This window comes from Zingiber officinale, chromosome 9B (assembly GCF_018446385.1).
Source record: "Zingiber officinale cultivar Zhangliang chromosome 9B, Zo_v1.1, whole genome shotgun sequence".
Classification (NCBI taxonomy): domain Eukaryota; kingdom Viridiplantae; phylum Streptophyta; class Magnoliopsida; order Zingiberales; family Zingiberaceae; genus Zingiber; species Zingiber officinale.
Window position 1 is genome coordinate 44,765,132 of NC_056003.1, and position 72,089 is coordinate 44,837,220.

The window sequence follows — 72,089 nt, forward strand, 5'->3', positions numbered from 1 at the left end:
AGTAGATAACATGGAGTGTGGTGTCACACTCAGAAGATCATGTTGTCAGTTCTCTATAAATTATAAACAGTTGCTCGCGACTAAAATGGAAAGGAACAAACCATCAGAATAGTCGTAGTGTAATTAAGTATTAGTTTATCTTGACTGATAAATTACACTGGTACACTTTAAGTGTATTGAGTATGATCATTTAGGTAAGTTCTTTTTGTACTGACTTAGTAAAAGAACTAGACCTTAGTTATTATGGAAGTGTGTGCTCTTAATCCTAATATAATAACAAGCACATATATTTAATATTTATTTCTTTGACTTATCAAAGGGTGAGGTTTAGCTCGATAAATCAATATGCCCGATAAGTTGGAAAATGATATTACTTATAGTGTGCATTGTTGATTATAGAAGGAATCTGTGTCCTAGTTATCTAGGTTGAGAATGTCCCCAAGAGGAGCTCATAAGGATTGCCATGTTAAACCCTACAGGTGGACCTAGTCCGACATGACAATAAAGTTGAGTGGTACTACTCTTGGAGCTAGATATTAATTAAGTGAGTTGTCAGTAACTTACTTAATTAGTGGACATTCGTAATCTTAAACACAGGGAGACTAACACACTCATGATAAGAAGGAGCCCATAATGTAATTTGGGATTAGTGCGGTAGTGCGGTAATAACTCTCTAGTGGAATGAGTTATTATCGATGAACTTGAGTTGTGTGTTCAGGGCGAGCACGAGATACTCAAGCTCATCGGAAGGCCAAAACCAATTTCTCCTCTAGATCCCTGTCGTAGCCTCATTATAGCCTCAAGTCCATCCAAATGTAAGGCTCTTCTTGGTGTCCAAGAAGGGGGCCGGACCATTGCTTGGTGATCAAGCAATGGCCGGCCACATCCTCTTATAGGGGCCGGCCCTATAGCTTGGTGACCAAGCTTGTAGGGGGCAGCCACAATAATTAAAAAAGGGAGGGTTGTTTTGAATTTTTAAAATCTTCTCTTTGTAGAAAACTATAAGTTTTAAAAGAGATATTTTAATTTTTAAAACTTTCCTTATTTGAATTAGGCCACATGTTTAAATAGAGAGTTTAAAAGATTTTAAAACTTTCCTTTTTTAACCATCCTCATGGTTTAAGAAAAAAAGGAAAAGAAGTTTTAAAATTTAAATTTTCTATCACCATGTTAAAAAAGGAAATTTTATAAGAGAAGTTTTAGATTTTAAAACATGATTTTAATTTTTAGAACTTTCCTTTTTTAACTCTTACTTTAGGAAAGAGAGCTTGTAAAATTTTATAAGAATTTTTCTTGTAAAATTTTATATTAAAATTATTTATTTCTTTCTCTTGTGGGGGCCGGCCAACCTTGCTTGGTGCCCAAGCAAGGTGGCCGGCCATATAATAAAATAAAATCATCATCCAATTAATTTTGGTGATTGATTCAATCAAGAGGAAAGAAAAGAAAAAATAAAAGGGAAAAGGAAAAACTCTTGGATGATTTTATTTTTTGTAAAAGGTTTTTCCTTATTTGCCTTGGGCAAGTAATATAAAAGAAGGGGTGAGGGGGCTTCATGAGACACAACTCTTATTCTTTTTGCTTGGGTGATCTCTTGGTGGCCGGCCCTCTCTCTTCTTCCTCTCCCTTTGCTCTCTTCTCCTTGGTGGTGGTGGTGGCCGGATTTTAGAAGAAGAAGGAGGAAGCTTTTGGGTGGTGTTCATCTTGGAGGATCGTCGCCCACACGACGTCCAATGCGAGGCGAGGAATACGGCAGAAGATCTCGAGGTCATTAGTATACAAAGAGAAGGTATAATTAGCAATTATTTTCCGCATCATGCTAGTTTTTCTCTTTGTAAGAATTCTAAATACAAGAGGCAATTAGATCTAGGTTTTCGAAATATTTTTTTCTAGTTTGTGTTTTCTTCTTTTTCGAACTTGTGATTCGATTGTTCCTTTTGGTTAACCTAGAGTTATTTAAGGAAATAAATATTAGCTTTCCTTAAAAAGCTTTGCCTAGGCGGTGGTGGTTGCTCCCATATCCAAGAAGGCAATGTGCCTCGCCATGCAGTCCTGGAAGCCAATTTTAGAAATTAATATTTATGGAATTAATAACCTAGGTAGATTTGAATCAATAGTGTTAAGTTCCGCTTGCGATTCAAATCTAAACCATTAAGAACAGATAAGTTAAATTTGGAATCAATGATGTTAAGTTCCATCTGCGATTCTTTATTTAACTTCTAAAGAACACAATAGGTTATTTAAGGAAAGATTCGACACTTGTACAAAAAAATTTGTACAGTGGAACCGGTACGTTTTCCTAGGTTTAACCAACAGGAGTGTGCCAAATGGTTTGGAGACGGGCTTGAGTCTCAAACCTAAGGATTTTACACACATAGGATGTGCTTCATGCAGGAAATATGATATTTGGGGTCATATTACATGATAATTGATTTTGGATCTATATATTTCATATAAACCAATGCTAGGGATGCATTATGGGTTACTATGAGCAAATACATCAAGAGGAAGCCAAAACTAGGACTTTTGGTCAATGTTTAATTGAACCATTTAGCTGATTTTGGATTTTGTGTTAATCTTGGGATTGATGATAGATACATTTTGTAATGTATTTTTTTCAAGTAGACAAGGGTAGAATAGAGCTCTCTACAAAATTTGAGAATTTTTGGAGGTCTATGGAATTTCTGGTGCATTTCTGAAGTTGGGTCAAAATGTTGATTTTTGTAGAAATAGGGTACCAGTCGATTGGTGCAGATACCAGTCGATTAGTAACACTGTTTTTTAGTACAGAATGTCTCTGTAAGCTCATTTTGATGAGGGCAGTCGACTGGTGCCGATACTAGTCGACTAGTAATAGTATTTTCAATCACAAAATGCTTCTGTAAGGTTGTGTCAAAGGGGGTAGTCGACTGGTACTTGGGGGCAGTCGACTGATACCAGCCTGAAAGTGTTTTTCAGAGCTAATTTTGACGTGTCAACTCATTCAGATGTATGAGATCCATGGGGGATAAATACATGAGTTTATGGTCAGCTTGGATGACAAGTTTTCAACAATTGGGATATTGTTGGAGAGCTTTTTGAAAGTTAGGTAAAGGGGGAAAAGTAAGGTTTAGTAGGGGGAGCCTTGTGATAGGTTCTTAAAAATCCCTGTGGGAAAATCCTAGCTCATTGGGGAGCTTAGGTGTAGGGGAAGCCTTGGGATAGGTTCCAATGCATGTTTGCATTTTTTTTTCATTCGGTAGTGTAAGTCCAAGTGTGTAGCATTGACAACGTAAGTCCATTCGGCGGTGTAAGTCCAAGTATGTAGCCTTGGAAACATAAGTCCATTTAGCTGTATAAGTCCAACTGCATAGCCTTGGCAATGTAAGTCCATTCGGCGGTGTAAGTCCAAGTGTGCCTTGGCAACGTAAGTCCATTTTTTATTAGCATTGTTATTTGCTATCTATTTTCCCTAACTTAAATGTATTGTCAAACATCAAAAAGGAGGAGATTGTTGGAGCAATCCCAATAGTCTGTGCGACCATGTGTTTTGGTATTTGGGCAAAAGGTTTAAGTTAGGATTACCCTCGTTATTTGATATGTGTATGTGAGTGCGCAAGTTTGTAGGATACACATATAACTCAGCTTGATGGCTTCGGGCTCGGTGAAGGATGGAGCATCCGAGAGACTGTAGACAAGGCAGTAAGGACAAGGGCCGAGGGAAGCGACTTCCAGGCATAATGAAGGATGACATTGGGGATGAGTCGTGGGTGTGGATGCATCCAAGGCACGAGAGCCAAAAGAAGTAGGCTTGAAGGCAAGAGGTCAAGGCTACAAAGAAGAGTTAAGTGAATCGTGAGGGTACGAGTGCATGAGAGATTATACTCAGGGAAAAATCTGGGGGGGGTACTGTAGCAGTCGACTGGTGTATTGTAGCAGTTGATTGGTGCACCCTAGCAATCGACTGGTAGAGAGCTGTTGAGAGAGCCGTTGGACTGGCACCAGTCAACTGGTAATGGTAAAACAGCAGGACTGTTTTCTTCCAAGCTCTATAAGAAGGAGCTTGGGATAACCGACCAAGGTGACGAAATTGGACTTGGTTAAAGTCTAATTAGTAGTCACTAAATGCTCAAGATTTCCTTTGTGTCCAAGTGTTCTTGGTGAGTGTTGTGGTGAGGTTTCTCCACTCATAAGGAGGTTTGAGCTAGTTGGAGTTTCCGAGCACTAATCCACTGATGGATTGAGGAATCGTTCACCTTATGGATAATCGTGGAGTAGGAGCAAGTTATCTCTGAACCAGGCAAATGAACGTGTTAGCGGTTTGTGCTTTCCTTATTGTCTTTATCTTGCTTGTTTTGTATCATTCCGCTGCGTAAACTAACAAGTGTAGGAAGCTATCGATTTGGGGGTGACGTCCATTTAACCCCCCTTCTAGCCGGCCACCGATCCCTAACAGGAACAAATATGACAAAGGTAACTGAAAAAGATTCATTTCTGAATAAATTACTTAACATCAAAATGTAAAAAGAAGAAAAGGTGACTTGGGATGAGGCATCTTCCGAAGAATCAGACGTTGAAGATCGGGAGCATCACAACTACCACACATTGATAGCATCAGGACTGGAATCAGAAAGTGAGACAGAGTAAGACAACGAGTCCGAAGATGAATCAAGCCATGAGTCACACTCATTTCCAAAGGTTTGAACGAGGTATCGTCTATCTTAACTGCTAAATTTTTTAAAATAATTACATGTCTTAATAAAAAATTAATTGAGTCTGAAAAACAAAATGAAACACTACATAAGGAAAACCAACACCTTAAAGAACAATTTAATTCCCAAACTGAAAACATAAACCCAACTCAAGTCAAAAGACTTGAGGAAAATACTTTAAATTGGAAATTGAAGTAATCAATCTAAAAGAATTGTTAGAGAAATTCACAACAAAATCCAAGTACCTCGATATGATACTTAGATCACAACGAGTTGTGTACAACAAATTCAGACTCGGATATAAGTCTAGCTCAATAAATAAAACTTGTATATCACTTATAAGCCAAAACAAAAAACAAACTAAAGCTTGAGTTCCAAAAACTTGTTTAACCAAGCAAGTAGGACTCAATCAATTTTATGTACCCAAAAATGAAACTCATTACCTAAAACCAAATTCGACTGAACCTATTAATTCAAACCTAAACCTAAAATAAAAAATAAAATCAAACAAATCAAACTTAAATAAAAAAACTATATTTAAATCAAATAACTAAAAAGTTAATTTAAATTCATGTTTATTATAATTATAAAAAATTGACATAAACCTAAAACTTAAACCCAAATTCAATAATTTAAGAGGAGGCATCAAATTAGTTGGCACCTCCAAAAATAATAGTTTACCCGACTGGGTAATTAGGACTAGCTTAAATAATAAGGATAAAAATTTAACTTAACAAGTAGCACTGGAGAAGTTTTGGATGATAGTAGGTTAAGAGACCTCTGTCTATGCATGTCTAGGAAGATATGCCTTTAACCTGGTGTATTTAGCTTAGTGGAACTAACTGAAGCTACCTCTTACTAATCCTAGCTGATTAGACCAAAGTTTTGTACTAAGTTTAGTGGGTAAGACTATTTAGAAAATTTTAAAGGCATGGTTACTCTAATGATGTCTATGAGGCTCACCACATCTTAGAAGTTTATACAAAGAATACATGTTTGTTGAACCCAAAGTTAAAATTGAATCTAACACATGTTAAACCAAACCATAAAATTTAACTTAACTCATCTCACAAAATCATAGGATTCCCTGATTGAAAATATAAGTTGGGTGAGATGAATAAGGATTAAAAAAATAAATAATAAATTAAAATAAATTAATAAAATTAAATAAATTAAATAAATTAAAATAAAAATAAATCAAGTTAAACTAAGTTCACACTTGAGCTAAAATTTTATTTCTCCTACTTTTTTAGGAATCTAAATGGATATTGGGCAGTGGTTACTCTGACACATGACAGGGGATCAAACAATGGTCACAAAATTAACCTTCAAAAAATTAGGAACAGTTGTCTTTGGAAACAACGATAAACTAAAGGTAATTAGAATAGGTAATATTGAACTAGAATCTAATTTAATTATTAATAAAGTACTCCTTATTAAAAATTTCAAATTTAACTTACTCAGTGTTAGATAATTGTGTGATTCAGAATATAAGGTTAGGTTTACATCCACTAAATGCTTAATTAAACATATAAAAGCCCCAACAATAAAATTAAAAGGACCTAGGAATAATAACATTTATACAATTAACCTAGCCAGCTCCTCACTTAAATGTCACTTGACATAAAAAGAGGAAACCTGACTATGGCATAGGAGAATGTCTCACACTAACTTTAGAAACCTCGCCAAATTAAATGGCTTAGTTAAAGGACTACTAAAACTACCTAACTTAGACTCAATAATTTAAAATACTTATCAACAAGGAAAACAGACCAAATCAACTCACAAACTAACTAATCAAACTCAAACCAATTCAACACTTGAATTATTACACTTAGATCTATTTACTTACATGGAATTAAATTTATTAATGGAAATTTATATTGTTTAGTAATAATTGATGATTACTCAAGATTTATTTAAGTAAAATTCTTAAAAAATAAAGATAAAATATTTAAAATATTTAGGAATTTTTGTAAACAAACTAAAAATGGAAAGGACTCAAAAATCAAAAGAATTAGGAGTTATAATGGTGGGGAATTTAAAAATTATAGGTTTACTAAATTCTACTTAGAAAATAGGTACCATTAAGAATTCTCGTGTCCTAATACACCTCAACAAAATGGAATAGTTGAAAGGAAAAATAGAACTCTCCAAGAAGCCACTGGGACAATGCTTAATAAATACTAACTACCAAAATATCTCTGGGTAAAAGTTGTTAGTATAGCCTACTATATACAAAATAGAATAACAATAAATAAAAAACATAATAAAATCCTATTTGAAGTTTACTATAATAAATTACCTAATATTAAATACTTTAAGGTATTTGGATGTCCTGTTTACATATTAAACACAAGAGAATACTTAAAAAATTTATCTCAAAAGTAGAAAATAGAATCTTTGTAGGGTATTCCCTAAATAGTAGAGGATGTAGAGTTTACAATAAAAGTACTCTAAGAATTGAGAAAACAACTAATATAAAATTTGATGAAATAACTAACTTTAAAGAATCTAACTCAACTGCAATATCAACCAATTGATTTTATTAGTGCTAGCACTGATCTAGGGGGAGCAATTGAAAACCTAATAGATGAATACAAAGAAGAAAAAAATCAATCATAAGGAAATGAACAAACACAAACTGAGCCTAGAACAATAATATAAAACTCAGATCACCCAATTGAATAAATTTTGGGTGACCCAGACCTAAAAGTTCAAACTAGATCATCTTTTAGAAACCTAAGTTAAATATCTTTAATTTCTAAAATTGAACCCAAAATAGTAGAAGAATCCCTACTTAACCCAGACTGGATTATAGCTATATAAGAAGAACTAGTCTAATTTGAAAGAAATGAAGTTTGAGATTTAGTGTTATTACCTAATAATAAAAAGGTAATAAAAACAAAATGGGTATTAAGAAATAAACTAAGTGAAAATAGAGAAGTTGTTAGAAATGAGGCTGGCCTAGTAGCTAAAGGATTTAGTCAAGTAGAGGAACTTGACTATGATGAAACTGATGTGCGTAGGTTATATACACTTTTATGCATGTCTTGACACACATCTACTTGTATTTCATTGACATAATCTATGTTTATTACACCCTATTTCATTATAATGTCATACTTCCATTATATTTTGTTCGGAGATCTACTCTTTGCTTGTTTTGATTGATAGGACGCTATTTGGAGCAAAAATGGAACTAGAACGCACACGGGAGCAACTCCGGAAGAATTCATGCTTGGGTCGTGTATGCCACACGGCCGTGTGGCCATATCATGCCTTGGCCGTGCCAAATGGCACGACCGTGCTCCAGCACCAGATGTAAAGAAGGCCATGGTCGTGTGTCCCACATGGTCGTGCTAAGCTTCCTGTGGCCAAGCAACACACGTCCGTGCCAAGTTTCCAGAGGAGAGAAAGGCCACGGCCATGTGCATGCCACACGGCCGTGTGGCCTCGGCAGAGAAAAATAACGCCACGGCCGTGTGAGCCACACGATCGTGTGACTCAACCAGAGAAGGAGCCGTGTGAAGCTGTGTCGATCTCACACGACTGTGTGACGAAGAACACGGGTCGTGCCACGCCAAAACAGAGCTGTGCTGAATTCTGGGCAGATTACAGATTGATCGTAAAATGGCCATAACTTTGCACTCGGTTGGAGTTTTTGGATGACCTTTATACCGAAACGTAGTAGACTTCAAGATCTACAACTTTGCTTCAGGTCCAACAGAGAGGGAGACTTGTCTGCCCGTGCTAAATGGCACGGCCATGCCTCCCAACCGTGGGTTCAACTAGACCTCCGTCCAGACTGCAGACCAAACTTTGAACCTCCATAACTTTCGGTTCAATTGGAGCCAGGGCTCGATCCAAGTATCAGATTGAAGATAATTTCAATAGCTACAACTTTAGTTCAGGGTGAATCATGAGAAAACCTGATTTAATGGGTGAAAAACCCAGTTTACTGGACCCCTATTTTCCTGATTTTCCTGGGCAGTTTGGAGGAGGTATATAAGAGTCAAGATCCCCATTCTTTGACTCATCTTGGGAGATCTGAGATATTGGATCTGGGACTTCGTCCCTCTCCTTGGGGGAAGGGTTCTCCCCTTAGGGGGAAACCCTAGAGCTCCATTCTCCTCCATCCCTTGGTGATTCATCCGTTTCCGGAGCAAGGAGGCATCCCCAAGACAACGGAATCATCGGCAAGTATCTCTTCTTCCCCTTCTTCTCAAATCTAGGGTTGTAAGTATGCTTTTCTTTATGTTTTGGGGTTGTTCTTCCTTAGCAATGGAGTAGATCTCTAGATCTAGGATATAGGAAGTATTTGTGATGTGATGAATGATGTAAAACTATGTAGATTTTAGCCATGATTCTATTCAATGACTTGTTGATGCATTGTTCTTGTTTGATGTAATGTGATTGTATGCAAACTCTTGTGGATTTGTCAATTTCCTATTTCTATGATTTTGTCCTTTTTGTATCTATTTGATCTCGTGTGGATTGTTGTGATTATGACCTAATTACCATGCTTGATTGAATGTTTGGATATCTTGTGGATCTTGTAGAGGTAATTCCTCATTCGATTTTTTGAGAGATCTTCGTGACAGGAACATGCCCGTGTAAGGACGTTTGAGGGAGGATCTTGAAGGTGAAATAGGGTCATTCAAAGGGGTAGGATAGATTTATGCATTAATCTTTATACCTAGATGCGTTTGATGAGAGATGAATTCTTATGTTGATTATCCGAGGGGCACACATGACAGGCAAGCCCGTGTAAGGACAACATAGGTTCATCCCTATTTGATCACATTTAAGTATAGATTTCAGTCCTAGGTCGGTTGTCTATTGCAAGAGAGAATCGACAACCTTCTACAAATGATGGACAATTGAGGAATAAGATTTGGTAGATCATTTACATTGAATAACATCACAAAGAAATCGAAATCCTAGTATCTATTCCCCTCCATTCACTATGCTCATTCTCTCCCTCTTTACTCTCTTTCTTTTCTCTTCTATTTCTTATCCTAACATTTGTAAACCACTTTTCGATTGTCTAGATAATTCGCCGTGCGAAGTTAACTAGTGCTTAATCAACAGTCCCTGTGGATACAATAATATTTTATATTACTGACGACGTAACTGTATACTTGCGGTGACTTAACAGAAACATATGCTTCAGTAGCCAGATTCTAGTTTATTAGAATACTACTAAGCTATGCAACCTATAAAGGATTTAAGCTTTATCAAATGAATGTTAAATCCACCTTCTTAAATGGGCTAATAAAAGAAGAAGTTGTAGGTCAACTACTTGGGTTTGAAAGTATAGATCATCCTGACCATGTATTTAAACTAAAAAAAGCCTTGTATGATCTTAAACAAGTACCTAGGGCCTGATATGAAAGATTGTCCTCCTATCTAACTTCTAAAGGGTTCAACAAAGGCCAAATTGATTAAATTCTTTTTATAAAATCACTCAAACAAGATATTTTCATAGCAAGTATATGTAGATGACATAATTTTTAGTGCAACCTACTCAAAATTTTTGCAAGAATTTATAACTTTAATGAAATAAAAATTTGAAATGAGCCTAGTAGATAAATTAACCTATTTTTTAGGATTATAAATTAAACAAACAAATAAAAAAATTATATTTATCAACAAAAATATATAAAAGAATTACTTAAAAAATTTAGAATGAAAAATACCAATGAAATAAAAAACACCAATGACCACTAACACAACCTTAGATAGTGATCTAAATAGAAAATCCATAGATCTAAAATATTATAGGAGTGTCATAGGTAGCTTTTTATACTTAACTATAAGTCAATCTGATATTTTATTTGTAGTTAGCATGTGTACTAGATATCAAATTTGTACTAAGGAATCCCACTTAATTAATGTAAAATGAATTTTTTAGATATTTGAAAGGCATATTAAATATAGGAATTTAGTACTAATATCTAATTTTGAAGTAGTGTAAGATAACAAAAATAAGATGAGAAGTAATTTTTAAAAATTAGAGCATCATTTTCACAATTATAAAACACAGAGTGTCATTTTAATTTTTATTCAAAAATGTATATCTAGAGGATCCCGGCTGCGAGAGATCGCAGTGAGTTAATTCCTTAACAATTTAAAATTGAGTATTTTAACCATTGAGAAAGTCTAAAAACGACGATAGAGATTCGGTCGGAGATTTGGAAGCTTATGCGAGTTCTCCGAGCCTGCGACGTGCGTTTACCATTTACCCAGGCAAACAACAGCAGTCCCCCATAGACCTTAGTCGTCCTCCGCCTCCCGTTCACATGGGCCACTCTCGTCTTTTTCCTCTGCCTTTTCTGTCGCACGACATCATCACCATCTTCGTCTCCTTCCTCTCACAACGGTACAAAATCTCACACTCCTCTTTCTTTTCCTTTCTTCATGCAATGCATTGATCCACACAATGCCGTCGCCATTCCACAACCGCAGAGCTCTCCACGTTCCATTCTTCCCCGCGCCGCCTCCTTCTTCCTCCTCGCCCTTCCCCAAATACCCTTCCGCTTCCTCTTCCTCTTCGGCTTCTTCGTCGTCTTCGTCTTCGGCGTCGCAACCGCAGCAGGGCTTCTTCCCGGCCTACCTCGCCCCTCCTCCGCCCGCACTCCCCATCTTCCCCGCTAACCTTTCTTCGCTCATCTTCCCGGCCTCCCACTCCGCCCCACCCCGCCGGGGCCCGGCCACCCACCTCCTCCTCCTCCCCGCGCTTCTCCTCCCCCTCCTTGTGCTTGCCCTCGCCGCCGCGTTTTTTCTCCGCCGAATCCGCCCAGCGCGAGGCTTTGACGCCCGCTCCGACTCGCTTCGCCTGTTTCAGCCCGACATCGCCCACCCAAAGCCCCCTCCTGCTTCCTCTGAGTTCTTGTATCTCGGCACCCTCGTCGACTCTCGCGGTCACCAAAACCACCCCCACTCCTCTTCCGCCGACGCCGGCCTGCAGGTGGGCCCGTCGGCTCCGCTTTCCAAGACTGGGTCGCCTGAGCTTCGCCCGCTTCCGCCTCTGTCACGACAGATCCCGCAGGGGTACGGGAATGCTGACGGTGGCAGCTCGCCGGCGGAGGAGTTCTACTCGCCGAAGGTGCCTTCGAGCCTCGGGAATACGTCACCTCCGGCCACCGTAGAGAAATGCGGATCGGCGATCAGCACTGTGTCCTCGATTTCGGCGACATTGCTTTCACCGTCACCGCCGACGATTCCGTCTCCGCCGTTCGGGTTGAGCCCTTCGAATTCTAGCGGCAGATCGCTCAAGACCATGACTGAGAGGAACTTGGCTCCAGGAGGCGTTGGATTTCTATACCCGCCACTGCCTTCTCCGCCTCCTCTCCGGCCAATGACCCCTTCACCTCCGAAGCGAAAGCGCGCTTCGCTACCTTCTCCATTTACAGACAAGAAAAAGGAATTTGATGGGAAAATAAAGACATTTGATTTCTCTTACCCAAATCCAGTGGAATCGTTATATGATAACGACTTCACTCACAGCCATTTCGCTACTAACGCTCCATCTGTACCGCCGCAACGACAAATTCCGACACCGCCGCCTCCACCTCCTCCACCTCCGCGGCCATCTCGACCTTATTGTTTTCGGGATGGTCCTGTCAGGAAACTGAAGGATTTACAGCGACCAGATCTTGTACCGGATAAGAAGGTCAGGAATCCGTCAGCGTTCGAAGAATCATCGAAGAATGCGAAGGATGAGGAGATTCCTCGACCAAAGCTGAAGCCTTTGCTCTGGGACAAGGTCCGAGCAAGCTCGGATCGAACAATGGTGTGGGATCAGCTGCGGTCGAGCTCATTCCAGTATGATTCTGAAACCGATTTCTCTCAATCTATCTCTCTCTTAATATTTTTTTTTTGTAAATTTACTCATTTGTTGGGATCATTGTTTGGATTCGTAGAGTGAATGAGGAGATGATCGAGACGCTATTCATCCGCAATGTGACCAGCTCGGCGACGGAGGAGATGAACAAGGGGCGCGTCCTTTTCCCGCTGACTCAAGAGAACAATGTCCTCGATCCTAAGAAGTCTCAGAACATTGCTATTCTTCTTAGGGCTTTGAATGTGACTAAAGAGGAAGTCTGTGAAGCCCTATTAGAAGGTCTGGTCAATCTCTGTTTAAATATCTGGAACCTCCAAACGCTTTCCTTTTTTTACAAGATTATGAAAAATTTCTTATTTGTTTATTTTTGGGTAAAAATCTGAAGGAAGTTTTTTTTATAAAAAAAATGAAAATAATTCTCCAATATATTTCTCATCTAGAATATACCCTTATTTGACATAGCTGTCAGCTACTACACTTGTTTTGAAGTGATTTGATAAGTTAAAGTAATTTTAATTAAGTTTGAATAATTTTGAGCAAGTTGATAAAGAGTATTTTAATAGTAATTTTCATCAAGTTAAACTAAAAAGAAAATATTGAGCCTATTTACTAAAACAATGTTGGAATAAGAGTTTTTTTTGGGTGAGAAATATGCTGGAGTGTTATTTTGATATTTGTTTTTTAAAAAAGGAGCGTATTTTTGATGAAAATGATAATAAGGGGTGCCATGTTGACTTTTGCCCTTGCTTTTTACCTTCAAAATCAAACTTTATTAAACTTTTTTTCTTGGACACTAACTGAAGCCAAGGAGTTGAGATAAAGGAAAAGGAAGAAATTACACCAACTGATAAGAATAACAGCCATCATACGTGATTAGCAACAACAACTACAAATATTCATGGATTAATCAACCTAATAGAGGCATACCTAATGCATTTCTACAATTTTGATATCCTGTACATCCTTATGCGAGTGACTAAGGTTGACATTTGATGTGGGCACTGACGCGACCAAAATCCAAATTTTTTAATTCCTCTTTCATCTGTATGCAATAACTCTCTTCTCTCTCCTTTGATTGCATGCAAGGTGGTATTGGTTTATAGAAACCAGCACAAAGGTGGTGATGATTTGTACAAACTAGCACAAAGGTGGTGATGGTTTGTAAAAATCAACAATAAGGTGGGTGCTGGTTTCTACAACCAGCACCAAGACAGCTCCAACATGTTGGTCTTAAGACCAGCACCATCACGTTGGAGCTGGTCTTTAAAGACCAACACTTGGTTCGTTAACCAACACCACTTGATGCTGGTTTGTAAAAATCAGCACAACTTTGGTGCTAGTTTCTAAACTAGACTTTCCAAACTAGCACCAAGGTGGATGGTGTTGGTTTGGTGGTGCCAGCACCACCTTGGTACCGGTTTGTAGGTTTCTACAAACTAGCATTAAGGTGCATGGTACTTGGTGTTGGTTTGGTGGTGCCCAACACTACCTTGGTGTTGGTTTCTAAATCAAAGAAGAGAGAAGAGAGTTGTTGCATGCAGATAAGAGAGCAAATTAAAAAAAATAGATTTTGGCTACGCCAGATCGCCCAAGTCGGATGTCACCGCTCATATAAAGGTGTGTAGACTATCATTCTTGTGCCTTTCTATAATATTTCAAGCCGCAAAGAATTTGGAGATTCAATTGATGCTAAGTACAATTCCTAATGCAACACCTTTCCAAGGCATTTTGTCAATGCATTGAAATAAGGAGGTACATGTTGAAAACTGCTTCCCAAAAAATACTAAATTATTATAAATTTGTGCAAAATATTGGAAATAACCATGTGTAGATATTATTATTGTAAACATTTAAGATTAAAAATTTTACATAATATTACAAACTAAATGTCATGTATTAATTATTGACTTGTAATTAACAAGAAATTAGATGATAAATAAATAATATTATCATTTATATCTTATTCTATGCTATATACATTGAATTATCTTACATATCAGTCTGGTTTCCATATTTATCATATTATATGTTATTTACATTGGATATATCATACATATCAGTCTGGTTGTCAAACACTAAGTTGTTCCTGATTATGCACTCTATCTTAAAATTCTTGCTCAATTCACTTTGAGATAAAAAAAAACTCAAACCCATCCTAACCCATTTAAGATGCTTTTGACAGGAAAATGTTCCTGTCTATCTTGAAGAACAGCATATATATGTGAAATTCCCTTTCTATCTTTTAAGATCAGTTACAAGTTGGTCATTGCTGTACAGGGAATGCAGATAGTTTGGGAACTGAACTGCTGGAGACCTTGTTAAAGATGGCTCCTAACAAAGAAGAAGAACATAAACTGAAAGAATTCAAAGAGGACTCAGTTATTAAGCTTGGTTCAGCAGAAAAGTTTCTCAGAGCAGTGATTGAAATTCCATTTGCATTTAAGAGGGTTGAGGCCATGCTTTATATTGCCAACTTTGATTCAGAGGTCAATTTTCTCAAGAAATCTTTTGAAACTCTCGAGGTAAATCGTGGACTGTCTGAAGAAGTTATTTTTCCTTATAATTTAAAATTACTGCTTAATATGCTGCATATTTGTGGATCAAGTTGCTAAAATGGATAGCTGTAAGTTTGTTGTTTTTGATTTCCTTAACTTTCTTCTCTAATTGCTCCTTTTTCGGGTTATGTGCTGCAGTGGCATTGTCTACTTGCAGCTAAATTTTTTATCTAGTGGACCAATCTTTTCAATGACCATCATGTGTTGTGAGGATCTATGAACAGGTTCACTTATAATTGTTCAACTGACTAATTTATGCTTGTATTGCTCAAACCAGTTGTTAGCCAAACCCTAGCAAAGTTGTGTTTTAACTTCTTTGGAGATTCAATCTTCTACTATCGTAGTACAGATACTATGAATCTTCTTGGTCTTGATCTCTATAAGAGTAGAGGTAGAAGGTTAAGATTTCATCATGAAGTTGAGAGATGCGAATATGATGTTGGAAAGGGGATTAAGAAGTGGATAGGAAGGAGATATAATGCTGAAAAATGCTGAGTTGATGGTTGCACTTCAAAAGGTGATGATACATGAGAACTATTTACATGGAAAGAGAGAAGTGGTCTTTGTGTGGGAGGTGGAGGGGGAAGAGACACATTTAAAGTAGAGGGAATAGTATGTAGGATCGTAAAAGCATCAGAGAGGGGGTGGTAAATAACGCGCACTGCTAACTCCTTTTTTTAGAACTTCTTTTTCGGTTTTTTTTTCAAAGATAGCAACGAAAATAGATAAACAGAAAACACAATACGAACATCATTATTTTTATTTGGTTCACAGCTTGTGGCTGTTAGTCCAAGGTCCGTGATCCTTAATCGCTTTTGATTGACAATCCACTATTAGTCTCTTTCTCAGAACAAGAAAGAGACTCTTTACAAAAGTCGAGAAATGGTAACACATTACTGTTCCTTTTCAAGTTTAAATACAAACAACAATACTAGAAAAATATACTGACAAAATGGTTGCTTTAGATGGGTTCGTTGTCAGAGTAGCACGACATTGTAGTGTCGAAGCTTTAGCATATAATGGAAGTAGAGAGGCGTGAACCAGTGAATAAAATTTCGTTTCGTGCCGGGCGGAACGGGCGAAACTTACCGTTCCGCCCGCGCACCGAAACCGGCATCAGACGAGCAACAATTTCGTCGCATCTTGTGTCACGCGCTAGGAGTCGCGCGCGCACCAGAAATCGTCGCCGAAAGCTTCGCAGCGCCTGAAGCGCGTCGCGGGCGTCGGAGGAGTCACAACGCGACGTTGCTAGCGACGCCGAAAATGTCACGGACGCTTCTGGCGCTGCCGGAAGCGTCGCCGGACTCCTCCGGTGCCGCCGGAGGTGTCGCCGGACGCCTCCGGTGTCGCCGGACGCCTCCGGTGCCGCCGGACGCCTCCGGCGCCGTCGGAGGCGTCCACGGGGCGTCGGTGGCGTCGCGGGCGCTGGGTCGCGGGGCAAGGAAGCACTGTGCAAAATTACAATTTAAATAAATTAAACAATTCCCATTTAATTGTGATATTTTAAAGGGGCATTTTTAAATCCTAATTAAATTATCCCAATAAAATATAAAAAACATATTTAAAATTTTTAAAAAATAATAAATTTTATTAAATAATATTCTGAAATTATTTTTACTATTGTAAAATTTTTAAAAATTTTAAAAATTCTAAAAAAAATTAAAATTTTTTATAAAAATTCTATTTAATCAAATTTATATTCTTATATATATATTTTAATTATTTTATATTTTTTTACTGATTTAATGTTTAAATAAAATTACCGAAACCGTATCGGCACGGCACGATACGATACCGAAACCGTATCGTTCCGGTCTAGGACCGAAACCTCGGCACGGGTCGAAATTTTAAACCTTGGCGTGAACCACTAATTCTTGAAGCCTCTAAACGCGACTTCTTTTATAGACTTGGATTGGTCTATCGATAAGCCTTATCAGTATACCGATCACCCCAAAAATTGATCCAACCTCCTTCTGCCATGTTCTTCGAGGATAAACTTCTGTCATGTCAGCATTGTGGTCCTTATCATTGACCTCGCCCTCTGTGTTACGCACCGCAAGTGTATGGTTACGTCGTCAGTAATAAAAGAATATCGAATCCACAGGGACTGGTTATAATCACTAAGGATGTCTCAAAAGCGAATTAGTTAAACAATCGAACAAGAGATTATATGACCTAAGAAATGACTAAGAATTAGAAGTAAAGGTTAAATGTAGAAACTCAGTTTTGTGAAAGTTCTAGGAGTTTTGGTTTCTTTGTGATATTCACTAATGTAATGCAACCTACCAATTCCCTATCCTCAATTGCAATGTATTCGTAAGAAGTCACCGGTTATCTCCTGCAGAAAACACCGGTCAAGGATTCTCATCTAAACCTTAAGCAATCAAAGAGTTATGATTCCTATGAAGTCCGTTAGCGGGGCAACCCTGTCACGATATCCCTCGGTCATACAACATAAAAACGCATCACTAATTAATTCACATTAAGATATAGAATTCAACATGTCAATCCATCCTACTTCTTTGTAGGTTCTTGTTTCACCCCTCAAGGTGATCTCCTAAACGTCCATTAGCGGGGCAGCCCTGTCAAGACGTCCCTCGGTCATACAATTTAGAGAATTCCTATACAAGATTCCACAAGAAATACAAACAACCAGTCAAGAATGGTAATTAGGTACAAAACACAACAATCCATACAACATTGATTGATACGAAACATAATAACATCATTGAATCAAGAAGATGCCAAATCCTTGAATCTTACATCAATTTACATCACAAATACTCCCTCCATCCTAGAACAAAAAGTTCTACTCCATAAAATACAAAAAAAGAACCGAAGATAAGAAGATCGTTAACATTCCGATCTCAATCAAGAAGATAGAATAGGAATGCTTATCTCAATGCGACGAGTGATCTTCGGAATCAATCCACCGCTCTTGGAGTCGAATCTTGGACGGGAAACTCCTCTTGAATGCTGGAAACCGCGCCTAAGAATTGATCTCCCCAAAAGGGAGAGCTTCCCCCATTCAAAGAGGAAGAATCCCCTATATATAGAAGAGGGAATTTGGGCGCCACACGACCCAGGACACGGCCGTGTGAGATTCACACGGCCTTAGCATTCCCCTTCTCGGCCAAGGTCACACGACCGTGTGACCCTCACACGGCCGTGCCAAGCTTAATCCTTGGCTGGCTTGCACGACCGTGCAGATCCACACGGCCTAGTCAGTCTTCGTCTCTGGAAGTGTCACACGGCCATGCCATTCTTTGGCTCTGGAAAGGCTACACGACCATGTAACCATACACGACCGTGTCATCTCCACATGACCGGGGCATTCCCCTTTGCTATTGATGCTGCACGACCCTGTCATCACCACACGGCCAGGGCATTCCCCCTTGCTGTTGATGCTGCACGACCCTGTCATCACCACACGGCCAAGGCTATTTCCCTTGGCATGGCCGTGTGGCCCTCATGGCTAGTGTCAACTTCCTTCGTTTTGATTGCAGAATTGATTACGAGCATCAATTCTTCTCCAAATTCGACTCCTGAAAATAGAAAATGCACAAGGAGTAATTATGCTAAAAGTTAAGCAAGAAGCATGAAAGTGCATAGACAAAGCATGTATAAAATATAAGAATGTGCGTCAAAACATGTCAAACAAATGTATAAAATCTACGCACATCACTTTGCCACGTCATCTGGTCAAAGTCTATCTTCTCGCCTCGCCATCTAAATCATCCTTAACATGTGTCATGTTAGCTAGATCATCCTTATCCTGTGCCACGTCAGCCATTTCGAGCTATCCAGTCCATAAAGGAGGCCACGTCAGCACTCGACTGACACATCATTGTTTGATCGACCGAACTAGCCTTTCGGTCTATTAATCCTTTTCGATCTATTGATGGGGCCAATCAGCCTACCGATCTTGCAAAATAGGGGTAGCACAAAATTATAATAAACAAGTATAATTAAGTTTGACAGTTGACTAACTGTCTGATCTCGACTTTGGATTCCGAGTGGAATCCTTACTCGGATCACCTCCTAAGGCTATCCCCACAAGGAGGACTTGTCCTTACCCGTTCTTTCTTTCCGAAGAACCACTGCACTCTAGGAGCTTACCTCAACTTACGGTTGGTCAAACCCTTGGTCCTTTAGACCCGTTTGGGTTTCATTTGCTCAACATTTGATCACTTGACCCCTAACTTGACCTCCGGTCCTCACTAACCCATCAAGTCCTTCTTGCTAGATGTTCAGTCCACTGAACCATCTAGACTTACCGGATTGGTGTCCCTGATCTGCTAAGGCTTCCTTGCCTAGATCCAGTCTAACTCACCTACTAAGGCTTTTCCTATCTAGTATCCGATCAACTTGACCAACTAGGACTTTCATGGTTGAGCTACTTAGACACTTGATTACACTTGTTAGATCACAATTAAGCTTAACATTTTTTTTAAGTTGGCACTATGTATCCATCTTACGCCGACTAATCTTGGGAGTGACCGACCCAGTTTCCCACCGGTCACCAATTATCTTTGCCAAATCAAAACTAGGTTTGATTATCTGGTACTCCCTGCACCAACATAGTAGTGATCTAGGAGAACAATCCACAAAATGAGGCAGCTTGTGGCAACACAAGCAATGAAGGAAATTTAAAGAATTATTATTTTTATAATGAGAAGAAAGATGTGAATATATATATTTTTGGTTTTGGGTATTGGGGGAGGGGGAAAAGATGATTTTAGGGATGTTCTTTTGGTTAAATAATTTAATTAATTTTTTACATATGTTGTAAATGGATAAACCTCAACTTAGAAACCCTAAACCTAAATATTAGTATGCAACTTAACTCACTATAGTTATAATTTTATTAATCTAACACTTTTAAATCTCCCCTTATGTTGGAACATAGGCAGTGTATAAATTGTATAAGTTTAATTTGTTGTTTGAGCAAGCAAGTGTCGCAACTAGAAGATAAAGTTATGCATATAGAGATTTTGGATTGATTCTCACACAAAGCGTGATATCTCTATATCGCATTCATTGTCGAAGGTTGCCTTCATGTGTGAATCCAAAGATGAATTGTTATTTCACATAGGAGAGTGGTTGGGTACCATGAACAAGGAAGAAAATGATAATAAGAGAAGACGATGAACAAGGTAGAAAATGATGATAGATGACTTAGGTCAAAGAAGGTTGCTAGTGATGATAGTGATAAGAGACATCCCTTTATAGATTAATGGGGTGCACTAGAGGAGGAGGTGAATAACATTTTTTGAAAATATATTAATTAAATCAAAGTAAACAAGCGGTGGAAATAAAGTAAATAGAAATATAAACTAGATGACACAAATGATTTAATGTGGTTCAGAACCCCAAGGTTCCTACTCCATGATCCTAGTGATCTTTTAGGTGGATCGCCCTCGAAAATGCCATTGTCTTTCTCCTTTTTGAAGTAAACTTCAGAGGTGGAGAAACCTTGTTACAATTAAGTATTTGATACAAGAAATGATAGATAAATATAAGCTCAAATGATCAAATACAAAAACAAGAAGGCAAGCATAAAATAGATATACCAAAGAGATATACCGTTGCATTTTGAGAGCTTCTAGATGAGCACAACGAGCCTCTGAGCACTTGTATTGTGCGAAGATAAGTAGATATGAGTTAATTGAAATGTCACTGATGCCATCTATATATATGTACAATTTTCTATGGACCGGCTTTACGGACTTACACTGTGAACCTTAGACGTAGCGTTTGTTTTTAATTATTTTTTGGCTTACAGTTATGCCATTTAGGGTTTAGGAGTTGGGTTATAGTATTAAGCACAAAAAAAATGTTCATTTTTAATTTTTTTTGGCTTGTTGTTGTTGGTACTCTAAAGTTGTTTTGATATGATCAAACAAGTTAGGTTAGGTCCTGTTGTGTTTAATCCTGTGTCTAAGTATGAAGGAACTTAGGAGCACAGGATGTCGACCAAAAGACGCAGCTAGCGAGAAGGACGACACGGGAGAGAGCCAATGGACATTAGGACGTCATCGTTTAGAAGAAATTATAGATGTGGATAAAGATTTAACAATCTTTTCTAACGAATAATTAAATACTTTAAATCCCAAGAAATTAAATTCTTCATTTTTCTACTTCTATCTATATACATCAGAGACAAGAAGCTCTTCATCTTCCTAACAGAGGAGTTGTTAAACTCGGTTTAATGATTGAAGAGGCTGCTAAAGCACTCTATATGTGAAAACACAATTATATCCATTTGGGATTAATTGTTTTTAGCCTACGAGGACTTACACGAGCCAAATTAAGAGGAAAAATATTACTTGTCTTACATGATACTCGGTTCTCTGATACGAAAAAAACTATTATAGGACTAATTAAAGTAGATATGAATGCTAACTTAGGTATTACTTATGTCTAATTTTAATATGACGATTAGAGACTTTGTCAAACACATCCAAATCCATATTTAAGCTAAAGGATATGGGTAATTCCAAGGAGATAATCTGCAACTTGATATAGTGTTTCTGGGTAAAGCCATGAATCATATGCACAACCACTTTAAAGTATCTGTCACAGATATGATAAAAGCTTTAACAACAAAAGGAATACATTTTCTAAAACCAGAGAATATAATTCTGAACTTTTAGCTGGAATGGAATGGAATATTAATCTACAAAATGCACACCACGTTACAACCAACTTCGTCACTCATGTATAAAGATACAAATAATCAACTTTCTGTGAGATTCTCTAGATATCAACCAACGACTCTAACACCTGAAATAGAAATAGAAGAACAGTCAGCTACTCAACTTAACTTAATGCTTCAAACCATAGATAGTATGCAAACTCTTCGACTGTTGGCTTATAAACATTTACAACTCACCAAGAACTTACCCAATAATGTAAATCTTATGAATCATCAGCCACTTCTAAGCCATATGAAGTAAGACTACTAGAGAGTACAATGAAAACTATGGACTATGGACTATGGTCAAGGACATCCACCTAGGACTAGAATATTACTATATACTAATAATAATCCCCTAGTTAGAACCATAGGAAAACAAAGACCACCAGAAATGACTTTTTTGGTAAAGACGCAGTTTTACTTAATATCACGGAATGTGATTCCAGTTATATGATACGTACTTAGAACAATGGATAGTTTCAGTAAATGAGACTATCAGGCTAAGTATGAAATGGACATAGAAACTGGAGAGGCTATGATCAGAGTAGGTGAAAATTACTTAGGAGACGTAGCCAGAGCAACCTGGGAAGATTTTGAACTTTATTTTCCCGAGGAAGTCACTAGGATTGCGTCACAAGACAATAATATACTAAATTTTTACTATGCCATACATAGACTGTTAACGGCCAGGGACACTAATACTGGTTTGGACATTAAGTAAAAAGAAGTCATGCGAGACTTAGAACAACTCTAATTATTTAATTGGAATTATATTAAACCTTTCTGTAATGACTTTTTAGCTCTTACAGCAATCTTAGGAAATTATTGTAATCCAACTTTAGGAGAAAGACTTTTTAATAAACTACCAGGGGGGTTAGGAAAAGAAATACATAAAACTTGAACAGATTTACAAGTACCACCATTGTATGACAACATAGGAATACGAATTCAACACATACTGACAATGCTTAAAACCAAATGCACTTACATCCAAATTCAAAAGCAACTTAAAAATCAGCACTATGGTTTTTATAGTCAAATTTATATCCCTCAACAATATGAAAGTTAACAAAACCAGATCAGACATAGTAAACGACGACAGGTATTACCTACGCCAAAACCCAAGTTTACACCCAAAAAGACTTATTATCTTAGAAAAAGCAAAGAACGGGAACCATATCTCAATAAAGAAAAACATGTTAGGAGATTTAAATCAAAGAAAACTTATACTAATACTATTACTTGTTTTGCTTGCCATGAACCTGGACACCTTTCCTCTGCATGTTCTAAAAGAAAAAACTTATTTAGTCGTGAAGCTGAAGTTGTGGGCAATACAAACTTTGATTTAATCGATGTACAATCAGATCTTTTTGATACTTCTTCAATTTATTTAATTCTTTCTATACTTGATCTAAAAGAATTACCTCCAAAGGTTTGAAAAGACTATTCTTTGATCAATTCCTTCCTAGACCCACATAATGACGACTCTATATGAAACCATTTTTTTTTCACCTTTTCCATTTCTGTGATCTAATGGATACACTAGTTTTTTTTTTTTTTTTTTGTGTGTAGATATTTTTTTTATTAAGGAATGACCGATTTGTCCATTAATATAAAAATTAGTAGTTTCATCATTTCATGTATTCATTTTTTATAGTGTGATCATTTCAAAAGGTGAAGAGGACTGAGAGGGCTTCAATTAGCAGAAAAGAAGAGCTTGATGAGGAGGGAAGAGTGTTAATGCAATGATAAAGATGACCATGAGGTGGATACCGGAAGCAAAGGAGACCACTGATATTGGAGAATACAATCATCAAAGGAGAGGAAATGGACAGTTTTAGATTTTTTTCCCTCGAATTGAAATCTATCCTAGGGTAGTAGAAATGGTAGCTGGGAATAAATTGGGCATCCCTTTCATAATTTTTATAGGAGGGGCACCTCCTTGATGAACATAAAAATAAGGTGCACCATTATAACTTTTTCCCTAGATTAAATTTTAAGTTTAACTTATGGAGAAGAAATTAAGAAACTAATGTTTTTTGGGTAAATAGTAAAACCAAATGTAAGAAATGTAGTTTCAATAATAAAAAGTAATAGACAAATGACTAAATGGATAGAGTTCAAATTCCTACAAGTAAGATTTGTTTTATCTCATAGATCCATTATTTTACAAAGATATATTGATGAAAGTAACATCAATAGGATAAAGAATAGGTAGTTAAAAATAGAAAGTAGCTTGTGTAATTTTATGTGATTGTTGTATGCTCAACAGGTTAAATGGAAAAGTTTATAGGACTATGATGCAAGCTGCAATACTTTGATTGGAATGTTGGGTCATTAGGAAGCAATTTATGACAGAATATTAAAATGTGTGGGAGCTGTGAAAAAGGATAATATATATGTATAAATACAACAACAGCCAAACTTTTATCCCACTAAGTGGAATCAACTATATGGATCTTCTTATATTATTGGGTTTGATCCCTTTATATATAATTCCAAAGAAATTAGTTGTACATTTTAAAAAAATAATAAAATCATTGAGACAGGATGGATATATTCAAAGTTGACCAGTGAATTCCATAGTTAGAAGAGTGAAATTCATTATAATGGAAAATATATGGGGTAGCTGGAGAAAAATATTAGTTAAATTGATTAATTAATTTGAATATTACTAATGATATAGCCTTGAAAGGGATAAGATTTGTGCAGTTGACTCCACATATTTTGGGCAAAACATAGTGTGGCAATGCAGGTAATGTGTGCTCAACAACTTGTTCATAAACATTGAATAGAAATAAAATCCTGTTTAGGAGAACTTCAGATTTTCAAAACTACATTTTTAGTACCTGACTGATTCTAGTGTAATCTCAAGAAATTTAACCAAGAAATATTGAAATGTATGAAATGTATTAAATTCTTTGTAATTTGTTGAGATGAATAGGAAAGGCTTCTCTACTTAACAAATATTTGTATTAGCCTTTCTTGGAAGGGACAATTCCTTGTGCTACAATTTAGATTGTATTTCAAGCTTCATTCAACTGTTGAGATTTAGATGATGTTGAAAGGCAAGTGATTGATTTTATAGAAGAATTGAATCAATAGAGTGGAAAGTGTAAGGTTTTAAGCGAGACCGAAAACAATATTGGTCAATGTAAACAATGATTTGTTTAATTTGGATATCGCTAATTATAGCATTGTACTGAGCCCAACGGAGGAATTTGATTGATGTAGCTGACCTGAATAGTTGAGATAAAAACAATTTGATGATGATGATTCAATTCTTGATGTGTTTGATTTTCCCTTATGCTTGGAGGCTATGTCCCATATGTAGTTTATCCTTTCTCTTAATTATTTTGATGAATGAAACTAGTGATATGTTGTTACCTGCACTATGATCAGTTTATCTTGTTTTGGTTTTTGGTTCTCGGAAGTATCAACCTAAATGTTGGGATTAGGTAATTCGATTGAAGGTGTTGATTATTTCCCTGGATTTGCTAACTAGACCTTACACTCACCTGTTGACTAAATTCCAGACTGCTTGTGAAGAGCTGAGGAGCAGCAGACTGTTTCTCAAGCTTCTAGAGGCTGTCCTAAAAACTGGGAACCGCATGAATGTTGGTACAAATCGTGGTGATGCACATGCCTTCAAGCTTGACACACTGCTCAAATTAGTGGATATCAAAGGCACTGATGGAAAGACTACACTCCTACACTTTGTTGTGCAAGAAATCACGAGAGCCGAATGCTCTCGCCTTTGTGGCACCAAAAGCCTCACTGCCAAAATCCAGACTCTTCAATCCGACCATGAATGTGCGAAGCTTGGTCTCCAAGTTGTTGCTGGCTTGGGAGGCGAGCTCAGCAATGTGAAGAAAGCAGCTGCCATGGACTCTGATGTGCTCAGTGGTTATGTCGCAAAACTTGCTGGCGGAATTGGAAAGATCACTGACGTCCTAAGATTGAACGAAGCATCAGCCCAATCTGGACAACACCGTAGGTTCAACGATGCCATGACTGACTTCCTAAACAAGACCGAGAATGAGATCATAAAGCTGCAAGATCAAGAGAGCATGGCGCTGTCCCTCGTCAGGGAATTGACTGAGTACTTCCATGGAGACTCAGCCAAAGAAGAAGCTCATCCTTTTAGAATTTTCATGGTAGTTAGAGATTTCCTTGTTATTCTCGATCAAGTATGCAAAGAGGTTGGAAGGATCAATGACCATGGCCTCATCAACTCAACAAGGCAGCATTCTGTGCCAATCCACTCAAGCCTACCTCCAGTGTTCCCAAGGTTCCATGCTTTGAGACAAGAAAGTTCTGATGAAGAGGTGTAATTGACATATTGTATCAGTCTAGTGCTCATGGCTGCTGCCCTTCCTGCCAATCATCAACCTTTCAGTGCAGCCAGGTAATATAAAACTTTTGTATTAGTACAATGTTTTACGTAACAGATTTTTGTGGATAATTAAGGCTATATATAATTAATTATACACGAAATCTAGATGATAGAAAATGGCTGTGTTTATCCTTAAGTAACTCTATTACTCATTCTGCTTTCTATTCCATAAATATGATATGGCTGTGTTTATCCTAAAGTAATCTCTCTAAAATGCCTTTTTGTTTGTATGCAATTTTGAATCGAATATGTTCTTCAAGGAATGTTGAAGGAACAATGATGGATTGCCAATTGTCATCTCAATTTTGGCATTTGTCTTTAGGCTTGACGAGCTTGTTCTTCTAGTAGTTCATATCATCTCAGTAAATCATTATCATCAAATCATTGTGCAAAAGGCGGGTCCCGCCGCCCAGCGGCCCCCTAGGCCTGGCCCCACAGGGATCCTAGGAGGAGGTAAATCAGCGGTGAATGCTGGTCCGGGTAAAGCGTGGTGTCTCCGGAATTTAACACAGCCGGCCCAGATTATTCATCTGGTGCGCGTCCGTGGACCTTCGATCCTACGACTCATTGTGCAAGGATGCCACGCCTTAATCGGTTGATCCAGCCCGCGGGGACTCATTATCATCAAATCATGCATTTATGGTATGTGTATGATAGGTTAAGGTTAGGGGTGTAAGATAGATAATCTTCAGTTGGTTGGAAAATCATCTTAGTTGACTCTAACGAATAAGATAACAATCTTATCCTCCAACACATAATTTGTTAGTGTGAAGTCCACTCTAATGGATTCGAGCCCAGTAAAGAGCATCTTGTTTCAAAACTACCTAATCAACTCAATATCTTCAATCGACTAAACCTTCCTTTAGTTGTCTAGAGATGAAATAAACCTTTCTATCCCCGAGTAGATTGAATTTTTTCAAAGATTTCAACTTAACTCAAGATCAAATTAAAAATGTTTACTATATGAGTATGGTGTAGTTGTAAAATACTTCAGAGAACAAATAAAATAATTATAATTTAATTTCTAATAGGGATGAATGTTTTAGAAGTTTATTTCTGAGTACGTATAAATTGTATTCCAGTTTTATTTGGTAGATGAATCAAAAGAAAAATTGTCTATCTCTAATATTAATTGGACGAAGTTCAAACATCTAAATTATATATAAAAAAAAATTACACCTCATTCGGTAGACTTTATCTAAAAAAACAACTCAAGATTGTAATCCCTCGTAATTTCTCACAATATTCATATATCATTAAGGCTTCGATGCCATGAATGGTTTTAGCCTTTGAATCCAACTCATCAAGTCTTCCAACCGTTTGGATCTGCTAAGCCCTCAAAGTTTGTTCCATTTTATTCTTATCTTTCGTCAAATTCTCATAGTTCTATCTGGAGGGACAATTCAACTCCATCCCAATCATGAACTTTCATAAATCCACTTCTATAAAAAAAAATCGGCAATTTATCAAAGAGCGCACTTGAAAATTTGAATTTATCAAAAGAGGTACACTACTTTGATATTTACCAAAGAGCGCACTTTTTTAAAAGCATTTCCTAATTTACTCTCACTTCTCTCTCTCCTCTGTTGGCAGAATATAGGAATAACATTAGTCAATCTTTAATCACATTTTAATACATTTGAAGAAGCCAAAATAAATAATGAGCACCATATTTGGACTCCTTGCAATTTTAGAAATCCACAGGAATTGAAATAGGTGCAATCGGAGCTTTCTAGGTCGATTAGTGAGTTTCGGTCAAAACCCATTGATGGATCTAGAGAGCTCCGATTGCACCCATTTCAGTTTCTATGGATTTCTAAAATTGCAAGGAGTTCAAATATGGTGTCCATTATTTATTTTGGCTTTTTATAAATGTTAACAAGTAAAATTAAAGAATCGACATAAAAGCCCACGTTGGGCCTGATATGGAATCATATCAGGCCCAACGTGGGCCTGATATGGAATTGGGCCTGATATCATTCCATATCAGGCCCACGTTGGGCCTGATTTGAGTCTATATCAGGCTCAATGTGGGTTTTTTTGCCGATTCTTTGATTTTTGCTTGTTAACATATATAAAAAGCCAAAATAAATAATGGACACCATATTTGAACTCCTTGTAATTTTAGAAATCCATAGAAACTTAAATGGGTGCAATCGGAGCTCTCTAGGTCCATCAGTGGGTTTTGATCGAAACCCACTAATCGATCTAGAAAGCCCCGATTGCACCCATTTCAATTTCTATGAATTTCTAAAATTACAAGGAGTGAAAATATGATGTCCATTATTATTTTTGGCACTCTTAGTGGTAGACCAGATGTTTTGAAAAATCCTAAATCTCTCTTTATTTCTTTTTATTTTTTATTTTTTTATTTTTTGTTGTTACTAGGCCTGATATATCTCATATCAGGCCCACATTGGGCTTGATATGGGGAGATATCAGGCCCAACGTGGGCATGATATCTCTTCATATCAAACCTCAAAAAAAAAAGGAAAAAAAAAAGAAAGAGAGATTTAGAGTTTTTCAAAACCTCTGGTCTACCACTAGGAGTGCCAAAAATAATAATGGACACCATATTTTCACTCCTTGTAATTTTAGAAATTCATAGAAACTGAAATGGGTGTAATCGGAGCTTTCTAGATCGATAAGTGGGTTTACCCACTGATGGACCTAGAGAGCTCCGATTGCACCCATTTCAGTTTCTATGGATTTCTAAAATTGCAAGAAGTTCAAATATGGTGTCCATTATTTATTTTGACTTTTTATATATGTTAAAAAGCAAAAAAAATCAAAGAATCGGCAAAAAAGCCCACATTGGGCCTGATATAGACTCAAATCAGGCCCAACGTGGGCCTGATATGATTCCATATCAGGCCCAACGTGGGTTTTTATGTCGATTCTTTGATTTTTTGCTTTTTAACATATATAAAAAGCCAAAATAAATAATGGACACCATATTTGAACTCCTTGCAATTTTAGAAATCCATAGAAACTGAAATGGATGCAATCGGAGCTCTCTAGGTCCATCAATGGGTTTTGACCGAAACCCACTGATCGACCTAGAAAGCTCCGATTGTACCCATTTCAGTTTCTATGAATTTCTAAAATTACAAGGAGTGAAAATATGGTGTCCATTATTATTTTTGGCACTCCTAGTGGTGGATCAGAGGTTTTGAAAACCCTAAATCTCTCTTTATTTTTTTTTTATTTTTTGTTGTTACTAGGTCTGATATCTCCCATATCAGGCTCACATTGGGCCTGATATGGGGAGATATCATGCCCACATTGGGCTTGATATGAAGAGATATCAGGCCCAACGTGGGCATGATATCTCTTCATATCAGGCCTAAACAAAAAAAAGGAAAAAAAAGAAAGAAAGAGAGATTTAGGGTTTTCAAAACCTCTGGTCCACCACTAGGAGTGCCAAAAATAATAATGGACACCATATTTTTCACTCCTTGTAATTTTAGAATTCTGAATCGAAATGAGTCACCCATCGATGAGAGTTCGATCATCCATTTCGGATTTCAAAATCGCGGAGTTCAAATAAGGTGTCCATTATTTATTTTATCTTTTATATATGTTAAAAGAAAAAGCAAGAAAAAGGTATATATGCTTGGGCCTGATATGGATGATATCGGGCCCACGCTGGGCCCGATTGAGTCTATATCGCCCAATGGGCTTTTACCGATTCTTTGATTTTTTCTTCATATATAAAGACAAAATAAATAATGGACACCTTATTTGAACTCCTCGATTTTAAATCCATAAAGCGAAATGGATAACGGAGCTCTCAGTCCATCAACGGGTTTTGACCAAACCCACCGATCGACCTGAAAGCTCCGATTCCATTTCAGTTCTATGAATTCTAAAATTACAAGGAGTGAAAATATGGTGTCCATTATTATTTTTTGGCACTCGGTTTTGAAAACCCTAAATCTCTTTTTATTATTATTTTTTTGTTGTTGTTACTAGGCCCGATATCTCCCATATCAGGCTCACATGGGCCTGATATGGGAGATATCATGCCCAATAGAAAGGAGAATATCAGGCCCAACGTGGGCATGATATCTCTTCATATCAGGCCTAAACAAAAAAAAAAGGGAAAAAAAAGAAAGAGAGATTTAGGGTTTTTCAAAACCTCTGGTCCACCACTAGGAGTGCCAAAAATAATAATGGACACCATATTTTCACTCCTTGTAATTTTAGAAATTCATAAAAACTGAAATGGGTCCATCAGTGAGTTTCGGTCAAAACCCACTGATGGACCTAGAGAGCTCCGATTGCACCCATTTCAGTTTCTATGGATTTCTAAAATTGCAAGGAGTTCAAATATGGTGTCCATTATTTATTTTGGCTTTTTATAGATGTTAACAAGTAAAATCAAAGAATCGGCAAAAAAACCCACATTGGGCCTGATATGGACTCAAATCAGGCCCAACGTGGGCCTGATATGGAATGATATCAGGCCCACGTTGGGCCTGATATGGAATGATATCAGGCCCACGTTGGGCCTGATATGATTCCATATCAGGCCCAACGTGAGCTTTTATGCCGATTCTTTGATTTTACTTGTTAACATCTATAAAAAGCCAAAATAAATAATGTACACCATATTTGAACTCCTTGTAATTTTAGAAATCCATAGAAACTGAAATGAGTACAATCGGAGCTCTCTAGGTCCATCAGTGGGTTTTGACCGAAACCCACTGATCGACCTAGAAAGCTCTGATTGCACCCATTTCAGTTCCTGTGGATTTCTAAAATTACAAGGAGTCCAAATATGGTGTCCATTATTTATTTTGGCTTCTTCAAATCTATTAAAATGTGATTAAAGATTGACTAATGTTATTACTATATTCTGCCAATAGAGGAGAGAGAGAAGTGAGAGAAATATAAAGAAGAAAAGAAAAACAATAGAAAAAGTCAAATTATCATGAGGGTAAAATAGGAAATGCTTTTAAAAAAGTGCGCTTTTTGGTAAATATCAAAGTAGTGTATGTCTTTTGGTAAATTCAGATTTTCAAGTGCATCTTTTGGTAAATTGTCGAAAAAAAATCCTTATATTGATAAGAAAAACATTAGAAGCAAAAATTTAAAAAACACCATTATTATTATTATTATTATTATTATTAAAAAGTATAATATTTTTAAAATATTAAAACAACATCCATTCTATTTTAATTTTAAAATTATTTTTATTATATTATAATTGTAATAATTTTATTCAAAATTATTATAATATGTAATATATTTATTTAAAACTATTATAATATATAATATTTATTTAATCAAATCAAAATTATAGTAATTTTGATTAAAATTGTACAATTTAATTAAAATTATTATATGTAAAATTGTTATATATTATAATAATTTGATCAACAATATTATAATGGTTATGAATAAAATTTTTACATACTGCAGTTTAAATAAAGCCAATTTGATTATATTTGAACGATTAAGCAAACTTGATAAAATAAAAAAAAAATATTTTAATATATCAGTCATGCATGTGTAATAAATAATTTGATAAGTCATAGTTGATCAATTAGTCCACTACAATAATATTGGAGTATTTTTAAAATAAAAATAAAATTGAAGATATCCGATAAAAAAATAATTGGAATTATGTGTTTTCCCCCAAATATTTTATTCTTATTATTTTTAGGACTAATTGGAATTATGTGTTTTTACGTAAAACATTCCCTCCCAAAATACAGGCTGCACGATCGCCCGATCACTACTCTCTCTCTCTCTCTCTCTCTCTCTCTCTCCCCATCGTGTCGAGTGATCTCTCTCTTCTCCATTTCTCGCTCAGTTTGCGGCATTGGCGAACGAAACGGCGCACTCGCTTCCACGGCGAACGGCGGTGAGCGGCGAACAGACCACTGCATCCAGGTACCTAACAACAACAAAAAAGAAAATTCTTTTCGCTGCGTGTGCTTCGGTTCTCTGTATCCCTATCCCTTCCTTTGCGAATTGAAATTGTCGCCCCAGTATCGTGTCTGTGGTCCGATGCCCCAGGAACAGGTGGAAGGGAAACAGAAACTTCCTGTTGGTTCCTAAGGCGACCGGGTTACAGGATCTGATGCAGAAATCGACAGAATGCTGAACCTGCTGTTGGAATTCACTTCCAATACGGTGCTTTAGGAGTATCTTCTTCTCGCTCTTAGTGTAATGAGATTCGAGAATGGATGGACTTTGATGTTTTCAGACCCAGATGGTTTTACAAGCTGAACTTTTCTGATCCTAAATCCTGATTTTGATCAACCGACCGGTCTGTTTGATCTCTTAATTTTGCTATGGTTCTCTAATGGGTTCATTTAACAATCTAGCCGGACACAATTATCATGATGATTAAGCCGTATTAATCCCAATCATTTGGGATCCGCTGTGTGAAATTTCTCATTCTGTCTATCACAGCTTCAACTCTAATCAGTTCAATTTATCAATTTGTACCACCTTAATTTGTTTTCTATCATTTCATAATCTATCCCCTAGCGGCCCAGTATCACCGGCCCCACAGCAAGATACATGCAGGTAAATTATGGGAGATATTTTTTTGTCCTAGTACCCTTTGCATGGGGGTGAGACACCCAGTGAGACATTTTGCATCCACCGGGAAGTGACCCCAAAATTTATTGGAGTAAACACTCATGTAAGTACCAACTGCGCTAACTAGTGGGGGCATCATTTTATTATCTATGAATTTGTACTTAATTGCTCTTCAATAGTAATGTTTTTGTTCTTTTTTCCAATAACTCCAACTATTCATCTTCAAATTTTCATCTCTGCTACTCTAATTTCTTTTATATGTTATTTCATGACCTAACATTTTGATCCATGAAGTATGATCGGACTTACTAATAAAACTTTTCTTTTACCATTAAACTAAACTTAAAGGGCAGTAATAAATGTTATTCCACAACAAGAAAATAAAAAAGCAACACACAATAACAGAAAGCCACCTAGAAAAAGAGAGGGACACAATGCTAATTCAATGATTTATGTGGTTAGGCAACCCTTGGGCCTTTGCTCCACTGCCTATGATCTTTCAACCGCAAGTTACTCCATGAATTCCATTAATTTTCTCCTTCTCGAAAATCCTCCAGAGGTAGAGAAACCTCTTACAATGCCTTGGTTGCAAAAGTATAAAAGAAAAATCACAAGTGGAGAGAAGATCTTGAGAGTAAATAGTCTAGCACAATATCTTCGCTATAGATTGAATGCTTTTCATAGCCAACATGCCCTATATTTATAGGCGTCTCCTAAGCTTCCAAGTGTGTTCTAGAAATTATCTTGTTTGTCTTGTATTACTTGATTGCTCCTCACCAATAGTCCATTGGTTGTTGACACTCAACTAGAGCTGTCAATTTGGATTGGGCTCGTCGGGTTGGGCCGCCCCCAATTTAAGCAAGTTGGATTGAAATTTTATTAACCCAAGCTCACTGTCGGCTGACTCGCCTAGGCCTGCGGCCCACGCTGGCCTGCCCGCGCGGGCCGGCCCGTGACCCGCGCGGGCCGGCCCGTGGCCCGCGCGGGCCGGCCCGTGGCCCGCGCGGGCCGGCCCGTGGCCCGCGCGGGCCGACTCGTGCGGGCAGGCCTGTGACGGGCTTGGGTTGACCCGCCGGTTGAGAAACACATATAAGCCAAATTTTATGTCAATTTATTATCTTTCTTTATTATAATTTTAAAATAAAGATGGTACTTTTCATCAAACATGAATACTTGTTTGTGTCCATGTACATTTAAATTACCTATTTTTGGATATATTTTATTCATGAAACCTTTTCGAAGTAAAACGTTGATGATATGAAATTTGTTTTATTTTTTATTTTTTTAAATTTTTGATGGGCCCGTGGGTTGGCCCGCCTAACCCGCAATCCGCCTTAGATTGGGTTGGGTTGGGGATTTTTTGACCCACCAAGATGACGGGTCGGCCCACCTCGCCCCTCCAAATGACCCTCCTTGCCATGGGTCGCGCTCCGCCACGGGCCGACCTGCCCCGCCATGGGCCGAACGTGTATGACAACTCTACACTCAATGACTTTACCCATCATTTTAGTCGATCCTTGTAGCCATCAATTAACTACCTTCAATAGTAACTTCCAAAAAAGGCTATTATAATGAACTAACTGTTCTGTTATAATCAATTAACTATCTATTAATCGACTCAAGAATCCATAAGTCGAATACCTTCAATAGTAATGACTATTTATAACAAAAAAAACCCAGTGCTGTTATAAACAATTAATTGCAATTTCAGTCAACAATGACGCTGGAAATAACACTCTTTCAGTCTCTTAACTAAGTCGACTCGTTCAATCAGTCGACTGACACACTGTCAGTAGATTGATCAATTGATTAATACATTGGTGAACTGAAGGTCTAGGTCATCTGTTGAGTTGAATATAGTTGACTGGTAATCATAATTTAGTTGATTAGAGCATTGATTAAGCCACTTCTAAGGCTTTCTTTCGAGCCTAATCTAGTCGTTGATTACCCAATTCTACACATGCACACGCACTCATCATTGCACAAATGAAATTCACTATGTTACTCGAGAATACGCTTCTTCATTACTTTTGTATCCTCACTTTACCAAACCTTCGGTTAATTTTGACCTACTAAGGCTTTGTGTTGCCAGGCATTTAATCACTTTGATTTGGCGAGATGTTCTCTTGCTAGACATTCGATCACCCTTAATTTTTCATGACTTCCTCTTGCCATACATCCAATCATCCTTGTTCTGTTGGGAATTCCTCTTGTTGTGTGAGATGCTCCTATGTATACTTGTTACAAGATTATTAAATACATATTTTGACTTAACCCTTTGCCTAACATCAAAATCGATTGCACTAACAATCTCCACCTTTTGATGTTTGATAACCAAGTGAGATTAAGAGAGCAGAGAAAATTATGAATATGGTTATGAACATGATAGATAGTAATGAACATGATAATCAATACGACATAGTAATGAACATGAGAGGGGATGCAATATAACTCTCCCTTAAGTTGTGGTATTTGATCGCCCTTTTAATATGCCAATTTTGTCCAATCTTGACTATTCTCCCTCTAAATTCATTCTCTCTCTTTTTAACTATTCTCCTCCATTTTCTCTCTTTACCATACATAAACAAATTAATCTAGTATGGGATAATTAGGGATGTATATGGTTTTAAGGCTTTTGGTCAGGAGTCAAATGAATGCTCATTTCTAGTCAATTGACAGCTGATGGTTTATATGGTTTTTTAGTTGAGTTTAAGAAAATTCTAAAAAATTATATAAATTTTAGACTTTTGTGAAATTTTGTACATACATTTGTTTTAGCACTATGTATCCACGAAAAATAGGGTTTTGTATAAAGTTTCAATATTTTTGCTCTTTGGTACAAAGTTTCAAATAGACCAAAATCTTTGGTAAAATGACTTATGTATCAATCTATGCTTTACATGTGGTCTGTCTTAAGCAATGCATTATTATTATTTTATTCCTTATTTTAATTTTTTTTCATTTAAGTTATTCAAAATATGTTCATGGGTACTTGGGGATTCTTTGTGAGGTAAGTTCGAAGTTATTGATTAAGTTTTTAAAGTAGGACCTTGCTACTTCTTGTTCTATAGGGTGATTGAGATTTATTTTAGAGTGTTAAAAGTTGTTTTTGTGTATCTTCTATAGTCTCTTCATTTGTTCTATTTTCTACAAATTTTTCTTCACTTTTAATTATATTTTATTCATTTGTTTCTTTTTAATATTTTCATTTATAGATAGGAGGTCATCATTATTCTCATCAAATACTTCATTAGGTGTTTCTTCTATTCCTAATGTTTTTATTATATATTCTATAAACTATACTAGATGAATAATATTATACAAGAATTCTCTCATCAGCTTTAGGTGAGAACTTTCCTAAGTAGTCTTTTGTATAAAAAATATAAACATGACACCTAAATACTTTAAAATACTTATATTTGGTGTTCTACCATAGTAAAGTTTATGGGGGGTTTTATTTAATATTTTGTGTAAATATGTTTTATTGTGAACATGATAAGCAATATTAAATGCTTCCGGCAAAAAATATTTGGTAAAGAGTATTCATTAAGCATGGTTCATATGGCTTCTTGTAAAGTCTATTCCTTCTTTCTATAACACCATTTTGTTGTGGTGTTGTAGATGAAGAGAATTCATGTGTACAACCTTTATCTTTAAGGAGTTTGTCAAAGTCAAGTCTCTTAAATTCTTCACCATGATCACTTTGGATCCATTGATTTTGGGTTCCTTTTGATTTTCTATTCTTTACAATAATTTATAAATATTTCAAAGGTATCACTTTTATGTTTTAGAAAATTTACTCAAGTGAACTACTCTATAGTCATCAACAATAACAATAAAATACTTGCTTTTGTTTAAGGACAAAATTTCATGACTATCTGTTTATCATGGTATATTAACTCTAAAGATCTTTTAGTACTAACTATATTTTTAGGTTTATGGCTAACTTTAATTTGTTTACCCTTTTGACAAGCATCACACAACTTGCCTTTGTCATATGTTATTCTAGGTAACTCTTTAACTAATTTTTCTATAGCTAATTTTGTGATTAGTCTCATGCTAGAATAAGCTACTTTCCTATGCCATAGTTAATGTTTATGATCTTTGGTAACAAAACATTTAATGTTAAAGCTTGTTATCCAAAGTAGACCTATCATATATTCATTATTGCACCTCTTGCATACTAACAATATCTTATCAAAATTTGCATACTTAATTAAATAAATTTCTGCTAAACATTTGATTTTATATACGATGTCACATAATTAACTTATACTAAGTTATACTCCTACAACATTAAGTTTATTATCATTGGCAAATGAAACACTACCTTTATTTTTATATCTAAAAGATGATAATTTGCCAATATCATCCGTCATGTGTCTTGAACACCCACTATCAATGACCCATCGAACCAAATTTTTTTTTTTCTTATGTATACCTAATCAAAACTGATTGCACCAACACTAGATAGTCAATGCCTCTTCTTAGACATCAATAGCCTCTTTGTTTGAAGAGCACTCACACTTGCATATGATCCTAACTAGAAAAATTGGAGTTAAGACTGGTGTTTTCACCCTAATGGATATTTTGGGAACACGATGTCTATCTTAAGGGTTGTCTGAAAAGTTAATAATCCTTGTAATCAATTTATTTCATTGTTTAGTCTTCATGAAAGATTGTTTGCTCTTTTAGCTGTTGTTTGTTATCGTGATTTCTTGTTTCTTTCCTTTTTCTCTCATCTTTGATTATATTGCTTCATCCTGAAATAATATTTTTTCCCTTTAGCTAGGTTCCTCTAAGAAAGTATATGAATCTATATGGAGTTTGATGTGCTTTAATGATTTATTTGTTATTTAAGGAGGATATTATTGATAAAATTATGGATTAAGTTAATGTTGGGCATTAAAGATTTCGTGTTTTCATTGTATCTTATGGTTGAAAAATACATGTACTGGTAACTAGTTGCTGACTAATAGATCATGAAATAAAGGAAACCACCCAATATAATGTAAGCATATTCAAGAAGAATATATGTATATTTGTCATTGTCAATAATAACATGTGGAAAGAAAGGTAATCAAAAGAAGATTTACTATTAGCGAAAAAAAGAGTGGTAGTTTAATTGCAGATGCTGCCTTGTAGAGACCTCAATGGTAGTTTCACATGTTTTATTTTTCTTTGGCGTTCATAGCATTTCTATTTTGTATTTTATATTGCTTTAGCTAATGTTGCTTGTATGTTTATATCAATGCTTGAGTACTTCAATGCTCCATTTTGTTTTTGAACATTTCATGTGTTATTTCCATGCTATCTATAGGAACACTGCACATTTTATCAATTTGCTTATCTGTACCAAAGCTTCTTGCAAGTGTTAAATCTTCTAGAATCTTGCTCCATGTGGAACAAGGAGGAGAAGCATGCTATATCTACTTACTATTTTACTTAGCAGGAACATTGGATATCACTATGAATTTTCTTATCCGAACTACACTTCCTGTAGTTCCTGAGGTGTCCAGGGTTGCAGAGTCTGATAATGACAATTCTTTGCCACTTGTACAACAACTAACTTCCACTTCAGAGGGCCTTATTTCAAAAGACCAAGTACCTAATGGTTCTACTGGGAATGATGCAGCAACAGGCAGTGACAAAGTTGGAGATGCAGGTAGCGTGGCACCAGATGCAACTCACAGAAACCAAGGATACCATATTGATGTGTCCAAAAATGATGGATGGATAACAATCCCGAACAGTATGTTCTCTTTTAACATAAACACTTCAAACAACTTTAGTGGTGTGATTTAGCATCAACTTCTGAATGTGGATCTGAAATTTACAGTGTTATGCTGGCATAAATAGGTTGCCATTTTATAAAAGATGGTGATATTTTAAAACTTCATTTTTTTCTTGCTGGATCAATTAGTTTTAATCTAACTCTGTGATTTTCACCAATTTACATCACTATACTATGCTATCTGGCCGTGGCTAACAGATTGAAACATTTACATACAGGATTGGAGAACACATTTTTTGTTTCAGTTTGTGTATTCTTATTTTTGTAAATGGTTTCATTTAGGTGCCCATTTTCTAGGATGTTATGTAGCATCAGAATCATTTCTAAACCAAAAGACTGAAACAAGCAATATTTGAAGTATCATTATGTGCCTAAGTTTTAGCCTTTGACCTAAATGATACAGTTTTGGTGCCATGCCGACCAACAATTGTCATGCTTCAGTACATTTTGAAGTGTGCTGAGATCATTTTTTTAGTGTGTAATCTGTGTCTACTTAAGTTGTTTAGTTCCAAATATGAGTCAAAAGTAGTTAGTTTCAAACTTTTCTCAACTGATTATACCTTACCCAAATAATTATCTAGCATTTTAGGGCTAAGTATTCAATTAAAATCAAACCGACTGAATCGAACTTTTTTTTTGGACAAACCAAAGTGTGCCACTAAAACCAAACAAACCGAACTGATATAAAATCTGTTCATTTGGTTGGTTATCGAGCAATCGACTGATGCTGCATCACAAGTCAATTGCTATGTGGATAGCCAACTCCACCAGTCGATTCTTGAATTTACTATGTTTGATTTGTAGATGCTAGTCGACTACATGTTTCTTCGAGCTGCCACAACTAACAAACCTAGACCAATAGTCCATTGTCCATTGATTATAATTATTGCTGGCAGTTTCGTTTAATCAGAATAAATCAAAATAATCGAGATTTTTTTTAAAAAAAATTAAAATTTTGAATTAACTGAATCAAAATTTTGAATTAAATCGGCTAGTTATTTCATTTTAATTGAGATTTTGCTCACCTCTACTAGCATTGAATAGGAACATATGTTCTTGTAAACATGTATCATTTTTGTGGATCAACATTATAATTTTTCAGAAGGGGAGTCTTGGCGCAACGGTAAAGTTGTTGCCATGTGACCAAAAGGTCATGGGTTCGAATTCTGGAAACAACCTCTTGCAAAAAGCAAGGTAAGGCTGCGTACAATGGATCCTTCCCCGGACCTCGTATGGTGGGAGCTTCGTGCACCGGGCTGCCTTTTTTTTTTTTTTTTAACATTATAATTTTTCAAGGCCTAGGTTAAATATGCTTAAGACATTGTTTATTAGGATTCGTTACTTCACATGCATACAAATATATGTGGATTATCCATTGAAGTTGAACTTAGGTTAACACAATTGCAATTAGAATTGACATATGCACAAAATATAGATACATCTAAGCTTTCCCATCTTCGATACCACTCCTTTTTTCACTATTGATGCTTTGTTTGGTTAAATAGGAGTCACTCCAACGCCATTCCTTGTCTCACATTTTACCGTGTTTTATCTCCTTATGGTGGTGACGGGTAAATGAAATAAATGGATGTCATGGGAAGAAAAATTGGATTGACCAGCAAAGACTAAATGTCTCCCTATACTGGGTCGTGTTTTATGTTCGACATGTACCCATGTGTCGGGCCCAGCTTGAATATTTTAAAATAAAAGAAAATAAAGAAAAAACTAAAAATTAAAGAAAATATAAATATATAAAAAAATATAAAAAATATTAGGCCAGCTTAGGTACGACTAAACTATGTCTGGCCTGAGCCAAGTGGTCAACTTGAAGTCTCGAGTTGTGCCTAGCATGGCTTGTGACATACCATGACATGTGCAACCTGACATGCTAAGAAAATGTGCCCATCGGACTAGTCATGCCCAACCCGGTTGTTCTATTTTGACATTTCTAATATCACTCAAAACAAACCCTTTCTTGGTCGTTAGCATTGAAACTCTATTGGGATGAGATTTGACATTTCTCATTGGTCAACAATGAGAACAATATATTGGCCATGCTGACTGATATTGATCAATATTTTATACCATAAATTAAGTATATTCTTTTAACTAGCACTATCCACTTCCTGTTTGGCTTTGCACTATTTATATTCTTACCCATCAAATTTGGCATAATTCAGCTTAAGGTTTTTAACAAATTTTAAGTATACAAGTTGAAAACTATAAGATTCATACTTCTAAGGCACAAAATATCAAAATAAAAAAAGAAATCTTGTACTGGCCTTGTGTGCAGAGCTTGTGCCATTATTCATATTTGATTATTCAAATGGTTACCTTTTCTCCTTGTATGCTTGCAGAGGAACTTCCGGATAACTGGGCTTATGCAAATGACATATCACAGCTGAGGTCCTGGGATCGTTCATTCATTTTTCCTGGTAGTTCTTTCTTATAGCTTCCTATTCTAGATTGTTCCTTTTTACTGCTTTTGTGCAATCTTATCTACTTTCTTTCAGGTGAACAAATTTGTATCCTGGTTTGTCTATCAGCATCTAATTCAATAGAGGAATCAAAAATCACTACTCCACTTACAGTTGTTGCTCCATTGTTGAGCAATGCCAAATCCAACCCAAATAAATCACATCCTATTGAAAATGTGAATGAAGGAGCTAATAGCATAACTGGAGAAGCTTTGTGCCAACTGGTAGAAAGTGATTGTCAGACTAATTCAGATGCAAGTATATTGAGTCCTGAGATTGATATTTCTTTGACCGAGTTTCCAGTCCGTTTCGGGTGCCATACACACCAAACAGAGAGATTACTTGAAAGTTTTAGAAATTCAAATTTCTTTGTAAGGATAACTGAGGCAGATGAAGAACTTTGGTCAAAAAAAAATGCCCCCTCTCAAAGGAAACCTGAGGTAGTAGTTGGGAGAAGCCAGTCTGATGGACGATCAAAAAAGATTCCAAAGAAAAATGCTATAGCCAAAGTTGTTGATATGGGTGGTTTTGATGGTAACACATCTGGTGGAGTAGCTAGAGATACTGTTAGATGCTGTTCTTTATCCAATGGTGATGTAGCAGTAAGCTTTCAATATATTGTTGTATTATTTTCTTTCACTTAATTGACAAATCAAACACACTTTAAGATGCTTATGCATGAATTCCAAGTGTACACTGTGCTTTTGTTTGCAAATATCTGCCTGCTATTTTTTTCCCCCTTTATTGTTTAAATGTTTATTGTTCCAAACAATTATCACATATTTTTACCATAAATTTCATCTTTTAGGTGTCCAATATAAGCATATCACTTTGAATACCATCTAATGATGTACTGATCATAGAATCTAACCTTTTCCTTTTCTCCTAATTGTTTGAGTTCAAAGCCACTGAGACAAGTTAGGAGCAACTCCAACAGATAATAGAATGAGAGAAAATAGGTCAAGCTAGTATGGATATGCTCAAATATATGACCATAGTTTCTATAGATAGAAAGTTAAATCTATTAAAATGGAACTTGTAAGGGATAGAGGGTGATCAAAGAATACATTACCAAATGCAACAAGAAGTTGATTTACTTGATTTGGATATTGCAAGTAATATTATTTTGCATAAAGCACAATGGAGGGATAACATTCTTATAACTGCTATCAAATAGTTGGGCCAAAGATGGTATGATGATGATGCTCCAGTCAATTATAAATTTTACTCAATGTATCTCAACAGTAACAGAAATAATAGAAAGGGGGTGAATGCAAGCTTAATTAATAAGAGTGCTTAGACAATAAATAAGATTGGAAACCTTTGTTGTTACCTTCGACTTGTTTAGCTGTTTTATTTTGATTAATGAAAGATAACTTCAATATTTCACTAATGACATGCTCCAACAGAACTGTATTTCACTACAACTAATCCAATAGTTCTTAAATCTTGAAAAAGTGCATGATAAATGACATATTAGGTTTCTTCCACCAACTACTGTCTTTTTTGAGTCAATCTACATTTGCAAGAGCTTTAGAGAAACTTGTCTTGCAAAAATTGAGGCCTCCAGACATATTTTCTTGCATACAAGGCATTGAAAATATTTGCCCCCAGGGCGTAGTGCAGACGGTGGGCGCATGGTATCTCTGGCGTAATGGCCAGGTCGATTCTCAGGAACTGACGACCTGAGGTTTACCCCGCCATGCGCCTATGGCCTGTGTACCTGCATGAACCTCCCTCCATATCCGTGGGGCCGGCACTAGGGGGGCCGCTAAGGTAGCGGATCTACCTTTTTGCATACAAGGCATTGAAGTAAAAGGTGGATTAACCTTTTAGCTGCTTACTAGGAAAGTAAGATCAACAAAATTCTTATAATTCTGTAGAATGGCTAAAAAAACAACATTTCTTAATTATGGTCATCTTGAAAGGCAAAATTCACAGTACATCAAATTAATCAGTCTTTACAGAGCTTACTTTTATTAATCTTTTTTTTGGCATTTTTTTTATCTGGCATTGATCTTTTTCATTGAAACTAAAATCACACTATCATTTTTCAATTGATACATAACATTTATCTTGGATGATGCAGGTTCTTCTAGAAGTTAATGTCGGAGTTAGTAATTTAAAGGATCCTGTCCTTGAAGTTATTCAATTCGAGAAATATCAAAAGAGTAATAATGATACTGGGAACTTCATTAATTTGCCTGTTGAAAATAAAGATGATCCATATCATGAACTACTTCATTGGTTGCTCCCTTTAGATCGTATTATGCCTCCACCTCGTCCACTTTCATCTCCTTTCACCTCAAGTATATCGCAGAAAATAACATCTACATCTGGATCACAAATTTTCTCTTTTGCTCTAAGAAGCTACTCCATGCCTTCACTTCCTCAAGGGAGTGGACCAGCTTCTGTAACTTCATTTTCCAACACAAAACCTGCCTCTGAACCTGAAGATTACAATCAATTTTCTTTGGAAAATTTTCAAAAGAGTAAGGATATAGTTAATGAGGGTCTTTTATCATTTCGAGGTGTGTCACTAGAGCCACAACGCTTTTCTGCACATTGTGGTTTGGAAGGCATGTATTTACCTGGTCGAAGATGGCGAAGAAAGCTTGAAATTATTAATCCAGTTGAAATACACTCTTTTACTACTGAATGCAATACAGAGGATCTTCTTGGTGTAAAATTGAAGGTATTAATGTTCATATTTTGTTTGTTTCTTTCAATTATACTTGAAGGGCTATTATCTTGTTTGCAGAATGTTTCTCCAGTTCATACACCAGATATAGTTATCTTTGTGGATGCAATGACTATTGTCTCTGAAGATGAGGCACCAATAGGAGGTTCACCCCTATCCATACCAATTGCTAGCATTGAGACAGGAAATGGTCACAGCTTACCAGACCTTGCCCTCGGGTTTCTTTCTAGTCTTCCAACTCTGTTGCTTCTTTCTTTGCTGCTTTTGTTGCATATCATGACAACTTTCAGTCAATATTTAATTTCATAAATTTGAGTATGCTTTCTGACATGATTCCAAGTTACTTTTTGTATTCACTTTTAATAGACGAATCTATTAGTTGTATTCGTATTAATAATCTGATGATATTATATAATATCTTGTTTGGTTGGTTAATCTAATAAAATGATTGTCAAAGTTGCTATCAGTGTTTTTCTACAAATTTAATGGCATCAGACAGTATAAACATCAAAGCCATATTAGAATGGTGGGATTGGAATTAGTAAAAGAATTCAAAAAGCAAGAAATAAATGAAATAAGTTTATATAATGCATGAGATAACCAATGATGCTATATTGCTACCACGCCTAAAAGTAAATATTATTATGCTCCATCAAACTGATGCAGTAAGTAAAGGTAAACAAAGCCACTATGCTGCCTTAGAATCAATGCAAGAATTTATTCTTTATAAACAGATGCAATCCCAATGATTTCGCATTTTTTAAGTCCTTACCATCTTGTTTTTCTATTCTGGACCCCAACTTTTTGAAATCTTGTCTATGGGTGATACATATCAAGCACCAATTTTCATAATTATTACTAGGTGTAACAGAATGCAGTAGCAATTGTAAGAGAACCTAGCTATTGTAAGATAATTCAACAAGGATTTAGGATCTAATACATGAACTTAAAATAGTAAATATGCTAGATAGGCTTAGAGTTACCAATCTTTGCCATGGAAAAGAAAGGGTACCTTTGATGTTGCTTTCTTTTTAGGTTACCCTTCTTCTTGACCTTCAACAAGGTGAGCTCACAATGAATAGCAATCACTTAGAAGAGGGGACTATCAGTCTCATGCATTTATTTTCCCTTTAAAAGCCCAAATCAAAAGGTTCGCCAATTTTTACCCATATCATAAGTGTCCAAGGCAATAAATGGATCATAATTGAGCTCAACATACCAAAACAATAGGGGACCCCCAACCTAATTTTCCAAATATTTAAATCCATATCAATTAAGACTTGGCAACATTGATTGCCTTTTTATTAAAGAAAATAACTTGGTAGTGCTTAGAAGCTAACAACAAGAAATATATTAACTCTTGAACAATACTTATAATTAATCTTGTGATGCTTTAAAAATTCAATGTCTGGAGACATATCATCAAGGAGACATTTGTTGGAACACTCCGGAGCTAGGGGGGGGGGGGGGGGGTTGGGTTAGCTCGTCTTCCTTCGTCAATGTTGATTTGCAGCAGAAATACTCGAAGCGAACTCCTCAATGCTAACACAAAGGATTTACTTGGTATCCACCTCAAAATGAGGTGACTAATTCAAAGATCTCTCTACTATGAAAACAACTCCTTCTCAGAACAATCTGGAGGTGGAGAAACCTTGTACAAGCTTACACAAGAGTATAACTCGTAACAAGAAGTAAATGTACAAAAATACAATGAATAACCACTCTTGTTTGATCTCTTATAACTTGAAGATGCCTCTGGACCAGTGGAAAGTGCAGCAGCACTTGTCTTCCAAGCTTAATGCCCGACGGTGAGAGTTGGAGAAGAATCGGTGAAGGTTTTTGCGTTTAAACCTCGTCGTTACCTTTATACTTCGCGATTTAGGACTTCCAATCGATTGGACTTACTCTCCAATCGATTGCCACATCAGATCCATGCGATCCCAATCAACCTGTGCAACAGTCATATCCCAATCGATCGGCTGATCGATTGGGGCATCTGGATCGATCAGCTTGCTAATCCAGAAAGCTTATGTGCTCTCACAGAAGACCCTGGAATCGATTGACTATTCGATTTCAGCCGCCTTGCGTCATCATGAGAAAACCTGTAGGGGATCGGTGGTCGGTTAGAAGGAGGGGTTGGATAGACGACGCCTCCAAATCGATTGCTTCCTACGATGTTAGCACAGCGGAATACAAACAAATACAAATAGAAAGCTAATCTAAAGACAATAAGGAAATGCAAACCAATACACGCCAATTTACGTGGTTCGGAGATAAAGCTCCTACTCTACGGCTGTCCGTAAGGTGGGCGATCCCTATCCGTCAGTGGATTACTCCCCGGAAACTCCGGCTAACTCAAACCTCCTTGTGGGTGGAGAAACCTCACCAAAACCTTGAGCACTGGTAGACGACTAATTAGACTTTAATCAAGTCCAATTTCGTCAACCTTAACCAAACTCCTAAGGCTTGATTATATAGGCTGCGGGTTTGAAAACTCCGCCTCGACTATCAAAACCATCAGTCGACTGCCCTCTGTGGAGATTCGATCGTTACATCCCAACGGCTTGATACTAATCGACTGGTAAAAGTACCAGTTGACTACTCCACACTGGTCGAGCGAACAGAAGCATTATGTTCGCTCCCAGTCGACTAATGAAAACACCAGTCGACTACTACAGTAACTGCTACAGTAATTGTTACAGTACTGCTACAGTAAAACCCTAAACCTAGATTTTTCCTTGAGTACAATCTCTCATGCACTCGTACCCTCACGACTCACTTGACTCTTCATTGCAGCCTTGACCTTTAGCCTTCAAGTCTACTTCCTTTGGCTCTCGTCCCTCGGATGCATCCAAGCCCGCGGTTCGTCCCCAATGTCATCCTTCGCGTATGCCTCAAAGTCGCTTCCCTCGGCCCTTGTCCTTGCTGCCTTATCCACGGTCCCTTGGATGCTCCATCATTCACCGGATCCGAAGCCATCAAGCTGAGTCATATGTGTATTCTGCAAACCTGCACACTCACATACACATATCAAATAACAAGGGTGAACCTAACTTAAACCCTTTGTCCAAATACCAAAACACATGGTCGCACGGACCATTGGGATTGCTCCAACAAAACCTTCCCCAATCAATCGACTAGTGTCCCAATCGATCGATCGATTGGGGAGCATATTGTGCTCTTGCAAAGTGCCTCAATCAATCAGTTGATCGATTGAGATCCGGTTGAATTAATCAATTGATCAATTCACCTTTCCTTTTCGCGATGACACTCCCAATCAATCAATTGATCATTGGGTTCAACCCTAACTCAAGTCTAGGGTTCCCTTGCTCAACATCCGGTCAACCGTGACCTATGAAGACTTCCTTTTGCCTAGCATCCAGTCAACTTAACCTGTTGGGACTTTATCACCAAGTGTCCGATCAATCCTTTGACCCACTTGAACTTTTCATCACATGCCAAGTATCCAGTCAATCTTGACCCACTTGGACTTATCGACTCGTGCCAAGTGTTCGGTCCTTCATGACCCACTTGGACTTCCAAACACTAGGTGCCCAATCAATCTTGATCCACCTGGATTTTCACATGCCCAGTTTCACTCACCAGGGTTTTTCACCACTTGGCTTCACTCACCAGGATTTCTTCCTAGCTTGGGCTTTTCACCTGCTTCACTCACTAAGACTTTTCTCACTGCCTAACTTCACTCACTAGGACTTTCCAATCTGCTTGTTTCACTCACCAGGACTTTCCGTTGCATAGTTTTATTCATTAAGGCTTTTCACCCGACTTCACTTGCCAAAACTTTTCCTACTCCCTAGCTTCACTCACTAGGACTCTTCCCATTGTCTGACTTCACTCATCGAGACTTTCAAACTGCCTGGCTTTACTCACCAGGACTTTCACACCAAGTGTCCGGTCAACATTGACCCACTTGAATTTTCATCTTTTGCCAACCTTCTTGTTGGTCTTGCCCTTGCCTAACCTCCAGTTAGGATTTCTTAGTCAAGTATCCGATCAACTTTGATCTACTTGACTTCTGGTCAATATTTTGACCATCAATCTCTATATGGACAATTGCACCTAATATCTCCATAATGTCAAACATCAAAACTCAAACATCAAAACTCAAGTTTAAGCCAACTCAAGCTTAGTCAACCTGGTGAACTTGACCCACGGAAATTACACCAATAATCTCCCATTTTTTGATATTTGACAATACGTTTAAGTTAGGCTAATCTCATAGCCTCAACTTCTTCATGTCAAAGTATGAATGAGAGTTTCCTTCATTCTCCTCCTTTCCAAGAGGGTAACCTCCCTGTTCAAAGCAAAACCTAAAATCTCGTGTGTCTCTAGGAACCACGAGTTAGGCCTTTATATAGAAAAGAAGAAATAAACCAAAAGACCAAACTACCCCTATACTTATTCTAACACTCCCCCTCAAGCTTGAGAATATAGATCATATACACCAAGCTTGTTACATATGTAGTCAATCCGAGGACCTCTAAGTGATTTAGTGAATATATCTGCTAGCTGATCATTTGAGTTGACAAAACTAGTAGATATTTCTCTAGATATGACTTTCTCTCTGACAAAGTGACAGTCAACTTCAATATGCTTTGTTCTCTCATGGAAGACTGGATTTGAGGCAATATGCATAGCGGCCTGGTTGTCACATATGAGTGACATTTGTGTAACCTCTCTAAACCTTAGTTCCTGAAGCAACTGTTTTAACCATATAAGTTCTTGACTAGCAGTAGCCATAGAGCTCGATATTCTGCCTCTGCACTGGATCTTGCCACAACATTTTGTTTTTTACTTTTCCAAGAAACAAGGTTACCTCCGACAAATATACAAAATCCAGAAGTGGATCTTCTATCAGAGGGAGATCCTGCCCAATCTGCATCAGAATATCCCATGACTTGAGTATGTCCTTTGCCTTCATATAGAAGACCCTTTCCTGGTGCACCCCTGATATATCGAACAATGTGAGTCACTGCATCCCAATGCTCTTTGCATGGAGAGCTAAGAAACTGACTTACTACACTCACTGCAAATGAGATATCCGGACGAGTGACAGTAAGGTAGCTTAGTTTCCCTACCAATCGCCTATACCGTTCAGGATCTGAAAAAGGCTCCCCCTGATTTGGTAGGAGTTTGACATTAGGATCCATGGGATTGTCGACTATCTTTGAGTTTAACATTCTTGTTTCTTCCAAAATATCCATTGCATACTTCCTTTGGGATATAATGATCCCATCTTTAGACTGTGCCACTTCTATCCCTAGAAAATATTTGAGTTTGCTAAGATCCTTTGTCTGGAAATGTTTGAAAAGATGTTGTTTTACTTGTGAAATCCCAAGATGATCATTACTTGTGATGACAATATCATCAACATAAACCACTACATAGATGCAACCAGTAGACGAGTGGCGATAAAAAACAAAATGATCAGCCTCGCTTCGAATCATGCCAAACTGCTGAATTACAGTACTAAATCTACTGAACCATGCTCTGGGTGACTGCTTGAGACCATATAAAGATTTCCGCAAGCGACATACAAGACCAGAAGACTCCCCCTGAGCAACAAAATACGGAGGTTGCTCCATGTAGACTTCCTCGAGCAGGTCACCATGTAAGAATGCATTCTTGATGTCCAATTGATGAAGAGGCCAATGGCGAATTGCAGCAATAGACAGAAAAAGACGCACAGAAGACATCTTGGCAACAGCAGAAAAGGTGTCTCTATAATCCAATCCAAATACCTGAGTATAGCCTTTAGCGACAAGACGAGCCTTAAGTCGATCAACCGTGCCGTCTACACCAATTTTTACCGTAAACACCCATCGACAACCAACCACTGACTTTCCAGGAGGTAGAGGAACGAGATCCCAAGTCCCACTGCGCTGTAAGGCACTCATTTCATCAAGCATAGCCTGTTTCCATCCTGGATGAGCAAAGGCATCACCTGCAGTCTTTGGAAGAGAAACAGACGACAGGGAAGACAGACAATAATAATAGGATGGGGAAAGACGATGATAGCTTAAAGAAACATAGTGAAGAGAAGGATTACGAGTGGAACGCATACCCTTTCGAAGTGCAATAGGAACATCAGAGTCAGGAGATGGGACCGGAGGAAACGACGAAGAACTTGGCTCCAAAGATGTGCCCACAGCAGTGTCAGTGTTGGTCGGCGGCAAAGCAGAACGAGGACGACGCTGATAAACCTGCAAAGGAGGAGACGAGGCTGGAGGTGATAGAGGCGCCTCCGGAGGGTAAAAGATAGTCACTGGTGCAAGTGGAGAGGGAGAAACCTCGTCCTGTGAAGCGGAAGGACCAAAAAAAGAAACCGACTCAAAGAATGTGACGTCAGCAGAGATGAAGTACCGACGAAGAGTAGGGGAATGACACTTGTACCCTTTCTGAGACCGGGGGTACCCAAGGAAGACACACTTATGAGACCGGGGAGAGAGTTTGTCAATGCCGGGATCAAGAGCATGAGCAAAACAAATAGAACCAAAGACCCGAGGTGGTAGAGGATGAAGGGACTGATGTGGATAAAGTACCTGATGAGGTATTTTACCCTGGAGAGTGGATGAAGACATGCGATTGATGAGATAACACGCAGTAAGTACCGCATCACCCCAAAACTTATGAGGGACATGAGAATGGAAAAGAAGAGTCCGAGTGGTTTCAAGGAGATGACGATTCTTGCGTTCTGCAACCCCATTCTGTTGAGGGGTATGAGGGCAAGACGTGCGATGCAGCACACCTTGAGATGTCAAGAAGGTACGAAACTGAGTAGACAAATACTCGCGTGCATTATCACTTTGTAAAGTTCGAAGGGAAGTACCAAATTGAGTTTTTATTTCAAAGAAAAAGGATTAAAAAATAGAAAACAATTCTGAACGATCCTTCATTAGATATAACCATGTACAACGGGAAAAATCGTCTATAAAAGTAACAAAATACCTTGACCCCATTGTAGAAGAAACCCGACTCGGACCCCAAACATCAGAATGAACCAAAGCAAAAGGAGACATAGCCCGACTCTCAATACGAGGAGAAAAAGAACTACGAACATGCTTGCCTAATTGACACGACGCACAAGATAAAGACTCTAAGTGGGAAAGACTAGGATGTAACTGTTTCAACTTATTAAGACCTGGATGTCCCAACTGAGCATGGATAAGAAGTGGAGATGCCGTCGCCGAACCAACAAAAGAGGCTTGTTGAAGCCGATATAGGCCATGAGATTCACATCCGAAGCCAATCATCCTCCCCGTACTCCGGTCCTGTAAGGAAACAGACGTGTTAGTAAAAGAAATGACACAATCAAGAGATCGAGTAAGTTGACTTATCGACAATAGATTAAAAGGAGCGCCAGGAACATAAAGAACATTATGAATTGAAAGAAATGAAGAAGGATGAACAATACCAATACCCTGGGATTGAGTTTGGGAACCATTGGCCATGGTGACCATTGGTAAATTACCAGAAGTAGTGAGAGAGGAAAAAAGGGATTTATTACCAGTGATATGATCGGTGGCCCCAGAATCAAGAACCCAAGAACCCGAAGAACGAGATATGCCAGCAAAGGAAGTACCAGCGTGTGCATCCTTAAACCAATTCAGAAAGTCAGTATAGGAAGGTGTTGGAGTCGAATCCGGTGTTAACTGTGAAGTGGAAGCTCAAAAAGCAACAGAACTCTGAACGATCTGAGCAGCACGAGGAGGACGACCATGTAGACTCCAACACTTATCAATCGTGTGTCTCGGTCGGTGGCAGTGATCACACCAAGGACGTCCTTTGTCACCCTTGCGAGGTGGAGGTTCTTTGTGTCCAGAGACCAAAGCTGACGAGTCGACAGGAACAGAAGAAGGCATCGTTAAGACTTTGGCCGGGACACGGAGAAGAGTCATCCAGGTATTGTCCATGGTAGCTTCTGTGGGGCTGCCCAGGATTTGGTCACGGACATGAGAATAATCTGTGGGCAGACCATATAAAGCCAGAGACATAAAAAATTTCTTTCGATTTTCAAGCTCTTCAACAAGATTGGCCGCAGGTGGGAGCAGTTCATTGAAGTCACAAAGAAGGCTAGAGACTGAACCCAAATAAGTTGACATTGAATCCTTAATCTGATGGGCGTTGAGACTGGTCATGAGATCTTCACAAACTTGATAGAGTCGCCGAGAGGTATTTGTAAAGAGTTGTTGAGCTTGTGTCCAAACAGCTTTGCAGGTTTTGTGAGTACGAAAGACATTCCTAAGAGATGGATGGATGGTGGCTCGGATAATACAACATAACTGAGCGTCAACCTTCTTCCACAGAGGACGATCGGCGTCTTGAACATCTTCTTTAGTTTGAGTGAGATGTGTCTCATATCCCTGTCCAACAAGCCAAAGCTCAATGTGAGATGTCCAAGAAACATAATTCGTACCATCCAACTGTTCGGAAGAGAGAGGTGCAGTGATGTGGTTGGTAAAGATTGAGGTATCCGGCTTTGGAACGCCGGATGTAGCCATTAAGCAGGTTGGAAAGAACTGCAATCGGTCGAGGACAAGAGATGTGATAAACGGAGCTCGCTGCTAGGCCCGTTCCTTGAAACCCTATCTTTTGCAATTCCCTCTGGCGAGAGCAACAAGGAATCAAGGAAAGAAGGTAACTCACAACCACCGGAAGTAATGCTGCTGGTTTCTCCTTGCAGCCTCTGCCTCCAAATCGAGAAAGGGCCGGAAGTTATTGCTTGTCAGCGACACCCAACTAGAGGCGCAGGCTGCTGAGACGACCGGAAAGAGCTCACGGGATCAGAGTTTGGGAAGAGAGGCTGCGTGCGGCGCTGGAACAGGTGAGGGGGCGACGGGAAGAATCGCCAGTGCTGGCCACACGCCTGGACAGACGGAGTTGGGCGGAAGCGGCTCACCTCGAAACTCTGAGAAAGCGTGCGTCGACACCGATCGAGGCAGCGAAGAAAGCTGCTGGCCAGTGGCGAGGAAGAAGAAGAAAGCCGGCGGTGGTGGGAGTTGTCGTGAGCCCTAGCCGCACGATCGAGGAAGAGGTCGATGCCAGTTGGCGCCGGTGAGAACTCGTGCGGAAGGAGGCGACGCGAGGAAGGAAGCGGCGCTCGAGAACTCGCGTCGCGCCGAGAGAGAGAATTCGCGTCGCGCGGCGCGGCAGAAAAAAAAAAGGAGTTCGGCGCGGGGAAGAGAAAATGAGTTCGGCGCGGGGAAGAGAAAAAGAAATTAGGGTTTTGGCTCTGATACCATGTTCAAAGCAAAACCTAAAATCTCGTGTGTCTCTAGGAACCACGAGTTAGGCCTTTATATAGAAAAGAAGAAATAAACCAAAAGACCAAACTACCCCTATACTTATTCTAACACTCCCCTTTGAGTAATGAAGGTTTCCTAACTTAAACCCTACATTCTCCCTTTTGCACACATCAAAAATTCTCCTATCCACATATTGTTCACAACCTAACTTATTGTTCACAACATCACAATGAAGGTCCTATACCCTTCATTGTATCCAAATGCTCATCCTAGAGCGTACACAATAATGAAGGTTTTGCACCTTCTATTGTTTCGTTGTTAAAAAAAATATTCATATCTTTAAGAAGTAGCTCCCCCTCAAAACATGTTCCAAACTTCTGTCATTACATCAACAATGACTTGGAATTCCTAAACCCTTAGGAAACCTAAAATTTGAAGTTTTGAGGTTCAAAATTCAACTTTGAAACTAAACCCCATCCTAAACTCTAACTTAGTCTTCCTTAACCATTCCATTCTTGTTTTCATCAAGAAAACCACCCTTACATATTCATTAATGAGCTTCATAGGGTTAGGGATGGTTAATATCACTAAATGCGGCTTAATGGACTAAAATTAGACCATTTTAGCCAAAAACAACCTCTCAATCGATTGGAGGGTGTTGATCGATCAACTGATTGATTCCGCGAGCTTCTGTTGTTGAAAAACTACTTCAATCTATCAATTGATTGATTGAAGTCGGGGTTAATCGATCGGCTAATCGATTTCGTAAGCTTCTGTTCACGGAAAAACCCCTTCAATCGACTGACCAATCGATCCACCCCCAGTTGGATCGATTACTTGATCGATTGAGTTTCTAAATTTCTTGATTTCAAAATCAGACCGAAATTTAGAAATTCGTAAATAATTTTGCGGTTTTCCAAAAATCATGAAATTTTGTATAGACATTATTTATGTCATAGATTATCATGGAAAAATTATTTTATAAGAAAATACATTCCATTTTCGAAGATTGACATAAAACTTGAAAGCATTGAGAACTTCAATGTTTGCTATAGTTTGTGTCTAACTATACAATGGTGATTCCTATTAAAAGATAGCCTTCACCAAGGTTTTCCAAAAGCATTTTGAAATGATTTTAAAAACTAATTTTTAACACATGATTTGTGCACTAGCTTTTCCAATGATTGGATAACACATAATCTATATATTTTAATGAAACTAAAATTCAAAAAGATGCACTAAATCGACATCTTGAGTTTTGTTCATTTTCCTAACATCTCACTTGTATCTAATGTGCACTAAAACATATACAAGTCAACTTATGGTCTTTGTGAGATGTAGATATTGGTTTTACCCTAATATAAGGGATTATGCATATTTATCTAGTCATTTCAAACACAAATTATTTTTGGTTTCATGTTGGACCAGTTCGTAATGCATAATCATTGGAGTTGGGTTGTTTAATTCGGATCTCTTTAATGTTGGTCATGCATGTTTGATGAAAGGTATGTAAAGGATTTTAGGATGTTTCACGGTTACTATGACCTACTCCGAACCTCCCCTCAACCATCTGGTCACTATTGATGTACTCTGGTCCTCTAAGACTTTTTCACCACCTAGGATTCACTCCTGAGGATTTCCGCCCAGCATTTCGTAATGCATAATCTTTGGAGTTGGGTTGTTTAATTCTGATCTCTTTAACGTTAGTAATGCATGTTTGGTGAAAGGTATGTAAAGGATTTTAGGATGTTTCACGGTCACTATAACCTGCTCCGGACCTCCTCTCAAGCATCTGGTGACTATTAACGTACTCTGGTCATCTAAGGCTTTTTCACCACCTAGGATTCACTCCTCCATGATTTCCGCCAAGCATCCCGTCACCCTTGACTTATTTGGACTTTTTACTTAGAGTTCACTCCTCTGGAGCTCCCATCTTCTTTGTTCAAAGTCATTCCACCCACATGGCTCAATCTGGACCATGGCTTTGATCTCACTTGTTAGGACCAAAAGAATTCACATATTTCCACAATGGTATGATATTGTCCACTTTGGGCTTAAACTCTTATGAATTTATTTTTTGGGCTCTACTCAAAAAGACCTCCTATCAATAGAGATATCTTTTTATCTTTTTAAACCTATGACTTTTTTAATGTATTTCCAATGTGAGACTTTGATTGTATTCTAACAATTATCTTAATTTCATCATACCAAGGGGTGTTGAGTGTTGATGGAATAATAAGATGATTAATTCAACATAGAAGATATTATCTTGGTGTTGAGTAGTGTCGAGTTTCGTTAATTTATCAAAATGATGCGTTTTGACTACTTTGCCCAACATGGTACAAGATTTCAAACCACTAGTTTAAGAGTTACCACTTTTTGCAATGGAAATGAGAAGTTACCCTTGATATATATATATGTGTAAGTTGATATTTCTCTTCTTGACCTTCAACAGGATGAGCTCACAATTGGTAGAACTCACTTTCTAGGTAAAAGAGGACCATTTTATAGAGAAATTATATAGGCCTTCTCATTAAACGTCTAAATCAAAAGGTTCATCAATTTATCCTTTTCATGAGTATCTAAGGTTCATTAAATGGATCATAATTCGGCTCCACGTGTTAACAATATGGGAATCCAACCTAATTTTACAAATGTTTAAATCCATCTCAATTAGTGATAACCCATTTAATGAGGAAATTCTGTCATTTCATCAAAAATATATCGTATCAGTAATATTTATTATTGAAATATTAACTAATTTCATCTTGTTAATGTAAGCCTATTATACATAATATCTCAAAGTTGAAATTTCACTTAATAGACCGGCAACTTTTCTTCTATTATTTTTGTCAAATCAGAAATTTAAGTTAGAACACTAACAATAACTTGTAATACATTAAATAATGCTGGCTGATTAAATGGATTGATTAGGGACATCTTTGCAGGAGAGGTGAGGAGCACTCATTCATTCTCAAGCTGGCAGCTAGAGCAAACAAAAATCAAGGCAACAGTGAGATGGCTCGATTTTTAAGAATAAGTGCAGCTGCACCAAGTACACATGTGAGTTCAAGTACAACTGAGGGAATGGCGACTTCATCCACTGTAAATCAGTTTGCCATTTTGGTATCTTGTCGATGTAATTATACTGGTACTATGGGAATCCTTGCTGTCATAATTACTAGTCAAATTTTTAGCTAGAAGTTTAATCTTGATCTTATAATTGGTTTGATATAGAGTCAAAATTGTTCTTCAAGCACCTAATAGATTGGCGACCACGCATTGCAAGGGATCTTATGGTCTCCATTGTATCAGATAAGAAAATTGATACCCCTATTCCTAGAGCTCCTCAACTTCCCATTAAGGTATTGTAACTCTGTTGGATGCTTCTTTCTTTTACTTTTATATAAGCTTTGGATTTATGGATTTGGAAAATATTTAGCACTTTGTCCTTGTGAATTGTTTCAGGTGCTAACCCTTGAAGCTACTAATTTAACAAATGAAGATCTTACATTTACTGTTCTTTCTTCAGAACCATCTGTTTCTCCTTCCGTATTGTCATTGAACTCTACACCAAAATCTCCAATGAACATTTATCCTGCCTTTCATGATTATGCGGGAAAAACTAGGGATAGGTGTAAAAAAATTGTTCAGGTCCTAAGTCCATTGCCTGTCACAACCACATTTGAAAATGAGAGCTCTAATGATAGTAATACATTAGGATCTGAAGGACAGGAAACTTCTACATTGCCTGATCATGTTTCTAGCAATTGCTCTGGCCTTACACATCTGTGGATGCAGAGTGCTGTACCCCTCGGGTAAATATTATCTACAATCTCAGCTTTCCATCTAAATCCTTTTTCAATTATTATTATTATTACCATCCTCATTTTTATTTTTATTGTACAATAGCTATGTCTTTGCATGTTTTGATGATACAGATGCATTCCTGCACATTCAAGTGCCACTGTCAAGCTTGAACTTCTCCCTTTGACTGATGGGATAATTCCACTTGACACTTTACGTATAGCTGTCAAGGAGAAAGGTTTGTCAATGTATATTTTTTTACATTTCTGTAACAATGATATTTGTTCGTTTAGCAATGGTAGTAACTACTTACATTATAAAAAATAGATTATAAGTTGGAAGAGTTCGATCTATTAAACAAAAGGTGTAATGGTAAAGAGGTACAAAAAAACATTAGTTAATCTAATAAATAATAGTGTAACTAATTTAAATACTATCAGTGATTAGAGAATGACTCCTTCCTCTCATGGCTGACATATCCTTCTAAGTCCTTGCTCTCTTGATATGTCAAGCAAGCCCAATCATAAAAATTGTAACATTGGTAGTTGTCAATGCTGGACACAAAGCTTGGAATCAAAGTCCTTTTGATACTACAATCTCGATGAAGAAGCTTACTGCTATCTATGATGAAGTTTCATTTGATGGAGGTATTATTTCAAGATGGGCCAAAAAATCACATTTTGGAGAGCCATACACTGAGAGGGATGGACGTTCTTTACAGATTGATCAATAGTGGTTTCTGAATCCTTCATGTTAGATTAGATGTCAAAGTCATGATAATTGGCTTTCTTAATATGATTCTCTCAATTGTGTTAACTCCTTCCATGGAAGGTGTTAGGCACTCTACCATGAGGAAAGAGATGTTTGTCTCACATCTCCACATTATGCCTACATAGGCAAATAAAAAAAAGGTAGTCCGGTGCACGAAACTCCCACCAATGTGAGATCTTAGGGAAATATTGTACGTAGCCTTACCATGCATTGCAAGAGGTTATTTTCATGACTCAAACAAGTGACTATAAGGTCACACGGTAATAATTTTATCGTTGTGCCAAGGCTCCCCTTCTACATAGACAAATACCCAATTAAAAATAAATCATCTATAGATGTTTAAGTCTCACCAAGGATTCATAGTTTTGCGTTAATACATAGGTGAGCATGTGATGCCCAAAACATACTGGCTAGAGAATGATATCAATATCTAAGATGACTTGTGTGTTTGCTAATGACAAATATTAGTTGCGACTTGATAAACATAGTTTTTTATTTTGTTTATGATATTAGCACAAATGCCATTTTAGTTGAAAATTAAGTAGAACTTCATCATTCATATCTTAGCTGATCTTATTTCCCCTCAAGGCCTTGTCTGCTTATTGAAAATAATTAGTGGAAGTGGTCACATTGATGTTCCATGGTTAGTAATGTTTAGATTATGAACTAACATTAAATGATATACTGGTGCCTTAAGTACATAATAAATAAGAATGTTACTGTTAAATGAATAAAATAAGATAAACCCACTCAAAAAATATCCATTATAGACAACAATCTCTTCTCTTTAAGCTTGGTTTACTTGAGTGCCAATATTAGAGGGGAAGACAGAAGGGAGGAAAATGATCACAAAATTAAACATATCGTGGATTACTTATATTTAGATTGTATTTTTTTTCTCTATCTCTTCTCTTACATATCCATCCATCCAAGTAAAACAAGCCTTACACTATGCTTCCTTAAAGAGATAGAAAGTGAATAGAAGAGAAAGGAATAGTTGATTACTTGGTGTTATCTTAATTTCTTAAAAGGAAAGGAACATAGAAAACTTTTTCCCTTTATTTCTTTGGAAGAATTCAGAGTAGAGAAAATTCATTATTTTATTAATTTACATTTTTTTAATTTTAATAAAAAAAAGAAAAATTAAGTATCAAAAGTAATTTAAATTTTGCATTTCCCAATTTGGGTGGAAACCTTTTAAAAGAAAGGGAGATAGTTCTCTATGTTTTTGTATCTCTTTGCTTTGCATTTCTAACCAAAGAAATGGAGAAAAACTATCTTTCTTTTTGTTCACTTATTTGCTTTTGCAGGTCTTTGCATCATGAGAACACAACCTTAATGTCACAGGCTTGATTTAGCACCACTCGTTCGTGCATCACTTAGACAATTTAATAATTTATCCACGTAAGGTTGCTAAATAAACTCAACTCGTTAGAGACCTCACACGAGAGATGTTTAGAGAAATTGAGAGCATTTGAGCGATTAGTAAGTCAAGAATGTTTACTATTCTTCAGAATGTTTTTTAGAATGATTTACAAGTGAAGCAAAGAGATCTATATATAGCCATCCTCATGCTTTTAAATTTCGTTCTATGCTGGCCGAAATGGGTAAAATTTCCTATTCTGTTCGCCACCCGCCGCTTGACATCGCGGGCCCACGGCGAACGCCCCGAGTTGCGGCGAACTTTGTGAGTTGCGGTGAACTCTGCGAGTTGCGACGAACTCCACTGGGTCGCAGCAGTCTCCGCGAGTCGTGACGAGCTCCACAAGCCTGTGACGACCTCCATGGGTTGCAGCGACCACGCCAGTGGACATGCTAATGGGGATGTAGCATAGAGAGATTATTAACTTAGGTTAAATTTTAAAACTTTAGGTTAATTTCAATCCTCTCCTAGAAATAAATAGGATAACATAAATAGGATAACCACAATTATCTCATAAGCATAGACATAAGCGTAAACATAAATATAATCTTGATCACTGTATAGGCATGAATACAAACATGTACATGTGCATAAACGCAAGTAGGTTCATTTTAGGAGCAATTAAAGTTATCATGATGATAAGAAGAAGCATAAGCCTAACTAAACTAAATTTATAAGTGCATATAGCATGTAAAGATATCATGAATGAGGAACATGAATCATCATAAGCCTACTCAAGCATGGAACATAAATACATGCATAAACTTGAATAGGATGGTTAAAATGGACATAACCAAAAAAATATCCACTTAACATAAGCTTGACCACTTCATAAGTATGAACATTAACATAAAAATTTTCATGAACATGAACATGATACCTATATAAGCATGAACATAAGCATGTACATAACCATAATCATGGTCCCTACATAGGCATAAATATCAACATATATATAACCATAATCATAATCCCTACATAGGCATGCATGCAACATGATTGTCCATAACCTATAAAACCCCCTTTTAAAAAAAACATTTTTCATTCAACATGCATATAACATTCTCATAATCCCTATAGCATGCATGATGATTATAAATATAATCCATACGTACATGATCATTGAAACATGGCATACATTCTCAAACAAAAAAAACCACAACTTATAACCCATCTTTTATATCATGCATATTTGCAAGCAATAACTCCATATTCCTTAACATACATGGCCATCAAAACATAATTAATGCATACATGATTATTAAAACATACATGCTAAAAACACAACTTATTGAAAAAGGCGAACTAGAAACATTAATCCTTTGATATTAATATGTGCATGATGAGGGATTTAAAACGTAGAAAAGTGCAACATGAGGGGTTTAAAAAGTGCATGATCCCATAATATGGTATGGAACAATTATCAAAACATGAAGATTTCATGACCTCCTAACGCCATTTAAAATCAAACTTCTAGGTATCTAAACATCCATGAATTTAGGGAACTAAAATAAAACATAATATGAGAAGAACATGCACAATTCATATGGTCTGAAACATGGTATCATAGCAAGGAAAACAAGTTAACCTTACAAGCTATAAAATCCGAAACTACACAAGACATAGAAACTAAACTAAAACAATAACATGGTTGAGAACATGCACAATTTATAAAGGTTAAAAACATAATATCATTAGCATGAAAACAAACCGAACTTACAAGCTTTAAAATCCAAACCCATACAAGGTTATAGAAGCTAAACTAAAACAATAGCATGGTTGAGAACATGCACAATTTATAAAGGTTAAAAACATAATATCATTAGCATGAAAACAAACCGAACTTACAAGCTTTAAAATCCGAACCCATACAAGGTTATAGAAGCTAAACTAAAACAATAACATGGTTGAGAACATACACAATTTATAAAGGTCAAAACATAATATCATTAGCATGAAAACAAACTGAACTTACAAGTTTTAAAATCTGAACCCATACAAGGTTATAGAAGCTAAACTAAAACAATAACATGGTTGAGAACATGCCTTAAGTACTTAGCCACCCATTTCTTGTCTTCCTTGAAAATCCTAGCACTGGTGGAGAAATAAAAGGGTGAGGAGATCTCCCTAGGGCCGACGACAATCAACACCAAGAGAGGGCTTTTGAAGGTAAGGTTTAAATTGAGAGGGGACTTAGGACTTTGTCTAAAATTTCTATTTCCATATCTATCATTAAAAATTCGTAACATATAAAAACATTACTAAGTTATTTATTTTATTTTCATAAAACTTAACATCAAGTTTAAATAAAAACCTATTTCCATGGTTTATAAAATTTCCATATTTATCTATCGGTAAAATTCGTGAGTTATAAAAAAAAGTCTTAATCATTTATTTTTTTTATAAAACTTAATATCTAGTTTAAATAGAAACATATTTCCATTATAAAATTTCCATATCTATCTACATATTAAAAAATTCGTGATTTATCATTCATTTTTTTTTATAAAACTAAATATCAAGTTTACATAGAAACTAATTTCCATTGTTTATCTAATTCCATATATAGTTTTACCTATTTAATTCTATTTATTCTTTGTAATTACACCTTAAATATCTTATTTTATTTCCATATTAGTTAGATGAATAACCTATAATAAAATTCATAAGTTTTTATAAATTTTATATATATCCATATTCTACTATCTCCTTAATATAATTGATAAATAAATTCATAATTAAATCTTAACTAAATCCATTTATTTAAATTAATAAATTATTAATATAAATTCTAATTAATTACAATTAACCCAATAAATATTCTTGATAAAATAAACTCAAAATCTAATTAAATTGTAATTAATCCAATAAATCCTCTTAATTAAATAAATATGAATTGCAATTTAATCCAATAAATATTCTTAATTAAATAAGTTCGAATTTCGAACACTACATCGAGCTTATCGATATCTGCTATCATCAAATCGATACAGTGCATTGTACATGGTGTCCAAAATAATGTTTGATACTTTTACTCCAATAACTCTCCAACCCTTTTAAAGTTGATACCATTATCTGTAATCACCTACACTATATGTTCTGCACTTATCTCGTGAACTACACTATCCATCAAACGATATATGTAGGGTGCATCATGATAGTCTGTAGTTGCATCAATAGATTTATGAAATATCACCCTTCTATTGCAGTATAGTAGAAAGTTGATAATGCTCATCTGTGTAGATCCTGTCCAGCCATCACAAATCAACGTAACCCCATATAAGCTCCATTGCTTCTTGCATGATAGGATCCAAGTCTTGATCTCCTCCACTTGTTCATCTAAATATAGACCGGCAATTTCATATGCAGTTGGAGGTTGAATACCAGACAAGATTTTTGGATGTTGGACATTATGTTATGGTAGTATGTGTTTTTTGCTGCATTAAGGGGAATATGATTAACAACACAACAACAACCAAGCCTTTTCCCACTAGGTGGGGTCGGCTGTATGAATCCTTTTACGCCATTGAGCTCTATCTCCTATAATATCATCATCTATATTTAAATAAATTTTATCTTGTTTTATTATTGCTAACCAAGTCTTTTTTGTCTTCCTCTTCCTCGTTTGATATGTATGTTTATCATAGTTTCACATCGCCTAACTGGAGCATTTATTGATCGTCTAAGTACATGTCCGTACCATCTTAAACGTGTCTCTCGGAGTTTTTTCTCAATAGATGCAACTCCGACTTTCTCTCTAATGCTCTTATTTCTTATTTTGTCCATCCTCGTATGTCCACACATCCACCTTAACATCCTAACGTTCATCTTCTGCTCATGTGCTTGAGTCATAGCCCAACATTCAGCTCCATATAACATAGCAGGTCTAACTGCGATTTTATAGAACTTACTTTTAAGTTTAAGAGGTACTTTACGGTCACATAAAACACTCGACGCTCCCCTCCATTTCACCCATCCTGCTTGTATTTTATGTAAGACATCTCTCTCAATCCCTCCATCATTTTACAAAAATGATCCTAAATATTTAAATCTCTCTATTCCGGGCAACTCATCCTCTCCTATCTTAACAATTATTTCATTACTTCTAATATTGCTAAACTTAAATTTCATATATTCTGTTTTTAATCTACTAAACTTAAAGTCTTTCCCTTCTAGTGTTTCCCTCCAAGATTCTAGTTTAGCATTTACTCCTTCACGGGTTTCATTTACCAAAATAATATCATCTGCAAATAACATGCACCACGGTACTATGTCTTGAATGTGCGCAGTGAGTTCGTCCATAATTAGTGCAAAAAGACAGGGACTTAGAGTTGATCCTTGATGTAACCCTATCTTTATTGGAAATACTCCAGTTACTCCGCCTGAAGTTTTTACTCTGGTCGTTACATCCTCGTACATATTCTTAATTAGTTCAATATATGTTACTCTAACATCTCTCTTTTCTAAAATTCTCCATATAATTTCTCTTGGGACTCTATCATAAGCTTTTTCTAAGTCAATGAATACCATGTGTAGATCTTGTTTTTGCTTCCGATATTTTTCAATTAATTGTCTAAGAAGATATATAGCTTCTATTGTCGACCTTCCAGTCATGAACCCAAATTGATTTTCTGTCACTGTGGTCTCCTTCATTACTATTTTTTCTATTACTTTTTCCCAAAGTTTTATAGTATGACTCATTAGTTTAATATCCCTATAGTTTGCACAATTTTGTACGTCTCCCTTGTTCTTATATAAGGGAACTAGAGTACTTATCCTCCATTGATCAGACATTTTTTTCGTTTTCAATATCATGTTAAATAATTTTTTAAGTCATTCAATACCTTGTTTTCCTAAGCATTTCTATACCTCTATCGGTATATCATCTAGTCCAACGACTTTTCCATTGTGCATCTCATTTAAAGTTTGTTTTACTTCTGAAGTTTGAATTCTACGATAAAAATTAAAATTTCTATGCTCATTTAACCTACTTAAATTACCTAAGTTAAGTTGGTCACCTAAACCTTCATTAAAAAGTTGATGAAAATACCTCTTCCACCACTCTTTTATTTCTCCATCGTTTATTAATACCCTATTACATTCATCTTTAATACATTTTATTTGGCTAAGATCTTTTGTTTTCCTTTTTCTCACTTAGTTATTCTATAAATATCTCTTTCCTCTTCTTTTGTATCCAATTTTTGATATAACCGTTCAAAAGTTTCATTTTTTCCTTCACTCACTACTTTCTTAGCTTCTTTCTTGGCTATTGTATATTTTTTTAAGTTTCCCTCGTTCTTACAAATATATAATTCCTTATAAGCTATTCGTTTTTTCTTCACTTTCTCTTGTACTTTCTCATTCCACCATCAAGATTCTTTACTTAGTGGTGCATGTCCCTTTGACTCACCGAGTATTTCACCTAATGCTTATCCCATGTTGCATTAGAGTCATTGTATATTTCATCTAATGCTTGTACTTCTACTTTCTTAAACATATTTTGCTTCTCATCCTTTAACTTCCACCACTTAATTCTAGGAATTGTATATATTTTCTTTCTATTGATACTATGTTTTAGGCTTATATCCAACAATACTACCCTATGTTGGGTAGTTAAGCTTTCTACAGGGATGACTTTGTAATATTTACAAATCTTTCTATCCTACTTCCTAACCATAAGAAAGTCAATTTACGATTTATTATTCTCATTTTTAAATGTGACTAAGTGTTCGTCTCTTTTCTTAAAAAACGTATTAGCTAATATAAGGTCATATGGTATCGCAACATCTAATATAGTTTTCCCTTCCTCATTCCTCGTTCCAAACTCATAACTCTCATGTACTCTCTCATATTCCTCATTTTTCACTTCGACATGCCCATTTAGATCACCTCCTATTAAAATCATTTCATTTGGTGGAATATTTTGTAATATTTCATCTAAGTCCTCCCAAAACCTTAATTTGGTAGCTTCATCTAATCCTACCTATGGTGCATATATGCTAATTATGTTTATAGTTTCTTTCGTCACTATTATGTTAAGGGCTATAATTCTATCCCCTTTTCTAACTACTCTTACAACTTCATCCTTTAACAAATTATCTACAATAATACCCACTCCATTTCTTGCTTTACTCTTTCCAGTGTACCATAACTTAAAACCCGAGTTCTTTATCATCTTTGCCTTCTCGCCTGTCCATTTTGTCTCTTGTACACACAAAATACTAATTCTTCTCCTAATCATCATATGTACTACCTTCATTGATTTACCAGTGAGAGTTCCTATGTTCCATTTTTAAATCTTAGATTATTAGTTTTCCTATCATATTTGTTCTTATCCAATCTATGGTGTGAGAACTCTTGTCTATTTAACACTACACCCAAGTTCTCATGGAGATATAGCGGTCCTTGCTGAAACGTTACAATCGGACCCTGTAACGCGAACTCTTGCATATTTAGCACTACACTTGAGTTCTGGAGATGTAGCGGTTCTTGCCGAGACGTTACAGTCGAATCTTGCAATGCGTTCTTTCTGGGGAGCAACCTAGTATTAGCACAATAGTTTAATGGATCTATTCATTGAATATTTGTCATAGTTTGACGCTGGATGACAACCTAACGCAACCCTCCTCCTTTATTCGGACTTAGGACCGACCATGACCGGTCGTTATGGGCGGAGTTTTAGGGGGAATATGATTAAAATGAAAAAATTTAGTAATACTTTTACCGATTGATTTCTTCTTCTCTTTTGAATATACATCATCAATCCTAGTCTGTTGGCTAGCTTGGTCTGGGAATGCTAGTGGATCAATGTCAGCAATATCAACTGCACGTCTTCGTTTAGAAGAAAAAAATGGCCAATATCACCTTGTGTTGAAGTAATACGAACACTTGCACTCCTTCCTAATGTTGCTAGTTGAGCCACATCCATTAGCACCAGAGCCACTTATATGTCGCATATTTTGCTCATAGTTATATTGAGTTCGAGAGACACTAGAATTGCTAAAAAGTATTTGTCATTTAGAACTTCACCACAACCTTCCATTTCATCATAGATTGGTTCTTTAGAGCTTTGGCTATCAATAAGTTCACGTTGTCGTTGTTGTTTATACTTTAATGTCTTTTTGTCATCAAGTTTCTCTTTCATTGCACGACGAACTTCTTGATAAACTTTTGGACAATTAGAAGTATCCGGACATCCATCAGCAAAATGTTGTTTTAGGCATGTGACCCCACCGTCGCGCCCATTCATATCGCAATACAAACATTGCCAATAGAATCAATTTTCTAATCGATGTGCGTGTCTCCAAACTGGATCATAAGATTTTTGTTTTGGTGGCATTACCTATGCATTATATAAAAATTAAGAATAATACACATTTCCAGGCAATGGTCATTATTTTATAATGTCAAGAATGTATTTATCATTATAAATTTACAAATTAAGTATATAAACTATAAAGAACAATTTCTTGAAATTTGAAACAATCTCCTAAAAATATTATTTCATCTTTCTTAATTTAGAATGATCAAAATTGTGCAAGATTATAAGTGTTTTATTAGGAATCATAAACTTGACATCATACAAAACTTCTAAAATAAAGGATATATAATATTTCCTAAACATATCAAGTAAAGACATTCTAAGACAAAAATATATATGGCAAAATATTTTTCGACAAAAATATATATTTATATGTTCAGGAAGCAAGAATCATAAAAGTATAAAAGTTAAATATGTTAATATTCATGAATTCAAATTTCAAATTAATTCTAAAATAAAAAAATATTATCTATAATAAATATATAAATTAACATAAAAGTGTTACTTTATATATAAGAATTATATAAAATAATTAATTAATTAATTATTTATAAAAATATAAAACAATAAAAATATCAGAATATAAATTTAATTTATTAGATTTTTTAGAATTTTTAAAATTTTTATAGAATATTTTAAATGAAATTTAAAATAAAAAATATATTAGAATATATATATGAATTTTTATATTTTTTTATTTGAATTTTTATAATTTTTTGAATTTTTAAATAAAATTTAAAATAATAAAAATATTATTAAAATATAAATCATATTTATTATAATTTTTTAAAAATGTTTAAATACAATTTAATACATTAAAAAATAATTTTTTAGAATATTAGTTAAAATTTTAATTTTAATTTTAATTATATTTTTTATATATTTTATTGGACACCTCTTTGGGAATTGTTTAAATTAATTAAATCTAAAAATTTAATTTATTTTTTAAAAACTAGGGCATGCACACAACAGCAACGGGCAGTGACAGATCGTGAGGTTCGGCGGTGCCGAAGGAGTAACGGGATGCCTTCGGTGTTGCCGGAGGCATCCGATGATGATTCCGGTGCTGTCGGAGGCGTCCAGCGACTCCTCTAGCGCCGCCTATGATGTATCCGAGACGGGGACGCCGACGAATAGGGGAAATCATACCTTCGGAGTGGTTGTCGCCCTTGCTGCCACCTCGATGCTGCTCGCCTCGGCGCTGTTGCCTCATCTCGTCGTTGCTCGTCTCGCCTCGCCGCTACTTGCCTCGCCTGTTGATCGATCGCTCTCTGGTGCCTTTTTATAGATTTTTTTACAATGATCGATTAATCGCGACAGAAGGAATATAATCGATTCCTTCTGTCACACGATCGATTAAAGAAGGAATCAATTCCTTCTATAATCGATCGCACGACAGAATGAATCAATTCGATTCCTTCTGTCGCTCGATTAATCGATCGTGCGTGTTGTCACGGATGCGCGCGTATCACGCGTCGAAATTATAGCTCGTCTGGTGCTAATTTCGGCCGGACATCGGAACGGTAAAAATCGTCCGTGTCACCCGACACGGAACGACATTCTTTTCCTTGGTCATGTTCACTCAAGAAATTTTCCAGTCCATGAGTTCTAACCATTTAGTTGTTGGGATATGCCCGATGAAGTGTGTGCTAAAACACGTTTCATAAATATGCACAGCGGAAGACTAAAATCTAAATAAATCTAATTAATTACAACACACACCACACGCATGCAGGATACAATCACACTGGATAAGATCATGAAACGAAAATGAATAATAATTATTTTTGGCTGTAGCAAGAATGGCATCAATCGTAACGACATTGTCGAACCTCGTCTCTATTTGTATCCACGCCAAGCTCTTCAAGACAACTTCTTGAGTACAAGTCTTTTCTTCGAAAGTTACTAACCAAAAGCGGAGGAGAGGGATCAAGAGGAAGAAGAAGCAAACAAAGAAGGAATTCCTTCCTTGTGGTGGTCACGACAATAAGAGGAAGGGATTCCTCTTATTGGCGGCAGGAGAGAGAGAGAGGAGGAGAGGAGGATTAGGTTTCTGAAAACCCAATCAATCAAAATAATGAATTGTGTGTCTAATTCTCTCCTAATCATATCAATATATAGTTCTCATTAATGAGTTGGATTAGTAAGCTCAAATCTAACCCATTATTCCTTAACTACAAATTAACCCATTAACCTTTTGGTTTAGTTCACAACTAAATCAAGTTGGTTTATGACTAATTCAATTTAGTTCATTAGTTAACCACATAGGGTCCAACTCTTCCATAAGAAATGTGGCCCATGCATCTCCATTTCGACAAATATTTCCATATTTGTTTTATGTATAGTCTAACCAAACATTTATCTTCTGATCTAAGAATCCTATTCTTTAACTTGTTTTACGTCTTTTAGAGACACATAGTGTGTGTGGCCCAATAGGTTCCCGGTTCATCTTGGTCGTCCATAATTAATTGCTTAATTATGGAACGATTATGAGTGACACCTAATAGTACATCATGATCCCCAATTAGCTGAAAAATCACAGTTGATTTCAGAACTAATTCTAAACCCTTTAGCAGCTACAGTGAGTCGTGTCTCATTCCTTTCACTTGTTTTATACCCACTTGGTTCAGAATATGATCTATGTGTCTGTCCCCACTAGACTGACTACGTCACATCTAGCCCAAGTAATACTTTCTCGTTCTGTGAATTCAAATACTTGTTCAAGTGTACAATAGTCCCGTTCTCTTAATCATGTGATGCTTTGGCAAAAGACTTTGAGCAATAATCCTAACGAGTGGTCATAGGGTATACGTCTCTTCGCAAGGAGTGATAAATCCTCTATGAGCTATCCAAACACTTTCGGACACTTCGACTTTTACCCAATTATCCTGGGTCCACACCTCGATGAGATGCTTGCTTAAGATGTCAAAGTATAAGTCTCCATGACTAAGATGACTTGTATACCTCAAGTCAAAGGAAAACTTGCACTCGAGCTTCTATATATAGAGAATCATATGAAGTTTTACAGCATGTCACTCCAATGAACTCATAACTAGCATCTACGTTTAACTCTTGACATCCCAATGTCTCCAGCCAGTGAGAAACAGCTACTTCGCCGAACCAAAGAGTATAACCCGTGCTAGTCTTACAGAATTTATGATGTCCGAATGTATCAACTCGACGACTAGGGAAATTTCAATTTATTCATAATTGCACATGTAAAAATAATCACAAGTTGGGATCTAATCACAAATTCTCTCATGCTATGAATTATATTATGGATATTCAGTAAATGAGTTTAAAACTATTCAAACATATAATGTGCACTTAAATAGTGAATCTATATTTAGTAAAAAATCGTAAGACGATTGCCTTAGGACATCTCTCAAAATTTAATATTAGTGGAACTAAGAATTGAGCATTATTCATGCATGATTGATCTGCTTGGTCGATTAGGACGTGTGATTGAAGTAGTGAATCTGATCAAGGAGATGTCAATGGAAGCTGATGCTATTGTTGGGATGCTTGCTGATTCGATAGAGGCACGGGTTGGTATTCAAGAGATTCATTTACTGTCATTTAAACTTACTAACAAGGGAATTGCTCTAACTTATTTGATACTAAGGGGAACACATATCAAGTTAGCAAAGGTGCACCAGAACAACTTTTGAATCTTGCACACAATAAGTTTGAGATAGAGCAAAGGGCCCATGTTGTTATTGACAAGTTTGTTGAGTGTGGATTACGACCACTTGTTGCTGCATATTAGAAAGTTCCAAATGAAAGAAAAGAGAGCCCAACAGGTCCGTGGCAATTCTTGGTCTCATGCCACTTTTTGATTCCCTGAGACATGATAGTGCAGAAACAATTCAAGGGCAAATTTTCTTCATCCTGGAAAGAATGATGCAGAAACATAAAAATATTTTTAATCTATTTTATTATTTTTATCGAGTTTGGTATTAGGGTATTTTGTTAATTTCTGTCTTTTATATTTTTAAATTTTTGAGTTCATTTAGAATATTTTGTATTTAGAAATTTTCTTTTCTGTTGTTATTTCTTTTCTTTGCATATTTAGGGTTGGAGTCTATATAAATATCCTATTTAGTTGTAAAAGGGGTCTTTGATCAATAATATTTCGGCTACGCCATTCTTCTTTTCCCCAAAGCTCTATGTAGTTTTTGGATACCTATTTCCTAGTATTCGTGTACGAATCAACAGGTTTAGAAGATCACTTCCGGTATTCATACGTAAATCAATGGATTCAACAGTTATTAAGGTTGCTTTCGATACTCATGCGCGAATCAACGGATTTGATAATTATCCGCTGCATTATCTAGCATGGCTAAGACCTTTTTTTGTCACCAATAGTTGCATTTACAAACATATGACCCTTCTTGGTCAAAGAAGTTATGATTTTAGCCTTGAGAGCAATATTTGTAGTGATCCCATGTCAACTTGAGACCCTTTGTCATGAAGTCGAAAGTCTTCATGTTGGCTTATCTTGACATTGAGGGTCTTGCACTTCGGACAATCCCTCATTCATTGTGGACCGTCACAAATGAGGCAATGCTTTTTAGGTTTTGGTGTATTGGACTTGTCTTATGTCTGTCCATCTTGTTACCATTGTTGGACTTACAGTGCTTATGTCGGCTCATCTCTCCCCAACCTTTGTAACCCAACCTTCAATCTGTCCATAAAGTAGAAGAGACAATCTTTATCAGACACGACGTTGATCTCTAATAACAACGAGGAGAACTTCTGATATAGTCCCTCCTGCTAGTTTGCTTCAGTTGCCATGAGCGACCAAATGCCTCATTCTCGATGTTGGTTAACCTGAACTACTTCTTAAGTTCCCTCTTGAAGTCCTTCTAACTGTTTATTGAGTGAAGACCCTTATTCTTGTCACTAAACTTATAATGTCACCATATTTGTGCAACATCTTGTAAGTAGATAGATGCTCCATTGATCCTCGAAGTGTCACCTTGTATGCCCTTGAAGTCAAAAAAAAATCTCTCGAGGTTGTATCAACCTCTTTAGTATCACGAGCGCCACCCTTGTAGATGAGTATTGTAGGCATTAGGATAGAGTTGAGGTTCCTAGTACTTGCACACTCCGATATAGTCCTATAGGTGTGCCTATGACCCTCATATGTTGTGCTTCCATTTTTACCCATAAGTTTGACAATTCCCACTCTTCGAAGGCCTTGAGTCTAACAAGCTCTTGAGTGATGGCTTGTAGCTCCACATGGTAAACATTCTTTTGATCGAGGATGACCTTCTTAGTGGCATCACCTAACTTACCACATTCTGTCTCTACCCCATCTAAATGGTTAGTGAGATCTCCAAAGTGGACTTTACCTCAAGGATATCTTCCTCCAAGCTATCAACACTAATTATCTCTATGGTGGGTTGCACCTTGGGGATAGCTTGCTCCAAGGTGCAACCCATGCTTCAATAGCGCATCCACATTTGTTGTCTTGGCCTTGCGGCATCTACCTTGTGTGTATGGTTCCTCTAGTGTATGACATTGAATTCTCAAGGCCTCAATGTCTGACATTATTGCTTCTAAGTACAATACTTAGATGCTAAATGGTAAAAACTTTGGCTTTGATACCGAACTGTCACAGCTTGATTTTAGCACCATTCACCCATGCGACACTTACATAACTTATGCTAGTAAAGTTGCTAAGAGAGATTAATAAGTAAAGAGTGTTTACTATTTTTGAAGATGTTCTTGAGGATGATTTACAAGTGAAGGGGAGAAAGCAATTTATGAGCATC

The 72,089-nt window shown here is 36.7% G+C and overlaps 2 protein-coding genes across 2 annotated transcripts; both read left to right on the forward strand.

Annotated features, from left to right (window-relative positions):
• The first annotated feature begins 10,985 nt into the window (after positions 1-10,985).
• On the forward strand, positions 10,986-26,327 carry LOC122024872 (formin-like protein 1). Its single transcript, XM_042583593.1, has 4 exons — positions 10,986-12,521; positions 12,620-12,819; positions 14,818-15,062; positions 25,332-26,327. Exons 1-4 carry the CDS (start codon positions 11,137-11,139, stop codon positions 26,127-26,129), a joined length of 2,628 nt encoding a protein of 875 aa, XP_042439527.1. The 5' UTR covers positions 10,986-11,136; the 3' UTR covers positions 26,130-26,327.
• A 5,633-nt stretch (positions 26,328-31,960) lies between these two features.
• On the forward strand, positions 31,961-57,132 carry LOC122022537. Its single transcript, XM_042580564.1, has 10 exons — positions 31,961-32,092; positions 38,202-38,501; positions 40,901-40,978; positions 41,057-41,622; positions 43,110-43,715; positions 43,782-43,939; positions 55,936-56,138; positions 56,225-56,352; positions 56,456-56,805; positions 56,929-57,132. Exons 2-10 carry the CDS (start codon positions 38,219-38,221, stop codon positions 57,119-57,121), a joined length of 2,565 nt encoding a protein of 854 aa, XP_042436498.1. The 5' UTR covers positions 31,961-32,092; positions 38,202-38,218; the 3' UTR covers positions 57,122-57,132.
• The last annotated feature ends 14,957 nt before the right edge of the window (positions 57,133-72,089 follow it).

Bases quoted from the DNA above. Each gene is read 5' to 3' on its own strand.
- LOC122024872 (XM_042583593.1), top strand. From the start codon at position 11,137: ATGCCGTCGCCATTCCACAACCGCAGAGCTCTCCACGTTCCATTCTTC. The intron at 12,522-12,619 runs GTATGATTCTGA...TTGGATTCGTAG, and splicing joins CTGCGGTCGAGCTCATTCCA to AGTGAATGAGGAGATGATCG. The intron at 15,063-25,331 runs GTAAATCGTGGA...ACTAAATTCCAG, and splicing joins AATCTTTTGAAACTCTCGAG to ACTGCTTGTGAAGAGCTGAG.
- LOC122022537 (XM_042580564.1), top strand. From the start codon at position 38,219: ATGAATTTTCTTATCCGAACTACACTTCCTGTAGTTCCTGAGGTGTCC. The intron at 38,502-40,900 runs GTATGTTCTCTT...GTATGCTTGCAG, and splicing joins ATGGATAACAATCCCGAACA to AGGAACTTCCGGATAACTGG. The intron at 43,940-55,935 runs GTTTCTTTCTAG...ACATCTTTGCAG, and splicing joins TTACCAGACCTTGCCCTCGG to GAGAGGTGAGGAGCACTCAT.